Source organism: Salvia miltiorrhiza, chromosome 1 (assembly GCF_028751815.1).
Source record: "Salvia miltiorrhiza cultivar Shanhuang (shh) chromosome 1, IMPLAD_Smil_shh, whole genome shotgun sequence".
In the NCBI taxonomy this organism is placed as follows: Eukaryota; Viridiplantae; Streptophyta; class Magnoliopsida; order Lamiales; family Lamiaceae; genus Salvia; species Salvia miltiorrhiza.
In genome coordinates, this window is record NC_080387.1 from 40,061,052 (window position 1) to 40,121,999 (window position 60,948).

The 60,948-nt window shown below is 37.3% G+C and overlaps 5 protein-coding genes across 5 annotated transcripts; 3 read left to right on the plus strand and 2 right to left on the minus strand.

The window, feature by feature from the left end:
* The first annotated feature begins 5,115 nt into the window (after positions 1–5,115).
* On the plus strand, positions 5,116–5,712 carry LOC131008073 (uncharacterized). The gene has a single exon (XM_057934975.1). The coding sequence runs from the start codon at positions 5,116–5,118 to the stop codon at positions 5,710–5,712; it is 597 nt and encodes a 198-aa protein (XP_057790958.1).
* Positions 5,713–11,286: 5,574 nt separating this feature from the next.
* LOC131015258 (homeobox-leucine zipper protein HAT4-like) lies at positions 11,287–12,976 on the plus strand. Its single transcript, XM_057943576.1, has 4 exons — positions 11,287–11,732; positions 11,901–12,205; positions 12,289–12,368; positions 12,482–12,976. The coding sequence occupies exons 1-4, from the start codon at positions 11,294–11,296 to the stop codon at positions 12,801–12,803; spliced, it is 1,146 nt and encodes a 381-aa protein (XP_057799559.1). The 5' UTR covers positions 11,287–11,293; the 3' UTR covers positions 12,804–12,976.
* A 14,329-nt stretch (positions 12,977–27,305) lies between these two features.
* Positions 27,306–29,776, plus strand: LOC131008080 (uncharacterized). The gene is made up of 2 exons (XM_057934984.1): positions 27,306–29,344; positions 29,416–29,776. Exons 1-2 carry the CDS (start codon positions 27,306–27,308, stop codon positions 29,774–29,776), a joined length of 2,400 nt encoding a protein of 799 aa, XP_057790967.1.
* Positions 29,777–48,115: 18,339 nt separating this feature from the next.
* On the minus strand, positions 48,116–50,108 carry LOC131015266 (uncharacterized). Its single transcript, XM_057943588.1, has one exon. It carries the CDS (start codon positions 49,964–49,966, stop codon positions 48,608–48,610), a length of 1,359 nt encoding a protein of 452 aa, XP_057799571.1. The 5' UTR covers positions 49,967–50,108; the 3' UTR covers positions 48,116–48,607.
* Positions 50,109–54,879: 4,771 nt separating this feature from the next.
* Positions 54,880–60,540, minus strand: LOC131015273 (uncharacterized). The gene is made up of 12 exons (XM_057943602.1): positions 60,180–60,540; positions 60,021–60,105; positions 58,778–58,829; positions 58,658–58,678; positions 58,520–58,573; positions 58,334–58,384; positions 57,819–57,881; positions 57,413–57,478; positions 57,305–57,343; positions 57,062–57,184; positions 56,869–56,961; positions 54,880–55,466 (listed from the first exon to the last, which is right to left on the minus strand). The coding sequence occupies exons 1-12, from the start codon at positions 60,262–60,264 to the stop codon at positions 55,170–55,172; spliced, it is 1,029 nt and encodes a 342-aa protein (XP_057799585.1). The 5' UTR covers positions 60,265–60,540; the 3' UTR covers positions 54,880–55,169.
* Between the last annotated feature and the right edge of the window lie 408 nt (positions 60,541–60,948).

Genomic DNA, 60,948 nt, shown 5'->3' on the forward strand with positions numbered 1-60,948 from the left:
CTCTGTGAAGATTTTTATGAAGTGCCCATGCAAAGGAGCATTGTGTTCTTGATGTTCGGTACGTCCGGCTCGAAGCTAATGGCGCTGAAGCGGATTGGTCAGACTCATATGACACTAATGGGGGAACTTCACGCGAGTTACTTGGTATTGGTTTTAATCTGCAATACGATCTTGGCCCCATGGTCGTATACACAGACCCTATTCTTGCGGTTCATGTGGTTCAGGATGATAGGAGAAGCTTTGATACTCTCTGTGAAGATTTTTATGAAGTGCCCATGCAAAGGAGCATTGTGTTCTTGATGTTCGGCACGTCCGGCGTGAAGTTAATGGTGCTCTAATGATTACAAAATTAAACTAAAACACACATAATTCTTATCTTTACGCAAGCGAAGACTGAGTCTTTGCAGCGCCTGGTTGAGTGCCTTGATCACTACTCTGATGTTTCTAGGCAGAAAGTGAACAATGGCAAGAGCAACTTCTACATTGGGGATCGTCATGGGCAGTGGGAGCAAAGTATCGCTGCAATTGATGGTTTCCAGCGTGGTACCTTACCCTTCACTTACCTTGGAGTTCCGATTTTTTGCGGTTACCGTCGTGTCTCTCACTACCTTAGTCTTAAACAGAAGTTTACGGATAGAATCCACGGTTGGTCTCATCGCCATCTCTCCTTTGGCGGCCGCCTGAAACTGACTCGGAGTACTCTTAGTACTATCCCCCTCCACATCCTGCAGGTTATGGAGCCTTTAGCGTCGTATGATGCGTATTTCTGAGTTTGCTCAGTGTCATATTATGTGGTCCATTGAGAATGGTAAAATTACTTTCTGGGATGACATATGGTTCGAGGATCGTCCCTTGAGTTCATATAGTCACCCCGAAAATGGTCACATCTTTCCCCGTGTCTGTGATTTTTGGCATGACTTTGCTTGGGACGCGCCTCGTTTATATGATTTATGTAACTTGCTGATAACACTCACTTTTCCATGATTTTTAGTGTTCATATGTCAATTATATAGGAAATTGAGTGTTGGATGGTTGTTTTGTGATTATATTGCTCTATCTTGTGAAATATGATACTTACTCGAACTTTGAAGGAATTTACAGGAATATTGAGTTCAAATTTGGAAAACTGGACTGAAATAGAAGTTGTAGTTCGTCTCGATACAAGTTCGTGAGCACAAACGAATTGCAAATCGGAATTCTGACGAGGGAGATATGATCTAAAAAAAAAAGTCGCGTGTAGTAGTGACGACCCGACGACGAGCGCCAGGTGAAGAACGAATTTTGCATGGTGGGCGGTGACCCAGCCGGCGACCGCCGGAAGGTCGCCAGAAAGTGCCCTTTTTCGGTCTAGACCATGGCGATCACTGGAGAGGCCGTCGAGCGTCCGAAAAACCTTTTTTTATGCATTTTTCAGTGTTTTTCGAGCTTTGGACAGTATTTTTCCCCTGTGCCTATATATAGGTCATTTTCCTTACCTATTAGACACTTCTTTTACATCTATTCACCTCTTTTCTCTATCTTTTCAATTTTAGACTTAGAATTTTATTGTTTTCATAGATTATCTTTATTTTCCTATAAGATTTAAGTTGTCATTCAACATTCATTTCGGGTTTTAAATAATTCAGTTTTTATTAGTGCTTTCTTCTTTATTATGCTTTTGATTTCTTTTGTTATGTCTGGCTAGTTCCTTAATATGAACCTAGGGTTTGTATATAGTTGATTGAATATGTGTGCTTAATTTATTGATGTCAATTTGCCCTCCAGCTTGTGATTCATGATTCATGGTGCTTGTTTTCTTGTGAATTATCTTATCAATAGTTTACATGTCTAGCTGTTCAGTTTGAATCTTGAATGTGATAATTGTTCAGCCGATTAGTGTTAGCCTTGAGTCTTGAATGCGATAGGTGAAGCTATAGGAAGCTATTCTTTGTGTGTTGTTGGGATTTAATTTATTCATTTGAGTCTTGAATGTGATAGTGGATTTATTAATCTACATTCATAGGTGTTCGTTAGAGAAGCTTATGAATAGTGTTGTGGTCTTTCATCAGGCTGGATTAAATTGGTAATTGAATCAATAGGTTGAATACATGTGTCTGATTAACAACGGTACATTCTCTAGGATCAGTTGTTTTATCATTAGATTTCTTACCTGAATTTTATTTGCTATTGTTTGCAATTTAGTTTTGATTAAATCTTCTTCCTATATCGATTGTCTGGATACTGTGATGGTTTAGAATAGGAGTACTCAGAGTCTTTTCGTTTATCAGTCCCTGAGGATACGATACTTGGTTGCTATTTATTACTACAATTGCACTGTGTTAGTTGCAGTTTTAATTGCTAATAAATTAGTGATCACTTGCATGATATTCCTGTTGATTTGATTGATGCCCTGAGTCGGATGCTGATTGTGATGGGAACAGAGGATGTGATGCGATGGGATTTGACCAGCCACGGTGAGTTATCTACTTCCTCTGCTTGGGATCTTATTCGGAGACTGCTGCCCAAACAGACTTTGTTTGCTGACATTTGGAGTGACTATCTTACTCATTCTATCTCTGTGTTCCTCTGGCGTCTGTTTTTTGGTCGTCTTCCTGTTGATTCTCGTCTCCAGTCGCGGGGTATTTCCCTTGCCTCCATGTGTCTTTGTTGTGTGTCTCCCCAGTCTGAGCTGTGTCAAAATGTTTCCCTGTAGAGTGAGACTGCTTTGATTGTTTGGGCTCATTTTGACTCTTGGTTTCCTGTTGTGCACGCACCTTATCACATGAACGTCAATATTGCACATAGAATATGTCATTGGCGGCGCGCATTCCCTAGGGAGGATGAGAAGCATTTTTTTTGTGTTCCTTGTTTGGTAATGTGGTTTCTTTGGATGAAAATGAATAGTCGTAAGCACAAGGCTACTCATTTCTGTGCTTCTCATGTGATTTGGCAGGTTGTTCGACATCTTCGGTTGCTTGTTGTGGCGGGGAAACTCACTGTCTCTCATTGGTGAGGTTGTGTCCCCTCGGTTGATTTCATGCCCCCAGCTCCCTTGTGAGGCGGACACTTCAGTCTACTTTGGTTCGCTAACTCCCTCCGGAGTCTCCTTGGTGAAGCTGAACACAGATGGTTCATTCGATTCATACACACAGTGAGGTGCTGGTGGAGGAGTGGTTCGTGATCATACTGGAATCCTTATTGTTGCCTTCCGCGTTCTTGTGATGCTACTTCCAGTTTTGATGCTGAGTTAGCTGCCCTGCTCGAGGGTATTAGGTTGGCAACAACCTTCTCTACTCATATCTGTTGAGATGGATGCGGCGGCGATCGTGTTACTCATGTCTGTTGGGCATCATGGTCACGCTAGTATTTATCATACTGTTGCCTAGATCCATCTGCTTTCTCAACTTCGGCGAGTCCGTTTCACTTACATCCCCCGTGAGGGAAACCGGCCTGCTGATTTTATGGAAGGAGAGGGGATTAGGTTCAGATGTTGACTACTTTTGATTGCTCTTTTGCTCCTCGGCATTTTCTTGCTCTGGTTAGGATGGATCAGCTTGGCTATCCTAACTTTAGATTTAGTTTTCATGTTGATAGCTAGTTTGCTTTGACCTGTTTCATTTTTTATTTTGTTTCATTTGTCTTCTCGATGTAACCATTTTTGGGTTACATCTCTTTATGGTTTTGTTCGGTCTGTTTTCTTTTTCTCCTTGTTGCTTCTGCTGGGCGTCGTCACTTTTAGGCAGCGTCTTGTATGGGACACTAGTTGATGATTTATCAATAGGTTGGGGGTTTGCCCAACTCCTCACCCCTTTGGGTGTTGTTTTTTTATAAAAAAAAAATAAAATTAAAAAATATATTTCATTTGTCCCATTAGGCTTGTACCATTTCTTTTGAACACGATTATTAAGGAGAGTTAAATTAGTATAGTAAAAGTGTGTAAAGGTGTGTGGTCATATTGTTTGCACTGTAAAATCATTACCAAAAATAGAAACATGACAAGATCAATTGGACAAACCCAAAAAAGAAAATAACACAAGATCAATGGGAAGAAGAGAGTATAAATATTTTTTTAAAAAAAATTTAAGTGGCACACTAAATTTTGTACACTAGAAGTCTTGAGTGAACCTCAATGGCTTTCTTAGGAAGCCATCAAGGTTACACACTATCACGCTCCAATTGCTTAGAGAAGGCACAAATGCCAAAAAGCGATTAAGGGTTGGATAATAATAATAATAATAATAATAATAATAATAATAATAATAATAACTCTGTTGCTTGAATAAACTTGGATAGCACTTTCTCTTATTAAGAAAATATTATATATGTGGATATATTTAATAAGATAGGGCATAGTTAAGCTACAAATCCGTTTTAAAGTAGGAACTTCGAACTATAAAACATGATAGATTATTTGTGAAACATGATAAATTCACTACAAAAGATGATAAGTTCAATAAAATGGAATTTTCTCCCCTAATCCCAAGACATCAAATTCATTCAATAAAGGGAAGAATGAACAGTAGATTTTCACGATATAAGGGCTTTAGATATGAAAATAGTTCCTGGTTGATTAAAATGAATTTTTTATTTTGTCCGATCCCTAATTATATATATAGGAGAGAGCTACGGTATAAATACTTCTTAACATATAAAATACAAACTAGTTAAAATGTACGAATTATATATATGTAGAACATGTATGAATTCATTGTGCAACTGTATGAATTGCGAAAATTAATTTTTTTTAATATGAAATTCGAACTCGTGACCATGAATTCATCCAACTGAATGATGAATCAACCATAGATCTTGATGATCTAAGTGCTATAAATAGTTCCTGTTTATATTCTAAAAAGGGGGTTTATTTTAGTCCACCCCTATATGTATATTACTCATTAAAATTCCTTAAGAATATTCACATAAATAAAATATATAAACATTCATATGAATAATATTACATTTGAAGTACTGGCATGACTGATAATATTTTACGTGACACGAACACGAACACAAATACGAACGAAGTAAATGTATTAATGGTCGGCCTTATTGGTTGGGGAGAGCGGATCTTGGGAAGGAGAAAAATCGGTTTGGAGGGTGAACTGGCGAAGAGAGTTGAGGGAAAGGGAGAAAGAGATGGTGGAGGAACTGATGATGATTATTGCTGATTTTGTCCCATGCACAGGTACAATCGATGGATGGAGATGGTCGGCGACAACGAACGGAGTATTCACAACCAAGTCGGCATACGATATCCTTGCGGTGTCCAAAGGAGAGCAACAACTCCAGCCACTGGAGCTGGCCAAAGTTTGTGATGCACCGACGACGCATAAAGCCAAGGTGACTGCGTGGAGATGCCTGAGGAATAGATTGGCAACGTGCGATAATCTGCTTAGAAGAAACATTCAGATCGGCATCGAGGAGAGATGGTGCAACGCTTGCGTGTCGTGTGAGGAGACGGTGGAACACCTGTTTTTACATTGTCCGAAAGCAGAGGCGGTTTGGAACCAGATACAACAATGGATCAACATCAAAACGGCAAGGCCTAGAGGTATTCTCCAACACTTTATCTCCTTCATCTCTGAAGGAAAAAGGAAGAAAAACAGGAGATTGCTTTTAGCGTTGTGGGTGGGCACTATTTGGTGGTTGTGGAAAAGCAGAAACGAAAGCCGATTTCAGAGTAAGGTTTGGGATATTGATAGAATTGTAGTGCAAATTAAAGGAAGTCTTTAGAGTTGGAATGAGGTGTTCAAAACTGTTGAGTTGGGGATTCCTTTTACCTCTTGGTGCTCTAAGGGTTGCAAACTTGATTTGTTGTTCTAAATGGCATCTCTGGTGCCATTTTTTGACCCTTCAATGAAATTCTTCTTTTACTGATAAAAAAAATAAAAAAAAAAATACAAGAAGCACAATAATTCCGTGTTGTGTTCATATACCATTGTATACAGTAATATATTATCATTTTATTTTTAAATTTATAATTAATTTATTTCCTAGTTAAAGATTAAATTCGTTATATTGTCTTTATAAATCCATACCAACACGAACGAAATTGTGAACACGCATGCGCATGAACCGCTAGCCCCAAATTACTAGTATAATAAAATTTTATAAGTATCGAATTATAAAAATAAAAATATTATATACAGCTTTAAAATTCAAAGTTTTGTGCTATCCCTTAATTCATATACGAATTTATGATGAAAAATATAAATTAAATTAACGTAAAACTCATCTCATATTGTGTGACTAGTTATTCGGTCATTAAAAAATAAAAAATAAAACTTTCAAAAAAATAAATAATAGTAATAATAATTATTATCATTATTTTGATACGCTAAACAATTGCAATCAACGTTAGTTAATGATCGATAACTTTAATTATTAAATTCATTCGTTAAAGCCTCCTTTTTTTATAGCGTGTGACAAATAGTGTAAGTTGGATTTTGTGAAAGCCAATAGTGTATTTTCACATTAGTACTGATGAATTTAACTCGAATATGATATGATGGATGTGAATATTTAAGTACAGTCATATAAATTGAACTGTCTCACATGGAAATTTTCCTATAATTAATACCAAAAAGTAGTCAAATTACTTGTCATGGTCCTTGAAAAAGGTTGACGCGAAAAGAAAAGATTGTTTTTCTTACTTTATCCATTCCTTTTCTCTAATGATATTTAGAACATTTGATTGGAAAAATATCGGAAAACGTCTTTGGAATTTCATCACAGGATCAAGTTAACTCCCCAAATACTTTTACAATATTTTTTATTTATTTATTTTTAAATATTAGTAAAAAAATAAAGAAATTTAAATATCACACGACTATACATCTTATTGCCAACCACAACAAATCAACTCAGCAGAATTGTCTTGAAAAAAAAAAGTTCCTCCATTATTTCGACATCAACAATAGAAAATGCTTTACGCATTGAGTATAATTTATACTAACCATCCAAATTAACATATATATGTTCATTTTCAAATTCCCTCACCGAATAAATTATCCCAAAAAAATCTTTCCAGAATGGATGGAATAAAACCAAACATAGAAAATGATCCTTTGATTATATATATACTTTGGCAATTTACATTAGAGCACTCCCAACAGAAATCCCAAAATTATGCTCCTATATTCCTCCCTAAAGCTTCCCTATTTAATTTTAGGATCTCGATTTTATAAATGCATACACCAGATCTCATATTTTCTACATAAAAATAATAATTATGTGTGGGCCCTACTAATTATAAGCTTAAAATAAATTTAGGGTGAGTGTAAATTTAAGATTGAATTTAGGTAGGTGTAAATTTTTTTGTGGGCCCCATCTAATTTAGGGGATCTGCTGAATGTATTTTTTGTATCTCATTTTCAATTGTTTTAGCCTAAATTTAGAGTTAGTGATGCATTTAGGTGATCTGCTGAGAGTGCTCTTATACACTCCCCAGACTAGTAAATTTTTTTAATTATATAAAAAAGATTTTAACTCCATTAAACATTTAAAAATCGAGTGGATGAGTACTTCAATTTTAATACGTTAAGTCGACCAAAATGCAATTATACATATCTGTTTTCCCATATATGCCATCGACACCCATTTACAATTGCATTACAAGTGGGGCACATGTTGCACGATAAAAGGGAGAAATACAATCATACTTTCATATGAAAACAAAAAATATGCTGTGAAATGTGGCTAAACAGAAATTATTGTTAGTTTAGGGATCATAATCAATCTTTAGTAAAAAGATCCAACGTGCACGCGCGCGCGTGTTTTTTTCATTTTTCTTCTTCTTTTGAAAATAAGATCAATAATGATTCCCTAATTTCTTTTTGGTAATTCGACCTCCAATCTAAAGAAAAACGTCTTATCAATTGAATTGCGCTTCGTTGTTATCCAACATATGTGTGTTTATGATATATAGACTACACTAATACACTTAATTGTACGATGCACGGCAATCATAAAAATTAAGTGCCATTGTTAGTAAATAAATAAAAATATTAAACATAATTCATAATTTATCAATAATTCAATAAAAATAAAAATATAATATATATATATATATATATATATATATATATTTACGACCATCATTTCTATCATCCACAATAATTAGAATTTTTAGTTAGTTACAATATCATACTCTTGATATGGAAATGGAAGCATCTAATTGGTGTCCATTATGATTTTGTTATCATAAATTTTTAGTTGGTCACAATATCATACCCTTGCACATGCTGGCCAATGAAATGAGGGATGATAACCTAAGAATGTTCACAAGCAATAACGTTGAAATAAATAAAGTTAAATATAAACATAAATACTTATATTTATTTTATCATTACTCGAAACGTCTTTAACCATGATTTCTACCTGGGAGGATGAGTTATGTTTGGAAGTGGGACTCCATGCATTGTGGATACCCAAGCAATGTCAGAATACCAATTTTCATATACTGTCAAAACTATCAATACATGATACTCCTTGGCAATAAAATTCTCCATCAATGAAACTATTATAGCCTCTAATTGTGCCTTCAAGTACAGTTGCAATGTCAAACCAATCACAATTAAGTACGAATAATAATTAATTCATATTAGTAATTGAATTACAAAAATAAATTGATTCACTTACAAATCAATTAGTGTCCAGTATGACTGTATAATCGCTATTGACTCCTTCAAGTAAGTCACGGTTGTTGAGCAGCCGGTTTCTCAGCGACATCATGAACAAGTCAATCGTCTACAATAATATTAAAATCAATAGGTTATTTTATAATTTATAAAAGAAAACACTACATGTGTGTAGATTATTTACCCCAATCACCGAATCCCTTTTGAGATTCTCCACTGCATCGAAGTCATCTTCCATAAGTACACTTCTGTTATCCTTAACGATTGTGGCAAGCTTTTTCCCACCTCGGTAAGCAGCCATCCACTTATCGTATGCAACCTGTGTTGGTTTAGGTACCAGAAGTGGTTCCGGGCTACTAAACCAAGGCAATCTCCAGAAGGAAAAAGGACGTCGCTCCCTCTAGTTGCTACGAGGAGCCTCCATTGCCTGTGGCGAACCCATGATACTAAAAGTAGGCTCTTGGAACTCAACAGACATCTGAGCTGCCCCTGATGAAATAGATGAACCGCACTGCAATTGTGAAATATAACTGATAGGCTCAACATAGATTGGAGCGGGGAACCACTCGACGGTGAATGAGACATGACCATATGGTGGGTGCATCCCGCAACCCATATACTCCTGCATAGAATAGGGAGTTGGCTCCATGGTGAACGACTGTAGGATGTCATGACTCAATGAGTAGTGACTCGAATCGTAGTCACGATATGAAGAACGAGGAGGCGCAAAGGTAAACCCATCAAAATGGTGTACTGGCGGTGCGTAGTAGCTTTGATCCGTCTTATAGGGCGAATAAGGGACCTTCGAATAGCGGGGACCATCTCTACCACTGGCTCTGCTAGGCGAAGAAACATCAATGCGATGATGCTCCAAGCGTAGAATGTCATGGCTGATCCTCAACTCTATCATCATCATCCCCTATGTTCGTCGGAGGAGACCTGATACGACGGTAACCATCATGTGAATTTGACTGTCGAGAAGATGTGCCATTTACTTTATCAAACATCTCCTTAAAGAATTTCTCCATCCTTCTCCTAAACCTTTTCTCGCTCTTCTCGAGTTTATTTCGAACTGTCTTCTTCATTTATTGACGGGTGATCGCACCTTTGCTTGCACTGGATAACAGATGAGACCCGCAACTACTGCTTGACAAGGAAAAATTCTGTGGCGTTTCTTGTTTATGCGGAACAACAAATAACGAGTCGGCTCCATACCTCGATCACTCTACACAGTGACCCGCTGACTCTGACTGCGAGTTGTACGAGGTCCATTAATTACCTCCTTGTTGTCGGGCACCTGAATAACATGGACAACGAGGCGATGTTGAAATTTTCGCCCTATAGCTAATGCATTCTCAGGTGATCTGCAGCTCACCCCGAGAGCGTTCGGTGACACCTCCAATATCCAATACCCAGATGCTACTACCTTCTCCGTATTGGCCTCGAAATTCCACACACCATCCTAAAATCAACATAAATAATTGGTCTAGTTTTTGGATGGCCACAATATGACTATATAGATTTATTGTATTTATTTATGTCAACAGCCCCTCTAACCTTCCCCCAGAAAAAGATGCAAATAATTGAGTAGTGTATATTTTTTTTTCCACTAACGATATTTGGACAAAATATGTCTGAATAAAAAATAGTTAAATTTTTAAAAAATATATACTCCCTCCGTCCCACTCAAATAGGCTCATTTTCCTTTTTGGGATGTCCCACTCCAATAGACTCATTTTTCTTTTTGGGTAAAAAAATTGTACTTAATTGGTGTGAACCACACCACTTTACTGTCATTTTCCTACTAGAAAGTAAGTTTTTTTAATCTCCGTGCCCAAAAGAAATGAGTCTATTGGAGTGGGACGGATGGAGTATTTATTTTTTTTAAAAATTAAAATAAAAAATTTAACTATTTTTATTATTTGCTCAACATTGTAGTTTTTTCGTAATTTTTATTATTTTTTAAAGTACAAAAGTTATACTAGTAAATATTAAAATAATTATTAAAGTGGCAAAGTTGGGGCTCCAAAAAGACTCTCATTTGTGATAAGTTTTTGGTTCAATCTCGCCTGTGTGCGAGAAGTTTTCTCATCTTTATGTGGGTAGTGATTCCGCCTACGTGTGAGTTGCTTATTTAATTATTTAATAGATACCTATTGTAATTCTCTTAAAATAATTATTAAAAAATTACATAAACAATTATAATTTGGTGGGAACCATTAAACTAACTAAATTCATTTTAAATTTGAATAAATTTTTTTAAATAAATAAATAAAATTTAAATATTTGATACTCTTTACATTTACGAAAGAACTTCCTATTTTTTTCTTTTTGGAACGTCCACATTTAAATAACTTCCTACCTATTTTTGAATTATATTTCATCACTTATTTTTCACTTTTTCATCAGTGCCAATACTAATTACAATATTTTTTCATCACTCTCAATACACGCAGTAACCTTTTCCCCACTTTTAATATATTTAATAATTTAAAAAAAAATTGTGTCACTTTCTCTTAGAAAGTTCTTTGATGGACGGATAAAGTATTTTTTATTCGGATAAATTTTATCCAGATAATATTATTTTTTTAAAAGAAAAAGAAAAAGAAGAAGAAGGTATAATTGAGTAGTGTACTAATGTCTAGTAAAAGGCAGAACCCATGATTGATGAGATAATGAGGGAGTCCCACTTCAGTCTCTGCTCAATGTGCTCATCACATCATCTCTCTCGCACGCACGCACGCGCAACCACAAACCATAAACAATTCAATTCTATAAACCCCTTTCCTTTCTACTTTCTATATATAACACCCCTTTTCTCATTCTATCTCAGCTCAGCATCCCATTCTTTTGTAAAACCACTTGTTTCTTTCTCTCTCTCTAAAGAAGAGCCGATTTTCCTCTGCTTTTGCGAGATCGAGATTCTTGGAACTCAGATTCAGAAAATGATGGTTCAAAGAGATCAAGATTTGGGGTTGAGTTTGAGCCTGAGTTACCCTGCAGAAAACAGGGCAACTTCACTGCACCTCAATCTCATGCCTTCTTCATCTTCTCCCTCTCCTTTCACCATCATCAACAACAACTCCTCTTGGACTCAAGCCTTCTCCTCTTCAGGTTTGTTTCTCCAAAATCTACATCTCCTTCTCTCTCTTTTCACATTTCTTCCTTATGTATTGCTCTTTCAACTCTCCCTTTCCATACAATTTCTTCTTGTAAAAACTCAGATCCCATGGTATTATCGTTGTTGAAAGTTTAAAGGTTATTGATATAAATTTGATGCAGATCGGAGGGGTGAGGCATGCAGAGAGGAAACGAGATCATTTTTGAAGGGAATCGACGTCAACTGCCTGCCGGAGACGGCGGAGGAGGAGGAGGAGGGCGGCGTATCCTCCCCGAACAGCACCATCTCCAGCATCAGCGGCAAGCGCAGCGAGCGCGAAGCCACCGACGACGGCGAGAGGGCTTCCTCCCGCGGCGGCATCAGCGACGAAGAGGACGCCGAGAACGCCAGGAAGAAGCTCCGCCTCTCCAAGGATCAATCCGCCATTCTCGAGGAAAGCTTCAAAGAGCACAACACACTCAATCCAGTAAGTTTGCCTTGAAGAACAAAATTTCCCCCTTTTTTTTGACCTAATCGATTAATCGAGCTGACATATCTTTGTTATTACAGAAGCAAAAAATGGCTTTGGCAAAGAGATTGGGGCTGAGGCCTAGGCAGGTTGAAGTCTGGTTCCAAAACAGGAGAGCAAGGTCAGTTGCTTTACTCTTCTTTAAGATTAATCATGCCTATTTTGAACTGATTCATCGATTTCGAGTTAAATTGATATATTTGTTTGAGATCTGAGAGGAATGTGTTGTTGCAGGACAAAATTAAAGCAAACAGAGGTAGACTGTGAGTTTCTAAAGAGATGTTGCGAGAATTTGACAGAGGAAAACAGAAGGCTGCAAAAGGAGGTTCAAGAGCTGCGTGCGCTTAAGCTATCTCCGCAGCTCTACATGCAAATGACACCTCCAACAACGCTCACTATGTGCCCTTCTTGTGAGAGAGTGGCGCTGCCGTCCGCCGCCTCCGTCGATCCACGCCCGCTGCCGATGGGCTCCGCCCAGCCGCGGCCGATTCCTTTCAACCCGTGGCCTGCTGCCCCACGCTGCAGGCCTTTCAATGCTCTGCATTCTAGATCATGATTTCTTTACAAGGATCTCTATTTTTTTTGGGGGGGGGGGGGGAGTTTAGTAGATTGGTATTTTTAATCAGTTCTGATTTTTTATTTTCTTTGAGATTATTTATCTCTTGATGTAAATTGGTGTCGGACGATCAAATTTTAGTTGAATAGTTGAGAATTGTGCTTATGACATAATCTGATGATTACGTAGGTCACTCAAAGATTAAATTAGTTCAAAATTGTTTGAGATTTGAATAAATGATAAGATTAATTTTACATGATATTATTTTGAGATTAAAAATTAAATCGAATTTATTTAATTGAATAATATATTATAAAAGTAAGTCATGTCTAATTTATCGAACCATATATATATATATATATATATATATATATATATATATATATATATATATATATATATATTTAGTTTAGAAGCAACAAAAATAATTTGAAATTGCACCAATCAAGGATTAACTTTTTCACAAGGAAATTCAAGACTCTTAAGACAAAATTAATGGCATGTGACGTTATTTCGAGATTAAATATTAAATCGAGTTTATTTAACTGATAATATATCATAACATTAAGTCATGTCTAATTTATCGTACCGAACAATTTATATATATTCAGTTTAGAAGCAGTAAAAATTATTTGAGATTGTATAAATCAAAGATTAATTTGTCATAAGAAAATCCAAGTTTTTTTAAAACAAGATTAATTCTACGTGACATTATTTCGAGATAGAATGTCGAATCGAATCTATTTAATCAAATACTATATCATAAGATTAAGGGGGGTGTATTAGTTCAAGACTTATGTAGATTTTAAAAGTACGTGGATTTTAAAAGTCTATAGATTAATTTGTCGTGATTTTCTCAGAGTTGAAATCCACAAAGCCAGTGGGCGTGGAGACCTCGCGAGCGCTGCAGGCCCCGCGAGCGATGGGTTCACACGAGCGTTTGAGACCCAGCGCTCGCTGAAGCCCAGCGACCGCTGGCTTCAAAGAATTATATATGGAGTATATAAAAAAAACCAAGAAAACCAGTTGGCTTCAAAATTCTGTCTCTGCGTATATGATAGAGAGACGGATAGAGGGAGACGATAAGAATATGATTAAGTTGAAATGAGAAGTAGCGAAGTTACTTGAGCTCTGCAACAAAATTGAGCGCGAGAGGCAACAGCTTCAGGGACTTCAGATCTATCTACTGCTACTTCAAGTATTACTCTCTACGCTATAAATGCCGGTAGTAACATAAATTACTCAAATATATAGAGTAGAGAATGGAATTTACAGTTTGAGCTTGCCCATTTTGCACCAGTTGGGTAGAAGCGAAAACAACCAAGAAAACCGCCAGCCGTCACCGGATAGGTGGTGGTGCCGCCGCCATATGAGAAATGAATGTTTCAACTTTCAAATATTCGAAGAGGCTAGGACTAATTAACTAAGTACTCTTTGAAAAGAAGGGGCCGGGGGTGTGTGGGAAGATTAGATGGCAGTATTTTAAGTATTGTACGTGTAATCATGAGATTTGTGTGAAAACACATATATTTGTTATCTCTCAAGCCTAGCGATCGCAGTGCCCCAGCGAGCGCTGGCATCCTTGACAACGAGCGCTGGGTCCAGCGGCCGCTGGCTTCTTGGCCGCGGGCGCTGGCACCCAGCGAGCGCGGGGAGTTTGCAAGATTTGTGAATTCTCGTGGTCTGTGTTCGGATTTGTTCTTCATGCCTATTTTTTCAACGAAATAAATGAAAGTCATTCCAACTTTAAAATCCATAGATTAACGAATACACCCAGATTTTCATAGACTTTTAAAAGTCTTGAACGAATACACCTGAATTTTTATAGACTTTTAAAGTCTTGAACGAGTACACCCAGATTTTCATAGACTTTTAAAAGTCTTGAACGAATACACCCGAATTTTTATAGACTTTTAAAGTCTTGAACGAATACACCCAGATTTTCATAGACTTTTAAAAGTCTTGAACTAATACACCCAGACTTTAAAAGTCTGCAGAAATCTATTAAAGTCTTGAACTAATACACCCCCCTAAGTCATGCCTAATTTTATGAACCGAACAGTTCATTTATATTTTCAGTTTAGAAGCCGCAGTAATGCAAGGGAACTGTCATTTATATAAAATGAATAGTTTTTTTTTCGGTGGATCTTCGAGAAGAACAAGAAGAATTTTGAAGGATTGATTTTATTTATAACCCCATTTTTTAATTAAAAATAATAATAAAAATATTCTAGTAAAATAATCAGATCCTTTTTTTATGCAATTGTGAGAGCTCTCCACATCCCCAATTTCAATCTTCTCGTATTTCTTCTATTTTGCTCAATATTAGTTATTTGATACAAGACCCCAGAGCCAAATTAGATACTCCATCCGTCCCGTTAATCATGTCCTGTTTCTTTTCGGCACGAGTATTAAGAAGAGTTGTATTAGGAAAAAAAAGTTGTATGGCCACATATGTTAATTAAGTTTAAGAATGGTTAACAGTCTCCTCTTCAATTTGTTGCTGCCGTCAGTGGCGGGCCGCCAGAGCTGCCGGAACAGTGAATTTCATATTTCAACAATAAGTTTAAGAATGGTTAACATTCTCCTCTTCATCATCTTTTAACAAATTTCTGCAAATTTCAACAACAAATTTCAGATTTCCAAATTTTCAAGTATTCTCAAAATTTACAAGTATTCCCAGAATCAGAAACCATTTAATGAACAACAATTTTCTACACAAGATTTGTCCAATTTTTGAAACAAATTTTCTACACAAATTGTCGTTCATCACCATTTATACTTCTTCATGCCCAGTTATTCAAGACGAGAGAAACGAAAATAGAAACTGTCACAGCCCGCCCTAACTAGGGATAGTTAGGCCGAGTGATCCACGACTAGGGATGGGGTTAAAGAAGAAGGGGAAGAAAAGGGGCGTCATTTATAGCCGTAAAACTTACTCATCTTAATAAAACTCGTCATTTTTATTCATTAATATCAATTGAAAACAGTCTATGAAAGACTGCATAAAAGTTAATTAATATCATTAATCAAGTTATACATCATATGCAACCATTCTCTTAAGACTCAAAGTATGACATAACATACTATAACATCAACAACATCTTGCAGCGGAAAGTAGCTAGACATATGTATGAAGACATATTCTAGACAGGTTAACTATTTATTAACAACCCTGGAGACTCCGCTCATTGCAGCACCATCATCACATCAGCTCAACCTGCACATTTAGAAAACATATGCAGGGCTGAGTACAAAAGCACTCAGTGGGCACGTATGCCTAGGTATAAAAATACATGCTTCAAAACTATAAATTGTCATGCCATCATAATCAGTACATCAAGGGAGTTTTTCGCTAAAAAGGCCCAAGCTTACTAAGTTCATTTGTGATTCTTAAAGTTCGTCTGATCAGACTAAGTTCTTTTGTAATCTATCATATCTGAAACTGTGTGCCGGAGAGGTGGCCACCTCTCACGGTCACTTGACCGGCCAACCCGCTAGATGACTCACGGTCACTGGTGTACACTAGCCCTGGCAGGATAGCTATCAACTGCTCAGGACCCGAATTCGATTGCATCATTGGCAAAGCCAAAGCAGATAGATATCATACTAAAATTTAAACATTTTATGGCAAGACAATACTTGAAATAACTTTAACTCAAATATTTTGTAACGAAATAACTTGCTCAAATGTAACATTAAACTCATTTGATAGATATATAAAACTGAAATTAACAGTTAAATCATCTCATGCATTCATTCGTATAAGAGGCCTACGACACGCAGGGGATCTCTATATACGTATAGTAAAGTAATGCCCACCTCGTTGTGTCTCTGTATCAATGAGTAACGTCACTCTCTCCCTCAAGTCGTTACTTCCCAAAAGGACCTTCATCGTTATGAAGAATTGGTGAGAAGTTATAAAAGAAACCTCGATTAATAATCTAATCTCTTTTATGAAACATTAGTATCTCTAATGTTCATCTCTCTTGACTGTTAATCAATATAACAATTATTATCTCTCGTCATTACTCATTAATTATAACATCCTTATGTTATAATTAGCAGCGCTTCAATTAAAAGAAATATTTAACACATCGAAAAGTCCACTTTCTTAGCAGATCTATTCGCTCTCATCTCGTCTAATTAACCAATTAGAAGTTAAACTATCCATTAGGCATGTATTTGAGTCACGGGTCAACAAGAATTGACTATGCTCAAATCCTAATTTCACTAAAAATTTCGGCATGACCTATTCATATATAATGTCAACCACGAGATTTCAACGCGTGAATCTCACTACGTGAACTCGTCTCTCGACTCAAAACTTAACATCTTGACATCTTTTCAACGCAAACCAAACAATTCAAAATCATCAAAACTCTTTATCAGTAAACTATCATTTATACTCGACACCAATTGTTCGAGTGTCAGATACCAACATTTATGTGCGTTAATCATAACTCTCACAACTCACACCATTTAGTCATATCGTATCATCCATCAAAACAAATATAATCAAGTTGTTTTCTAGAAAGTTTTGCTGTTTTTGTGTCATCTTTAAAAATTCATAACAACCAACTCAATCATCATAAACTCTCATACCAATTGATCTCAAAAACTTCATGAAGTGTAGTTCACTCTAAAAATGGTAGTTAACCAAAAAGGTTAAAGGTTTTTGGAGATATTGCTCTTTTAGTGCAGGCTGTCAAAGATTGACAGTTTCTGCCAATTTTGTTTAGGCCATTAGAAACCAAGGCAAACCTTAATAAAATTCCATAAAATTTAATCATCCAAAACTAAAGGTATCCTTGAAGATTTGGTTAAAATTTCACAAGAGAAAACGTTCATATGATCTGCCAAATAAACAATGAAACTCATACACTTTTACTGTTGGACAAATATGACAGCAGAACAGGGCATTTTTGAAATAATAAACTGCTCTGTTTCAGAGGTTATAAAAATCGAAATCATATGTTTTTAGAAAAGTATTGAAGTCTAGTTTCGTTTAAAAAAAACGGTGATGCAAAATCCTTCATGGATTAATAGATATAAACGTTTTTATGAAGTCTACCAATAGTTGACAGATTCTGTCAAGGATTTTTCAAAATATCTTTAAAATAGCAAACATCATCCAAAAGACATGAAATTTTGCAGCAACGAAATACACATATCATAGATAAACATACTAAAATTTCAGAGCCATCAAGCAATGAAAACTCATCGAAACATAAGCTTGAAACTGCTGTAAAATTTTGACAGAATTCCAGTTTTAATTTCGTTCAACAATTATCATCCATAAATTGTAAATCAATTAGCATGCTCATGTGATATCGTAGAACACATATACGCAATAATATTCATTATGTAACGTCTCAAACTTCACGAATTTAAATAATCATACTCTAAAAATTTATACAATTTTCGTGCTTGGAAAAATACGAATTTAATATATATCGATTCTAGCATACCCCTAAGCACAAATATCAAGTCAAAACGATCAAACAAAAATCGAAAGACAAGCTAATATGTGAAAAACGGGGCTGCCCTCATGGGTTTCATAGCTACGGTTCGTTCCGTTCTTACTCCCTTCATTAAACATGCTCAACATCTACCCAAGAACAACATACTAAAATTTCACGACGATCCGACGTCGTTTCAAAATAAAGTCGAGAATCGACGTTTTTCGACGCCGACGAAAATCGAAAATAAAACCATCAAAACGTAGGTAGAGATCTTACCTACTTAGATACGTGATCGAAAAGATGATCGGCGCTCGTCTCGGTGCTCAAATCGGAGCTCAAAAGCTTGAGCTCAAGCTAAAAATGGTATATGCGTGAATGGTGTGTGTGTTTTAGGTGTTAGTGTGTGTGAGTTGTGTGTGGGCTGAAAATCAACGTGAGTTAAGAGTGTTTGACTCAACTTGGGCGGTTGGGGGGTGGTTTTGGTGGGGTAGGGTTAGATATTTAGTCGTTAAATATCTCGTCTCGTCTCGTCTCGTCTCGTCTCGTCTCGTTTTAACGACTAACAACCCATACTCTTCGTTACTCGCCCTCTCAACCTCTACTCACTTTCATTACACTCGTAATTCTATATAAATATAGAAAACGCAAGCTCGTTCTCGAAATTCTGATAAACGAGCTCGGTTCGTTTTATCGAGAAATTCCGGTTTACTATTCACTCGTCGTCCAAAAATAAAAACTTTCATTATTGGACTCGTATCGAAAAACTAAGAATATTTCTCGATGACGTGCACGTAAGATTTTGAAAGTCGACAAAAAGACGAAATAGCCGTACTTTACTATTCATCGTCAAAAAGTCAAAAATTTCAAAAAAGTCTTAACGGACTCAGATTTCACTTCCGAGTTCACCGTTCTCATTCAAATAATTATCTAGAATTATTCAAATACTCAAACTCAAATACGGATATAAAATCCCACATCATCCTCACATCATCAAAAGAACATCTCAACATCTTTAAAATATAACAACAAAACTTCATATAACTCTTCATCTCTTTACAAAGTAAATCAAACAAGGGATCTATACCCTAATTACTCAAACTTAAGCAATTAAACACGTTATCAAAAGCCCGGGTGTTACAGAAACAAAAATTAAAACAAAAATTGAAAGAAAAGAAACAAAAATCTAAACCCAGTCATTGAAGACAAAATATGCCCTCTTAACAAAGAGATCTATTCGGTGGTGGCTATAACTCACCGTGCAGGGAATGGAAGAGGGGAAGAGGGAAAGAGGCTCGCCGTCAAGGAAGAGGGGAGGAGAGAGAGAGGCTCGCCGCCAGAGAGAGGCGATGGAGTGGGTTTTGCAGCGGTGGAGATGCGGTCCAAAGGGGGCGGATGGCAGCTGGAGGTGGGGGGTTCCTCGGCGGTGGGGTGGTTAGAGAAGGGGATTGAGATGGAAAGGGCGACGAGGCCGGGTGATAGCCATGAGTGTCGCCGACGGTGGAGGAGAAACGACGGAAATGAGAGAGAGAGAGAGAGAGAGAGAGAGAGAGAGAGAAGGGGAAGGGGAGAGGCGGTGCCGGCGTAACAAAGGGGAAAAGAGCGATGGCGCCGATGGGGTTACAGAGGGGAAAGGGTGGAGCGAATTTAGAGAGGGGGAAGGGGGAGGTGGTAGAGAGAGAGAGAACCGAATAGGTATGAATCGTGTGATTTAGAAGGGGGGGATTAATTAGAATTATGTTTAATTAAAAATTAATTAGCCCTTAAAATTTACCTAAAAATGAAATGGGACATGATTATTGGGACTAACCAAAAAGGAAAGTGGGACAAGATTATTGGGACGGAGGGAGTATGTGCTAAGAATGGCTCATGTTTACACCTTTGTTAATTCCGAACCTAGAGAAATTATGTGCTAAGAATGGCTCATGTTTAGTACACATTAGCATTTTTATATATTTTCTATATTTATTTTGATTTTTATCTCAAAAACTATTGTTGATATCATTAATTTTATAAATTATATAAAAATCAAATTCGATTTTTCATGTTTCTTATAACTTCAAAAAAAAAAAAAGACGAACTTTAATTTTTAAGTAATTTATAAATTTTCATGAAGGCATATGGAATGAAGTTTCTCCCACTCCGTACTGCACCTACAAGATCGTAGAGTGCAACCGAGCAGAATGGCTAATCGCTCAGTCACCCCATCATCCTCGTCCTTCATCCGAGCTAGTGGAAATGGGGTGTTGTTGGTCAATGTCGGGGATGGCACGCTATTCCTAGATGGTGGATTCGATATGGGGTTGATGCAGCATTTTTCAAGGAGGAGAATGCTACTGGCATTGGCGTTGTTCTTAGAGATTATGGAGGGAACTTTATTGCTGCTAAAGTGGTGAGAATGGATGGTATGCTTAGAGTTGTTGAGGGTGAAGTTATCTATGGGTATCAGAGAGGCCCTATCTTGGATCAAAGAATAAGGCTTCGCTTATGGCTTTGTTGAGTCTGATTGCAAAGTGGTGTGTGACAAGATTAAGCAGTGAGCAAATGATATCACAGAGTTGGGAATCATTGTTTCAACTTGTCAAGAAGAATTGTCAATACAACCGGGTATGAAGCTTTTGAATATTAGTAGAAATCAAAATGTAATCGCTCATTGTTTAGCGAGATCGGTGAGAGATATTGATTCTGTTTTATGTTTGGAATGAACCCCCATCATTTTTCGAGGGTCATCTCCATGTTCCATGTTCATGCCATTAATAAAATCTCTCCCTTTGAGTTTCAAAAAACATATATATTAAAATTAAAATAAATATATAAAATAAAAAGATGAAGTAATTACCTGTAAATCCATAACGTTTTCCAGAAATTGGTTATTGCACCAGATCTGAAAATTGACTTTTAAATTCATAACATGTCGTTTTCGTCTCAAATTAGTCCGGTGATCGATTTTTTCTTACACCTGCACCGAAAATGACACGGTGGCAGCCGAAATTGACAAAGTGATACATTTTTTACATGTGGAATAAAATAAAACAAAAATAGGAAACTCCCCCTCCCATCGTCTTCTTCCCATTTTCCCTCCTTCCCCACCTGCTCCCGTGAGTCAAGTCAACAGAGGCATGACCTACCGGCTGCTGTCACCGAAGTCAAAGAGGAGTAGGTTCGACGACGGCGGTGGCTGGGATGCCTCCGATGCGTGCGAATGGAAGAGAAAGATTTGGGGGTTAGGGTTTGCAGGACCACGATCTGGGGGGCCTAGGGTTCGAACGACGGTGATCTCATTGTCGCTTTTCTGAGTTGAGGGAGAAAGAGAAAACAGCGACGGCAGCCCATCGCTGCTATTTCACCAGAGAGAGAGGGCATTTGGTGCCCTTTGTGCGCCGCTGTTTGTGCTTGTGAATGTGGTGAGAACGGCGTGGGGCGATGCCGGCGTGTGGTGTGTCCGGATTCCAACGGTAGATCTAGAAGGTTTTGGGGACGGAGGTCGGCTTCGCCTGCTGATCCAGCTGCTGCGCTGTCGCCTTCGATGCGTGTTCCCTGTAATTGACAGCTCTGGCCGCCAGTGAAAGAGTCGGAATCCTTGCTATCGCTCGTCCGACGACGATGAGGGTGGGCGCCGAAGGGGTTTGAGAGTGGGTGAGGTTAGGGAAGATGATGATATGGGTTTTTTATTTTTATTTATTTTTAATTTTTTTTTCACATGTCATAAATATGCTACCGTGTCAATTCTGGTTGCCACAATATTATTTCCGGCGCCGACATAAAAAAATACCGGTTACCAAACTAATTTGAGACGAAAACGAAACGTTATGAATTTAAAAGTCAATTTTTTAAATCTGGTGCAATAACTAATTTCTAAAAAATGTTATGGATTTACAGGTAATTACCCCTAAAAAGAATAATGTTAATATGGACTACACGTGAACGATACTCCCTAATGATCACTAGTAAAAAAGTAGTATAAAGAGCGATTTATACGTGTTATATATATATATATATATATATATATATATATATATATATAATGAGACCCCCTATTTTTAGCGAGACCTGAGACACGGTCTCGTGCATTTATTTCATCAATCCTATGGCTGATATTGTATCTAGAAGGAGTTTTTTTTTTTCTCAGGGTTCAAATGTTGGAAGGAGCGAAATATTTTAAATTTTGTTATTCATCAGTATATATTGCCTTGTGGCCCTTGTTCATCAGTATATACGTCTTATTCATTGTACTCAGTGTCTCACGAAAAATAGGGGGTCTCATTGGAGCGCGCTCCTATATATATATAGGGAGAGGTTCAAGAAAGAACCATAAATAAAAAAGGAACGGAGAACCATTTTCAACCATTTGATTATCAAGATCTACGGTGAAAGATCCTGGGTTCGAATCCTGAAGGGAGCAATTTTTTTTTATTTTTTTGAGTGCATTAATTTTAACAGCGAATGCATTAATTTTTACAGTGAATGCATTAGATTTGATGGTTCTCACGTTCTCACAAATAATGTAGTTCTCTCTAGAACCACACCCTATATATATATATATATATATGTGTGTGTGTGTGGGCACACTCCAGTGCGACCCCTTATTTTTCGTGTAACATGAGGACAATGAATAAGACATATAATACTAATGAACAAGACGTATATCTAACGAACAAGATGTATATACCAATGAAAAACAAAATTTTAAAAATTGATAATGAATAAGACATATATACTGATGAACAAGACAGTATATACTGATGAATAACAAAATTTAAAATATTCTGCTCCCTCCAGGATTCGAACCCTGCGAAAAAAAAATCACCCTCCACATACAATATCAGCCATAGAATTGATAAAATAAACACATCAGATCATGCCCTAGATCTTACTAAAATTAGAGGGTCTCATTGGAGCGGCCCCTAATATATATATATATATACTAGCATTTGCATCTCATGCAATGCACGAGAAAATATTTTTTATTTTTTTATACTTATATAAAAATTAATACTAATTTAATTATTATACTCATAAATATAATAAAAATTAATTTTAACTAAATATATTTGAATTAAATATTAAAAAATTAAAAAATAAGAATTTACAATTATAAAATCTGATATTATGAAAGCAAAAAAGAAAGTTAAAAAAATAAAATATACTACTAATAAAAATGAATTAAAAAATACATTTTTTTTCAAAAAGATGAGAGAGGAGAGAGAAATTTATAAAATTTTAATATTTAAACAAATTTAATTTATACATTTTAAATCAAATATTTACATAAAATATGAAATTAAAGATCTTATCGTGATCTTTAATTTGATATACATATTAAATATTTTATAATTATTCGACTTTCATAATATTGGAAAGAAATAAAACAACAAATAGGAAGTTATAGAAATGGAAAATAAAAAGAAAAATATAGTTTAAACATAAAGCTTCAATTTTATTATAACTACAAAATTGCCACTCAAATTTAAAATCGATTTCAAATTAGAAGCTGCCTTTTTAATATTAGTATAGATGGGTATCGATGTTCATGATAGGCATGTGGTATATCATTTTCTCAAACTAGTAGGAAACTGCAGACTTCTAAAGGAAAATGTATCCAAAATAGAAATGATTTGTGAGATGGGTTGATATAGATCTAGCCCATCCCAGGATCACAAACTAAGCCCATTTCTCTTAAGGAAGGTAGTCCAAGCTAATACTAATAATAAACTGATTTTCTACAAAATATGTGTGAATGTGGATGTTTTATGTTTGGAAATTGATGCCAAAAACATATTTTGGTAGTTTTTTAATATATTAAGTGTAATTGGTTATTTTTATTTTATGTATACTAAGATTCAATTACACTATCTTGTTCGCTGATTTTGTGTCTAGTATGTGCTTGAATGCCAGTGTATTAGTTTGGTGAGACTATTTATCAATTTTTTTTTTGAGCGCCAACTATATATCAAATTAATGTCATAAATTATTGTACAAAATTGACTGTAGTAAGTTTATAAAAAGTAAATAAATTGACTGTAGTAAATGTGACTACACATTTTATGTGAATTTTAAAGGTAAAAAAATCTGCTAAATGGTGTACTATAAAGTAATTGCATTCATTTTGAAAAAAATCGTAGGTAGCCGGCCTGCTACCTATCTACTTTAGCCGGTTTAATTTTCAGTTGTACCATTTTTTTTCATAAATAATGAACTAATTCGAATATTAAAATATAGTTTAATAATTAAAATATAAAAAAAAAACTGGCAAATATCTATCATCCTTGACCGACATGAGCAAATTACACAATAATTGCTTGACTTTATTACACTTTCTTTTACGCGATTGTACTTGTGTAATAAGAGTGTGACACTTTTTACAAAAAAAATAACAACCCATCAACATGAAAGGCTATATCAACACTTCACTATAATTTAGACATAAAATCAAATTTTTTTTATAAGAATGGACAATTTTAATTACAACTTAAGGTTGTGGACATTTTTACCTATTAATACAATTCAAAATATGGAATATTTTTTTTTTAATAAACTTGAATATATCCCACATTGATTTTTCATAAGAGTTAACAAGTTCAAAATCTTAAAAATATACTTATCAATTTAATTTTCCCAAATAATTTTTTTTGAAATAAATACTAATGTTCGAATTTGTATCGAAATGATAACAATTACCATAATAAATTGTATTTCATTAATTAGATATTTTGTAAGCATAAACAAATTCAAAAATTCAGGTAATCAGCGGATATTATTATGCGGGTACATGAATCAATTTTTTTAAATTGACTTTGGGGCAGATATAAGTATATAAATTCTAAATGAGTCTTAGACATTGATAGACATGCCTATGTGGAATTTTATCATTTTTTTTAGTAATTACTCTATATTAATTAATTAATTAAGTTTTACTAAGGCGAATAAAAAATCTGTGAATAGGCGAAAGTACCCACTTTTATAACTTGTCTTACAAAAGTACCCACCCAAGCCAAAGTCCAAAAAGTCAAAGCCGACATGTTTGGTTTTTTGGAAAAGCAGACCTGACATGCTTCGGTTTTTGTAAAATGTCTAACTCACGTCAATTTCACAAGTTAAAAATGTGATGAAGAGACAATAATTGCCCAACTCACGTCACTTTCACAATCTAATGTATACTGTATGTTTGAAAATTTATAAAAAAATTAGCTTACGTTTGCGTTATAAAAACATTAGTAAGAGGACTAAAAATTTCACTATTATGTATATTATGCAACAAAAAAATATTCAGAAACCAATGAAACAATTAGCCGCCGGAAATTCATAGCCGTGAACAGTAGCCGCCGGTCCAAAATATACACGGCTACTGGTCAGCGGCTAATTACTCCATTTGTTTCATAATATTTTTTTGTTGCATAATATACATAATAGTGAATTTTTGAGCCCTCTTAGTAATATTATATTATAACACGAATACCTTAATTTAGAGTTTTTATTTAAATTTTTAATTTTAATTTTTTTATATTACAAGAAGTATACATTGATGTCAAATATGAGAGATACTGAATCTGCAAAAAATTGGATTATAGTGGGGTAAAAATACTCACTTTATGCATGATTTGATTGAACACAAAATAATACAGTAAACACATAAAATAATAGGCTATTTTTGAAGAAAACACTTGAAACTCCTGAAATGTAAACAAAAAAATATTTGAGCTCTAAAAAAACAATTAGCCGCCGGAAATTCATAGCCGTGAACAGTAGCCGGCGGTCCAAAATATACACGGCTACTGGTCAGCGGCTATGAACTTCCGGCGGCTAATTAATCCATTTGTTTCATAATATTTTTTTGTTGCATAATATACATAATAGTGAATTTTTGAGCCCTCTTAGTAATATTATATTATAACACGAATACCTTAATTTAGAGTTTTTATTTAAATTTTTAATTTTATTTTTTTTATATTACAAGAAGTATACATTGATGTCAAATATGAGGGATACTGAATCTGCAAAAAATTGGATTATAGTGGGGTAATAATACTCACTTTATGCATGATTTGATTGAACACAAAATAATATAGTAAACACATAAAATAATAGGCTATTTTTGAAGAAAACACTTGAAACTCATGAAATGTAACCAAAAAAGTATTTGAGCTCTAAAAAAACAATTAGCCGCCAGAAATTCAAAGCCGGTCGTACTAGCCGTGTGAAATTGTTCACACACGGCTAGTGAATCCGGCTACGATTTTGTGGCGGCTAATATGTTTTTTGGGAGAAAAAAATCATTTTGAAGTAACACATATGGTTGTAAATTTTTTTACCTTGTTATGAATGTTTGAAAGTAACATATGTATCCCTTTTTGTGTATTTCTATTTATTTGTTAATGTTTTAGTCAAAAAAGTACATGTCCACATGAAATACGAGATAAGGTGACTGCACAAATTTGGATTGTAATGAGGCTTTAATGCTCACTTTCTGCATGCATTTGATTGCACATTGAATAATAGATTGAAGTGTACTGAATGAATGAACAATACATTTCACGTGAATTTGTACAAAGGAATCTAATATTAGTCTATAATGGCTACATTTGTGAATGAGAAAACATAAATCCAAATACTCGTAGAAAGAGCATTCAGTTAAAAAATTGAGAAATTGAAACCCTCAAAGATTTGAGAAGTGGTTTGTGCGATAGTTGGTGCAATTGGTGTTCAAATTCTACTTGAAGAGGTGATTTTCTCATATATTGTTTGTGTAATTAATAGTTTGAATGTTTTATGTTATATTTATGAGAATTTTGAAAGTGTTTATGCATATTTTAATACTACATTTTATGTGTTTTTATAGATGGAATTCGTTAGATACATATATGTGAGATACAACGGACTCGTCGATGGTATACACTATGTTGGTGGGGCTACAGAGGTCCTTCCCCTCGTCAACGAAACTATTGAGAGCCTGATGTGCAGCGTCAACAATATTATGAGGACGCATTCGTTGAGCTCGAGCTACCAATTGTATTATTTGGCGACCAATCTATTTGGTAGGGAGATGAAATGTGGCTTGGCCACAGACGATGACGTGGAAGCCTTGTTGGCAACTGCCGACTATCCCATGGTGTACGTTGAGCACTACAACGGTCCGATTGTAGAAGAAGCCTACATCCCTACTTTTAATTTTGCTGAACCTTCGGGACACGTAGATGAAGCACAATGCAGTCAGTATGAGACGCCGTATTATCATCATACGTCGTTTCATGGTGTCCAGAGCTCGCCTCCACGACAATATTTTACATGGGATGGACAACCGCTAGACGAATCTGCATGGAATCAAACCGAAAGGCTTAATGAAGTATGTGGGAGATTGAACGATGTGCGGACAGATGATGAACCCGAGCACGAAGCTGAAGGCTCGGTTGCATCAGGAGACGATGATGATTCTGATGACGAAGAATTTGACCCTGCGCTCGAGGTGGGCACTGCTTCTGATGCCTCTGAGGATTTATTAGACGACGATCTAATCGATTTCACGGAGACCGAGCGAGCATGTTGGATCCGACAAAGTACAACACGTGACGGAGATCCGACAGTCGAGACCGGTGATCTAACTAATTGGTTAGTTCCCTTGATTCCAGTGGACGCCTCGGCTTCGCTGGTTGCTCGCGAGAGTGACCCTTCTAGAGTTGATGATCTGCAGAAGAATTCTTTTTACAACAGCAAAGACGACCTGATCATTGCTGTTGGTTTGTGGAACATGAAGCGAGGCACTGAGACAAAAGTTGTCCGCTCAGATCCGGGACGAGTCTATTTCTCGTGCAAGCACTCTGACAACTGCAATTTCGATCTTCGTGCGTCTAGTCACGGCCGAGGGATGTGGAGAGTGCATAAGTTGAAAGAGCATTCATGCGAAGGGGACTTGCGCACAGCTAAAAAAATCAAGGCGCACTCGAAGGTGGTGGCAGCGTTTGTGGCAAACAGAATACGCGATGATGGAGAGGTCATTAAGCCGAAATCCATCATGGCTGAGTTAGTACGCGATTTCGGCATCAAAATCAAATATGATGTCGCGCTGCGTGCAAGAAATCTCGGGATGGATATGATATACGGTCGAGTTGATGATTCGTTCCTCCTGCTCCCAAGATATATGTATGCCCTGAAGGAAGCGAATCCTGGCACCTTATATGATTTGGAAGTAGATGTAGACTGCCGGTTCAAACATTTGTTTGTTGCTCTGTGGGCTTCCATCTCACCTTTCTACTTTCACCTTCGACCAGTGATTGTGGTTGACGGCACACACCTGAAGGGCAAAAATAGTGGCATTTTGTTTGTCGCCGTGACAAAAGACGAAAACGAGGCAGTTTTTCCCTTGGCGATCGGTGTCGGTCCGATCGAGAATGATGAGTCGTGGAAGTGGTTTATGTCACATCTGAGAGGTGCTTGCGGCGAGCCCGATAACTTACTTATTGTATCTGATGCGCATGTCTCCATCGCTAATGCTGTGAAGAGCGAGTTTCCAAATGCTACTCACGGTATTTGCTACTACCACTTGTTGAACAAGATGAAGGGTTACGGGCCCGGTGTTGCTGAGCTTTTCCGCCAAGCTGCATACGCCTACGAGCAATCAGATTACACGCGTGCAATGTCAGCCATGGCTGCTCTGAAGCCAAAGGCGTACGAGAAGTTGTTGCGCGTAGGCCCGGAGAAGTGGGCACGATCACAATGTCCTGTGTCCCGTTACAGTTTCCTTACATCCAATGCCGCCGAGAGTTTTAATGCACGTTTGCTGTGGGCCAGGCGTCTTCCAATCTGCTCGATGTTGGAGGCAGTCAGATTAGTTGTCGAGCAGTGGTTCAACGACAGGCTTGCGGCCGCACAAGAGAGCGATGAAAATCTGACTCCGGAGGCAAAACAGAAGCTCAGTGTAGAACTTGTAAAAAGTCGTCGTTACACAGCCAAGAGGACCACCGAGAGAAAATACAGGGTTCGTGCTAGTGGTCGCCATTATATGGTTGACCTTCAAAAGCAGAGCTGTGAATGCAACGAATTCAACGAGGACCAGATGCCGTGTTCTCATGCGATTGCAGCCATTACGTATGTCATTTCTATTCATGACCTCAATTACCAGTATTAAATAACAAAAAGTATAATCGTTTGTTTTGCAGTGAGGCGAACGAGTCAGTGGAGGATTACGTGCACTCTTACTACTGGAACAGTTCACTAGTTGACACATACTCTGGCGATGTTAACCACTTGCCTCCCATAGAAAATTGGAATATTCCTTTCCAAATTGCATCTCAGCTTGTTTTACCAAATCTCTCTCGGCGACAAGCTGGTCGTCCAAAGGAGACTCGAGTTCGATCCGCAGGTGAAAGGCCGACTCAAAACACATCAACAGCGGAGGCATCAACTAGTAGCAAGAAACGAGCACCCAAATTAAAACGTGTGGTCTCTGTGGCGGGTCTGGTCACACACGTCGATCGTGCAAGGGTACGGCCACCGATGCGTAGTCGTATTTATGTTTAAATTGAAGCTTTTTTAAATATGTTTAATTATAAATGCTTTCTAGATCAGCATAAAGACTTGCTATATTCTTTAATTATAAATGCAATTTAGAAATAGAAATGAATTACTACATAATTTTGATTGTTAAGTAAGTATGATTTATTGTTTGAATTTGTCAAATATTAGAATTGAATATCCTTAAAAACGTCCATCAAACCAAAATAGAAGGATTAGCCGCCACAAAAGTATATCCGTGAGGATTAGCCGGGAGTAGTAAAATAATACGCGGCTAATCCTCACGGCTACACTTTTATGGCGGCTAATCCTTCTATTTTGGTTTGTTGGACGTTTTTAAGGATATTCAATTCTAATATTTGACAAATTCAAACAATAAATCATACTTACTTAACAATGACCATCATTTACATGTCACTACAATTATGAGTTGAAATTATGAATGAGAATTTGGGAAAATGCACAACTTGTACTAATAAATTTATAATATACCATTACAGAGCTTGAAATTATGTGGTTATGCATTAAAAATGTCATTAAATCCAAATAAACTAATTAGCCGCCACAAAAGTGTAAAAAAAGTGGTAGCCGCTAGTAGTGAATTCCGTGGCGGCTAATCCTCACGGCTACACTTTTGTGGTGGGTAATTAGTTTATTCATCTTATCTTACAGTTTTATATGTATAACAAGTCATCATGGAAGTAAATATAAATAAGAAGATACTAACATGTCGGGGTAAAAATGTTGGTAAACAAAATAGCATAAAGATGTAAATAGTCATAATGTACATAGAATACAAGTTCAAAGTACATCGGGGGATGAGCAAAACTCGTAGATGGCACTGCCTATCTTGTGCCTATACAGCTGAAAATTATTATTGCCCCACTCCAGGCTCGGCGAGTCTGCGATCAAACGCTCCACGGTCATGCACGCGAAAACACCAGAGCTATCTCAGTCGCTCTGTGCAAACTGCTCGGCAGGATCAGCATACTCGATCTGCAGCTGACGCCATTGGAGATTCTGATTCGGGTTCTCCATAATGCGTGTCCTCTCGAACCAAAGGAACACCTCAAGGACCCGGTAGAAAAGACGGCCCAAAGGACACAGAGCGCGCAGCATGTCGTGGCGTGACTGTGCCCCAATCCGATACAAGTTCGGATCGAATACGCGGCATTTACCCGTGAGCATATCAATGCTACAGATAACGATACGCCCCTCGACAAATACAGGAACAATGACCTGTACAGGAAGAAATACTTGATCACCAATCCTTTTTATTTTCAGTCAAAGTTATTTATGATGTAGGTGTAATTGTGTACCGCAATGGCATCCAACCAATCTCCCTGAGTCGATGAGGTACCCTTGCCATACACTGAATACATCAGCTTGGCAGGCGGCTTCCACGACAACACCGGAGCCTCAGAGCTTATAAGACGCTGCTCTGCACGAGAGCTAAACATACGGCGCGCATTCTCCATCAGCTCCTTGTATTCTCTATCCAAATAAGCCTGCAAAGAAGAAAAACATTATTTCAACAATATTTTATTATAAACGCAAAATATGTTAATGCTTACGAAGAATTCCGTATCCAATATGATATGCGTCCTGTGATCGATGTCCTGAAGCAGGTCTATACCGGTCACCAGCCTATGCCTCAGCGTCATCATGTACGCATCTACATGCTGCACATACTTTAATGTTAATATTAAGTAAACAATAATACTACATGTAACAAATGCATCAAAAATATTAGATACCTGTGGCTCGAGGTCTTTAGTCCTGCTCATGAGAGTTTGCCAAAACGTCCTCTTGATCGGGTGCCCACTCTCTGTCACCACCAACTTCCTGTAGCTCCCAGTACGGATACCCTCCACCATATGAGTAAATCCCTCAATATACTTCTTGTCGACGGGTTTCGGCTCGTGGCTGTGAACGTATGGGGATCTCAGCGCAGCCGAAAGCTGCCGCTCACGGTGGCTTCGGCGCAGTTGCGCGCCCTCTGGTGGTGGTGGTGGACAAACACTGACGGGAAGGACAGGTGTTGCCCCAGAAGCAGAAGCTCCCTATATTTACATTAAAACAACAAAAGTTAAACATATAAACAGTCTAACAATGACACGTAATTTCAATTAGAAGTTAAATTTAAAACAAATACTGAGCTTTTACCCCAGTAAACTGCTGCCAAAAACGCTCCATATCTCCCTGAGAATAACCAGCCTCGAGAAGAATCGGCAGCGAAGAACGAGGCGGCTCGAATGGGTGTGCTGAGCTCGAGGGCTGCTCAGTGTACGAGTAGCGTGGCCCCAGATATGGGGTCAAGTGTTCGGCAGCCCCAAAAGTCGTGGGCACACCAAAACCAGTATGCGGGCCCGGTGGGGTTTGATAATCATCACTGGCAGAGTGACCCGCGTCCCTAGCAGGCGACTGGTGTGCAGGGGACCTCTGTTGCGATGGCGCATCCTCGTGCTCGGGCTCCGTCTCGGGCTCGGGCTCACGTCGCCTGTCCGATTAAGGTCTTGGAGCAGGCATGGGCTGACGTACATCGGTGCTATGCGAGCATCAGCAACGCATACACCCAAAGGTCTCCTCGGCCCAATTCTTCAGCCTCGTGAATAGGCCCTCCTCCACACGCCTCGCCACCCGGCCCTCACTCTCGCGCACCATCTGTTCCATGCGCTGCCACTCCTGCTCACTCAAACCAGAAGGCCCATGAGCAGCACTGCTCTCTCCCCCGTATCTGGGCCTCCTTTGACTCTGTGACCTCCGGCCGGAAGTCACGGGGCGATCGCCGCCGCCACTCTGATCCCGCTGGCCACTGCTCGACGAGGACGAAACCACCTGTGGTCTCTGCCGCTTTCCCTGGTCTTTGCGCCTCGAACTGCGACGTCGGGGTTCCATCTGAATAGATGCGTCAGGGCGGTCCCCACCCCCCGTATCCGATCGAGGATTCCTCTGGCCGAAGACGCCCGGACCTGGAAACTGGACATCTCCTTCATTCGCGACCGATAGCCACCAATGCGTCTCCAGCTCCTACTGTTCGGGCTGCAACTCATAAAGCCCGGTCTCCTGCAATAAAAAATATATGTACATGATGATTAATATTCATAACATCAAATATAATTAACTAATAAACACTTAAATTATTACCGGTGACTCAAATAGGGGCTGCAAGTCTGCAATGTTGTGACTCAAGAAGGTCCACCTCTTGAATCTAGGTAATATCCCGGCATTATGTAGAGCGATGTGGCTGCCCAAGGCGGGAATAACCTCAAGACCCCAAGTATATAGAGCCCAAGAAGGCCCATAGAAGTGGTACTTCCATTCTACCGACATCTTCTTCATCCTGAAGTTCAAGCGATTATATGCCGCTGCACCCCAAGGAAATGTGGAGAACTCCGACAAGTCCTCCGCCAAAGCCCACGTCCAGATCTCCACGGGTCGTGGCGTGTCCACGCCCAAAATAAATGCGTGTAGCACCAACAGGTGGGCCACACGCAGTGCTATCGAGCCGTCGGGGTCGTCAATCTCCGTCCACTGCTCAAAAAAAATGATTGCCAACTCCTTAACTGACAAGCGCCGCCCGCCACAAACTCGTCTGTATGCTACATTACTATTCAAATTGTGGCGGGCTGTTGGATCGAAACTATGTTGCCCAAATGACAATCCGGTCACAAGAGCGAAAGCGGCGTGATCAAGGCAAACCTTCTGGCCGTTGATGTAGAACCACATCACATCGTCACTATCCAGCAGATGACGAGAGACAATATGATGCAATGCCATGTTGCACCTGTAGCCCGGCTCCCAATCCAACAAATGTCCAAAGCAACCCTGCCTGAACGTATTCTCCAGTGCGTGGCCCCCAATTTCCCTCAGTCGCTCGGGTACCAGGGACAAATAACTGGTCTTGTAGTAAGAACTGATCTGCGTCCCGGGACGATTTATTGTGTCGGGCCTCCGATAACCGATCTATTCAATACCAAAAATTTATCAATTAAAAAGCCAACATATAATTAATTAAATCAAATAATTATCAATTTAATAATAACATAACTAATTCAACCAAATAGAATTATTATTAAATCAAATAATTCACGAAAATAATTGTGTACATGTAGAGGATCTTTGCGTTACTTTAATAATTATGCACTACCCAATTCAATTCTTTGGCATCTCAGCTTATTTAAATAATTGAAATGATTTTAAAATTAAACTAAATCAAATTATATACTAAGTAATTCACAAATAACATAACTAATTCAACCAAAATGACTACAACAAAATAACATAAGTAATTCACGTCCCAACAAAATAATTAAACATAATGACTACAACCAAAATGAATATACAACCAATAATTAATTATTTTCGTCCCAACATAAGTAAATTCCGTCCCAATAATTAAACAATGTAATTTTCGTCCCAACATAATTAATTCACGAACACAAGTAATTCGAATTAAACAATCCGGTCCAAAAAAATTCACGAAAATAACATGCTTCTACTTGTTGTGGAAAATAACATCCTTATTCACGAATTTAAAATCAACGAAATAGGATACTTACTTGATTTGAAGAAGAAGCCATGGTCTATGCCTTCCGACGTTGAAAAAATCGTGGATGCTCTCCTTCAAGTTCAAAAAAAATGATTCTCATTCAAACGTGGACAAACAAGAAAACCAAGCAAAAAACAAAAATTCATTCCAATTTACCTTGGGTTTGGAATGCTCTCCTCTCTCTTAAAAATGAGTAGCCGATGCTCTTTCTCCTCTGTCTCTCTCTTTCTCGGCTGCCTCTCTCTCTCAAAAAATAAACTTTACCCGTGCGGCTAGGTTAAAACTTCTACTCAATTCTTATACATGTAAATGGGTTTCTTGGTCAAACAAGCCTTTAAATTGCCGTGTATATCCCCCCAATAAAGCTTCCAAGATTCTCGCCTATCTGTATAGCCGTATGAATTGTCCAATCACCCTTTAAGCTTATAATTAAAAAAAAATAGGTTTTCGTGTATAAATAGAATAAATAGTAGTAAATTAAGGGTAAAAAATACGAATATTATATAAAATGATATGAAAAATTATTTTAAAAACATTTAATAGCTTACCCGCCAGTACTGAGTAGCCGTACGCTGTAGCCGTGAGTAGTTTCTTACCCACGGCTACTGCAGCCGGCTACATATTTCTGGCGGGTACCCACTTTTTAAGGTGTATTATGTTTCACTGATTCATAATATATGATTTTGTAATTTTTTTATGCACCATTTGCTATTATTTTATGTGTTACAATATTAATTCATATACAATCAAATAAACTAAATAAATTTAGACTTATTGAGTTTATTTTGTCAATCTCCTTCTCGTGAATTTACTGCAAAGAGATTCCCACCCTATAAAGCTGCATTGTAGCCGTATGAATTGTCCAATCACCCTTTAAGCTTATAATTTAAAAAAAAAAAATAGGTTTTCGTGTATAAATAGAAGAAATAGTAGTAAATTAAGGGTAAAAAATACAAATATTATATAAAATGATATGAAATATTATTTTAAAAATATTTAATAGCTTACCCGCCAGTACTGAGTAGCCGTGAGTAGTTTCTTACCCACGGCTACGGAAGCCGGCTACATATTTCTGGCGGGTACCCACTTGGTAAGGTGTATTATGTTTCACTGATTCATAATAGATGATTTTGTAATTTTTTTATGCACCATTTGCTATTATTTTATGTGTTACAATATTAATTAATATACAATCAAATAAACTAAATAAATTTAGACTTATTGAGTTTATATTGTCAATCTCCTTCTCGTGAATTTACTGCAAATAGATTCCCACCCTAGAAATCTATTATACCCGTGAATTGTCCAATCCCCCTTTAAGTTTATAATAATAATAAAAATTAGGTCTGTTTAAAAATTTAAAATCAAGAGTATTATGAAACTAGAATATTTTATAAAGCTAATGAAGTATTTACCCGCCTGTTAATCCTAGCCGGTTAAAGTAGCCGCGGGGATCCATTTCCGGCCGGCTACTGCTAACGGCTACGATTAACCGGCGGGTAATTGTTGTATTAGCTTAAAAAAAATACTTGTTTCATAATACGCTTCATTTAATTTTTTTTCAACTTTCTTATAGATGTTTAATAACATGAAAACCTGTCTTTATTTTTTCGAACTTAAGGCATTTAGGGTTACAAATAATGACGTAAGTTAGCAAATAATGCAATTTCCTCATATTTAGAGTCATATTTAACTACCTCTCTTACACATTTTCTTACACAAGTGTACTTGTGTAAGAAAAGTGTAAGAACTTTTACGGAAAACGATGCAAACCTATCACCATCAATTGCAAAGTGGGTAGTTTTATAAGACGTCTTATATGGGTGGGTAATTTTGTAAGATAACTAACCAAAGTGGGTACTTTAAATTCCATCCCATAAAAAATTATTGTAACTATTTATAAATATAAAATTAAATAGGTTTGAGTAATCATCAAATTTTGGGGTAGAGGTATATAAGAACTTACAAATATAAATTCAAACAAATTTGAGTGATTAATGAGTATTATTGTATAAGTTTCAGGCATGAATATGTAATAAGATCATTTTTCAAATAGGTTTAGGATTGGTACCAATATATATAAGTTTATGTGGCTAAATCTTAGCCTCATCATTTCGATCATCATTGTGCTCCATCACGATCAACGATTTTGGAGGGTTGAACTTTAACCTCATTGCTTCTAGGGTTGATAAATATATGCAAATTTACCCGATATCATGTTGACCTAATAATAATCTGACATGTTAAGGTGAAACCCGAACCCACCAAGTTAAGAATATGTTTGACCTAAATAAGAATTGTCCAAACTTAAACACGACACAAACATAAATATGACAATATATATTTTATTTTCACATGACACGATACTGACATGATAGGATTAAAACATAAATATACCCTAAGCCCTAAACACTAAACGTGCACGATAACAACACATAATAACAACAACAACAATAATACACAATCTAATTTTTAACAACAGATTCAGTTTTATATCTAGAAGGAAAATAAAATATTCAATAATATAACAATACATTTTAAATTAAATTCTCAACTAAAGATTAGGTTGAGGGGGAAAATAATAGTGTATATATAAAGGGAAGGGCTACCGTGAAAACACTTCAATTCTTAAAATAAAAATAAAAATATTTTTCAATGTACGAATTTTATGTACCTTTGGGATTCGAACTCAGGACCACGAATTCATTCAACAGGGTTACGAATCAACCATAGATCTTGATGATCTAAGGGCTGAAAATTGTTTATATTTTATATTTTAAAAAGTGTTTTTATTTTAGTCTTCCCATATATATATATATATATATATATATATATATATATAGGGGAAGGCTAAAATAAGAACGCTTCTTAAAATATAAATTAGGAACCATTTTCAGTCATTAGATCATCAAGATCTACGGTTGATTCATCACCTTGTTGGATAAATTCATGGTCCTGAGTTCGAATCTCAAAGGTAGCAAAAAATTATTTTTCGCAATTCATGCCTTTATACAGTTTATTCATGCATGTTATACATAAAATTCATGCATTTTTGCTGGTTCGTAATTCTTAAAATAAGGGTGCGGTTATAGTGAGAACCACAATTATCGTGAGAACATAAGAACCAATAAAATTACTGCATCTGCTATACAAATTAATGCATCCGCTATTAAATTTAATGCATCCGAAAAAAATAATTTTTTTGCTTCCTTCAGGATTCGAACCCAGCACCTGCATCCATCCACCAAGATGATGCATCCACCGTAGATCTTGATGATCGAATGGCTTAAAATGGTTCTCCGTTCTTATTTTATTAGTGGTTCTTATTTGAACCTCATATATATATATATATATATATATATATATATATATATATATTAACATGTAACCTATCAATATCCGACTTGAACTTGATACGATAATTTTGTGCTCTCACAGGGTTGACTTGATAATTATACGTGAATATGATAAAACTTGACACGAATCCACTAATTTTGTGCATTTTCATATCAAACTATTATGTTTTGTCAGTGTCAATCTTTTCATTTCATCACCAGGGTTAATATAAAATTCTACTTATAAATTTCAAACTTAAGTGATTTTTCCGTCAAAACTCGACATGACGTAACTTATAGTACATATCAAATTCTGACAGATCTCCTTAATACTCCCTCCGTCTCAATAATCTTGTCCCACTTTCCTTTTTGGGTTGTCCCAATATTCATGTCCCAGTTCTAAATTAAAACATAATTAAGAAATGTTTAACATTAACTTATATACCTATTAAATCTAAACCCTAATTATCTCTTTCCTCTCTCTCTTTTCCACCTATCCGCCGCCCTCCCACATCCCACCTCCACCGCCCACCCACCTCCACCATCGCGCAACCTCCGTCGTCCTCCCACCTCCACCATCGCGCCACCTCGCCGCCCTCCCACTTCCACCCTTCGAGCTGCATCTGCCGCCCTCTCGCCTCCACCCTTGCGCCGCCACTGCCACCCTCGCGAGCTCGTTGCAGCGGCGGCGTAGAGCGCCCATCGCCCCTCTTCTCACTTCGCCTCACCGCCTCCTCTCTCCTACTCTGTCTTTTTTCTTTTCCAGAAATTAGGGCTCGCTGGAAATTAGCCTCGCCTCCACCCTTGCGCCGCCGCAACAGCCGTTGTCCTCCGCCTTCGGCTCTCGCCCACCACCTCTCGCCCTCGGCTGCCTCCTCTCTCCTACTTTTTTTTACAGAATTTAGGGCTCGCCTCCACCCTTGCACCGCTGCAACTGTCGCTGCCCTCCGCCTCCGGCTCTCGCCCACCACCTCTCGCCGTCGCCCGAAAGGTGGTGGTGTTTTGGTGTTCATAATTGTTAGAGTTTTTTATTTTTGTTGTTTTAATTTCAGAAATTGAAAGATTTCCATTTTTTGATTTCTAGTGGTGTTTTGGTGTTCATAATTGAAAGATTTCTCTCATATGTTTCACTGTTTCGAAACTATTGTAACACCCCGATAACTTAGATTTATTTTATAAGTTTAATTAATGGTATTTTCTTGTATAGCTTATTATTGATGATGAGAATAAGGCTTGTATAAATGGAAAAGTAAAAGAGTACAAAACATCCAAGAAAGCGCAAAAGAGAGCAAACAAAAGACCGAGCCTCATTAAAACCTTCTAAGAAGAAGAGACCTTAGAAGGAAAAAGAGTACTCGTGAAAGACTCACATTCGGTTCAGGAGCGGGAAGAGACAACTTCAGGAGTTCCGGCCTAACCATCACCCCTAAGAAGCTCGGCTCAAGAAAACCGGAAGAAGAAGAACCAAGAAAGAAAACAGGAGACCAACAACAAAAGAAAACAACCCAACCAAAGCCTAAGGGAACCAACGAACCTGCTTATATAACCATACGGATATGACTATGCGTCGACATATCCCTTGCAACCGCAATCCTAATCTCCTCAATCGCAAAAGGCCACCAGCCTTCCTGCCGATCATCATTGGCCATAATATCTGCCGGTTGATTACCCTCACGGTAAATATGCGAGACCATCAAAGAAAAATCCCGAAGCAGGCGAAGAGTATGCTGCCAAAACGCCCTAAATCTCCAAGGAACATCACTCGAGCGAGAGCACAAAAGGTGAACCACATACATAGAGTCAGCCTCAACCCACAGATGCCGCCAGCCTTGGGTATGAGCAATGTGAATAGCATAGATCATAGCCAACAATTCCGCCTCGAAAGCAAAGCCGTTGCCGCCTTTAAAATGAAAACAACCTCGGACATGAGACCACTTGTCTCGAAAAACCCCACCCGCAGCAATAACTCCAAGAGCTCCCGCCGCCGAGCCATCTGTATTAACTTTAATCCATTGACCAACGGGAGGCCACCAGTGAACCTCCACCATACAGGGGGGAGGAGCAGCACGGCTCCTCACCCCAATCGCACGAGTGATCGAATAGTCAGCCCAAGAATTAGAAATATTACCCAACTTCCGGAAAACCCCATCAATCTCCATAAAGTAAGCCTTGACAAATGACAAAACCGCACGTCTATCAAAGCACAAATCCTAAAAAATAAGCACATTGCGTCCCGACCAGATACGCCACATCAGAGTGATAATTCCCGCCTTCCAAAAAGAACCAATTTGGGAACTCCAAGAGAGATTCCAAGCCAGAACTAAGAAGGAATGAATATCCATGCACCCCAAGAGATTCTCTTTACCAAACCAACTTAAAAAATTAGTCCAAATAGGGCGAACACACGAGCACTCCCAAAGCACATGCGAAATCGTCTCACTATCTTGGAGACACAAAGAACAAGCATTGGGCGCAATTAACCCTTGCCGGATCAGAACATCAATAGTAGGCAAGCGCCCATGGAGGACACGCCAACAGAGAATAGATCGCCTCATCGGAATAAATTCCTCCCAGATCCATTTGCCCCAGCTAACAGCAGGAAAACGATGGCAAATATTAGAAAAAGCCAAAGAGGTCGAAACCTCACCCTTAACCGACTGTTTCCAATATCTCGTATCCCTCTGGCCGCCCATCGGAATACGTAGAATATCATCCACAATATCAGGAAAACGAGAAACAAAGGATGTCGTGAAATGCCAAACACCATCATAAAAATAATCACTAACCGAGAAGCTCAGAAAATCATGCATATATATCGGAATTTTAAGTTTATCCACAAGCTTGTACCCAAGCCAATCATCCCGCCAAAAGTAAGTATGCTCACCACGGTCAATACAAACATAAGAATCATCCACCAACTGATTGACTTCTTCTTTCATCCCAATCCAAACAGAAGAGTTCGACACCGAATCCTTTGCAACCCCAAAATTGTTTAGATATCTCGATCTCAGAATGGAATGCGCCCAAACAGTTCCCTGAATTAACTTCCAAGCGAGCTTCATCAAATAAGATTTGTTCATTAACGTAAAAGATCTAATGCCGAGGCCGCCTTCTTTCAAGGGGGAGCAGACTCTACCCCAACTAACAGCACAGCTGGGCCGTTTATCAATATTTCCCGACCAAACGAAATTACGACATTTCCTGTCAAGGGAGTGCAGTAACGATTTTGGCCATTTGTAAACCATCATGGAGTGAACAATCGAACTCTGAATAACCGACTTGACTAAACAAAGCCTCCCAGCCATAGAAAGATGACGACCTTTCCATCGAGCAAACTTCTGGACAATCCTATCATGAATTGCCTGAAAGAAAGAAGCTCTCGGACGCCCAACGAAAATCGGAACTCCCAAGTAATTGAAAGGAAGGCTCCCGATAGTGAAACTGAGCTCACGATGAATAGCACTTTTCCTGTCATTGAGAACTCCCGAACCAAAGTAAATGCAAGACTTCTCCAGACTACACTGCTGACCCGAAAGAGAGTCATAGTACGAAAAGATCTGATGAATTTTTCTAGCATTCCGAACCGTAGCTTTACAAAAGATCATAACGTCATCCGCATAGAACAAGTGAGTAGGGAACTGAAAAGTTCGACTATAGCGCATAGGTTCTAGATGCCCAGAATCAACGCAGCTGCTAAAAAGCCGACTCAAGATATCCTCCGCAATTCCAAAGAGAATCGGAGAAAGGGGATCTCCCTGACGCACTCCGCGAGAACAAGCAAAATATCCCCGCAGCTGACCATTATAGAGAATAGAGAGCCTCGCCGAGCTGAAAATAATAGAAATCCAGTAAATGAATTTCTCATGATAGTGATTAGCTCGCAAAACTTGCAAGATAAAATCCCATCGAATAGTATCAAAGGCTTTTCGGATGTCAACTTTACAAGCCATATTACGTCCCCTGTCCGTGCGTTTCATACAGTTGAAACCTTCCGAGCTGAGCATGATGCAATCATGAATATTACGCCCGCTAATAAAGCCGAATTGATTGTCAGAAACATGAGACGCAGCCACCACGCCAAGACGAGAGGCAAGAATCTTCGAGATAATCTTGAATAAGAAATTCGAAAGGACAATCGGGCGAAGATCAGCAACAGTGTCGACTGAATCCTTCTTGGGAATCAAAATCATCGTACTGGAATTACACCCAGAAGGTAAATAAGAATGGCGAAAGAAATTCTGAACAGCCGCAATGACATCCGCTTTAATCACATCCCAGCAACTTTGAAAGAAGTTACCAGAGAAACCATCAGGGCCAGGAGCACTTGAAGCATCCATATTAAAAACCGCCGCCGCAATTTCACTCTCATCGGGTATACTCACCAACCGCGCATTCTGATCATCAGACACCCCCGACTCAAAAAGCGCATCAATCTCTAACTGATCTCCAGAAGGTCGACCATCATCAGCGAAAAGAGACGTAAAGTGGTCAATAATATGATTCTCAATAATAGTGGCATCATAAGTCTCTCTACCATCAATCTTGAGGCGAGTGAAAGGCGCATTCCGTTTCTTGAACTTGGTCAAACGGTGAAAAAACTCAGTATTCCTGTCTCCATCCCGAAGCCAGTTCGCACGGCTTTTTTGCTGAAGCAAACAGTTCTTATGTGTCAACGATACATTTAGCTTTGCCTGAAGACTAACCTCCTCATCAAAGAGATCGTTCGTATATCCAGAAGCAGAAATCTTCCCCTGAGTAGTCTCAAGCTGTTTCATGAGAGAAGAAATGGAGGAATCCACATTGCCAAAAACCTCTTTATTCCAAACCCCAATCTCCTTACGAAGCCTTTTCAATTTCAACATAACACATAAAATCGGGCAGCGTGTGCTGACAGTCTCCCTCCAAGATGTCGCCACCATCTCCTGAAAGGTCGGATGCAAGGTCCACATATTAAGAAAACGGAAAGGCCTCCGACCAGTAGGGTTTGTCAATTTACATTGCAACACCAACGGAGAGTGATCCGAAGTGAGGCGAGGCAGGACAGCAGTAACCAACGACGACCAGAGATCAGCAAAACCCTGCGAAAACAAAGCACGATCTAACACAGATTCCACATGGTGTGGTAAAAATCTACGTCCCGACCAAGTGAATCGAAGCCCCTCCGTAGGGGATTCAATAAAGCCAGAGTCATCAATAAAATCACAAAACTCCTCACAAGAACCTCTATGTGGCGAAGCTAAACTCAGACGCTCATGAGCACCTTTCACCGCATTAAAATCGCCCATGAAAACCATTTTTCCAGAAACGAAACGAAGAAGATCATGCCAGAGATCACGGCGGTCATTTTGGTCATTCGAACCATGAACAAAAGCAATACGAAAATCATAACTATGCCACAGACAGTCCACCACAACCACCTGATCAGAAGAGAACAAAACATTAGTAACAACAGAAGAGTGAACAAAAACCCAAATATTCGAACAGCGAGGAGACCGGCAGTTTTGATGCACCGGGACAAGATTCAACGAATGCCAGTAACTCTGTCTAACTTTCCGAAACGCCCGTTTCGGTTCAAGAATGCCCAACACCACCGGGCTAAAAGAATTACAATGCTCCTTCAGCAGACGTTTGGATTCATCCGTTAAACCACGGACATTCCATACAATAATATTCATCAGAATTAATTTATGTTAGCGGAGGCAGCTCCGCTTCTTTCAACCTCTTCCGCCCAGCTCTCTTTGGCGACGCTCTCCATGGCTAGAGCGCTGTCTCTATTACTTGTATCAATCACAAAAGTACGCGACGTATCCCCCGTGTTACGAAGTCTACTTTTAATGCTTGTGTCCGCTGGCCTGTTTGCTTTGTTCTCCGCTGCCCTAGCAGCTTGGTCCTGTTTGGATGGTCTTCCTCGTCGCTTAGCAGGAGCAACTGTTTCTGGCATGGGCACTTTAGCTATCGCCAAAATCTGCTCAAGTCTTTGAGCTTTCAAGGCATTATTAACAGCAATATCATCCGTTGTGGAAACGTACTTCCCACTGCTGTCATAGTTCACTTCTTCATCCTCATCCGAAACCTCCTCCGAGATATGTCCATCATTGATCGCAGAAATGTTGACTGGCTGATCAAACACCGAGTTTTTACAAGGTTTTAGACACTCGGCCAACCTATCAGGGCCGTAGTGTTCAGCAGAATTGGAATCATCCAAAGATTTACCCCTAGAAAGAGGTACCCGCCGCTGCTGCTCCGGTTCTTCAAGCAATTCAGTGCCTTCGTTATCCAACAGGGCAAAACTGTTGTTCGACGCCGAAACCGGCAAGCTTAACTGTTTATGGTGATCATTTTTCTGAAGTGAGTAACATCCCGGGTCCGAACGAGCTGCGGAAACCTGTATGTCGCTTCTCGAACCCACCTCAACCGGCCTATCTCCCTTGGCTGTCTCCTGCTCATGTTCTCTCTCGTCTCTAGCATCACCAGAGATAGGTTGCCACTGTTTCCCATTTTTAACCAAAGGCATTTGACTTCTATCTTGAACATCCTCTTCCACAACCGTCTTCTTAACGGAGATTTTCCGACACTTTTCGATGGGATGTCCTGTAAGTTTACATTTTGAGCAATAGAAAGGTAAATTCTCATACGTGAATTCAACATAGAACGAAAAAGAATCGTTATCAATTAAGAGAGTAGTAGGAAAGGATTTGGACATATCTAACTCAATAAGAAGGCGCGCGAACTGCCCAAAATCACGACGGGCCGAGGCTCCGTCAATTTTAATAGGATGACCAATGTACCGCCCAATCCCGGCTAGAATCTCAGGATGCCAATACTCAATTGGCAAATAATGTATCCTCACCCATACATTCGCCATGGAAGAATTCTCTTTAAATGGATCAAAGTGTTTGGACCATTCTCGAAGACGTACATGACCACAAGATAATTCCCAGACCAGCTTGGCTTTAGCACGAGTTTTGTCTTCAGGAGTCCGGAAAACCAGCGTATAATACCCTTTCCCAAGAGGAATAAGTTGCCACTCAGATTCTAATTTCCAAATTTTGTGAAGTTCTGCCTTGAGAAGCAATGCAGGTTGAGGTTTGTCTCCTTTACGAAGGAAAAGACGACCAATAATAGCATGAGAGAATTCCTTACTGACTTCTTGCGCATATAGGTGCTGTGGAACTTTTAAGGAGAACTGCTCTCCCTCTTTGGTGGGACGTAATGAGTGAAACCGATGAGCAGCTAGGTCGGGACGTCTCGGTGGCCTGTTCATCGTGATATCAGCATACGATTTGGATTTGGGCATGTTATCAGCCCCCACATCCGAATCATTAGGGTTTGAGATAGCTGTGGCGTTGGGTATAGCAACTTCTCGTTCCTCCACAAAAGCAGAATCTGCTCCGTTACCGCCAGCCAAGCCCGCACCAGTCTTTGTGTAGTCATTCATCGGGGAATTATTGCAGGCAAAATTGTTCGAAACTATTGGGAGATTCAGACCTCCCGGAGAAGTCATGTGGTACCAAAAAACTCCTGCAGCAAGAGCCAGAAAAGCAAACAGACAGCAGCTAAACAAGGGAGCAACGCATAGCAAAATCAGTCTTTGGTGCTTTTTGTCAAACAGCTGGTGTGCTGTTTTTGGGACCTTGTTTGTGGAGGTTGGAGACGCCAAGGAGACACTAGCCACCAGATCGGTCCACCACGCTGTCGGATCCGGCCACCAGAGTTTGGCCACCAGAAACGCAGCCACCGCCTGTTGGTTGACTGCTGCCAAGGGGACGCCGGTCGCCGGGCTTGTGGATAGCCGTTGCCGCGCAGACACAGAGGGACTGCAGATGACGCCGGTCGCCGGTACGGTGGGGAGAGGCAGCGCCGCGCAGACGCAGAGCACCTGCGACTCTCTCTCTCTCAATCTCTCTCTCTCTCTCTAAAGTCAACGATCTGTCCCTCGCCACAACGGCGCCGCGCAGACACAGAGGGACGCCGTTCGCCGGAACGGAGCCGGCGCCGCGCAGACGCAGAGCACCTGCGTTCTCTCTCTGTCAATCTCTCTTTTTCTCTCTCTCAGTGCTTGAGCTTAGATCTTGTATAGCTTATTATTATTATTATTATTATTATTATTATTATTATTATTATTATTATTATTATTATTATTATTATTATTATTATTATTATTATTATTATTATTATTATTATTAATGATTCCTATTAGAATTAGAACTCCTTTTATCATCTTTATTCTTTATCTTAGTAGGAGATATACATAGAAAATAATTTTTTATATTTATCAAAAGCTCTTTAGAAACTAGTATAAATATGGGATCTATTTTCAAACCTAAAAGGGACGGACACACTAATTAATTAGGATTTTAGAGAGCAGAAAGGGCCAGAAACGTGTAGGCAGTTTCTCCCTTGGGACTTTCATAGAACGTTGTCCATCCAACGGTGAAAGTTGAGCGGGATACAGTTCAGAAGATCTGAGCTGGAGTCAGATTTTCGCAGGAAATCAAGTTCTGGCAGTTTCGGGAGAACGGCCATAACTTCCTCCACAGAACTCCGATTCAAGCAAAACAGGCGGCCACGGAAAGCTCTCTCGAAGACGAAGAAGTCGTATTTCTGGGCAAAATACGATTTGAGGACGTTTGAGGCTTCAAACGAAGGCTTAAAGCTGACTGGTCTGTTCAGCTGCGATTTTGACGAATTCTTCTGGTGCGGCGCTATTAAGACCTTCATTCCGGATTTTTAGTTAATTGTCTTCGACTTTAAGGTGAGGGATTTTACGCTTATTCATATTGTTATATATGTTTTTATTATCGCGTTTGATTACTTGTTTACGTGCATCCTTGACTATGTTGTTATGTGCGATCATGGGATCTAAGCCATTGATCTATGTTATGTGGGATCATGGGACCTAAGCCATTGATCTATGTTATGTGCGATCATGGGATCTAAGCCATTGATCTATGTTGATAAGTTGATCATGGGACTTAAGCCATTGATCTATGTATGTGTTTGGTCATGGGACTTAAGCCATCGACTCAAACTATGATTATGTTTGTCAAGGGGCTCCGGTCTCTTGGCGTATGTTTACAAGTATGATAACGTGATTTGATTATATATGTGACGTATATGAATATTCGGTTATGTTCCTCACTGAGTATATTTTCAATATGCTCACCCCTTATCTTTTCAGTTTTGCAGTTTTAGAGTCGAGGTGGCCATGGAAGTGGAGGATGACTAGGGATAAGGATTTTACATTGAACATTTTAGTCGAACTTGTTAAGTTTTATTTTTTATTTTATGATACTACATTAGTTTTGGCAAGTTGACTTTGAAATTAGTTAAATTTTCTTTATAAATCAAGAAATTATTATTATACTATCTTTTGTTCTCTAAATTTTTTAAATAGTAAAGTTTATGAAAATTGGGGTGTTACAACTATGGTGTTTTGGTGTTCAGAAGTTGTGGTATTCATAAGCTCTATCCTCTGTTCACTGTTCTGACGGCTCGCTCCTGCGGCGTTCACTGTTCCGACTGCTCGCCACGGGCGGCAACAACAAATTGAAGAGGACTGTTAACAATGCTTAAAATTTAATTAACAAATCCATAAATATGTGGGCCATACAACTTTTTTCTTAATACTACTCTCCTTAATACCCGTGTCGACAAAAAACGGGACATGATTATTGGGACGGAGGGAGTATAAAATTGGTTTCATTTACTATAACCATTTTATGATTTTTTTTGTTAAAATTCGACGGATTACAAGCTTGTACCTAAAATTATAATACATAATTAAGACTTGCAAAGCATGTTCAAAAAAGAGAAAAAAGATTAAAAAAAAAAAAAGAATTGCAACATTTCATAAAGACAAAATGAGAAAAAATGATCACAATTTTAATATTATAAATAATCACAAAATGAAACAAAGTTTAAGTATGTTAGCAGTTTTTAGGAAAGGCAGAAAACATCAATACTTTTAATATTTTTAAATAATCATAATTTCTTCGTTCCAATTTTTTTTCACCGTATCATATATTAAATTAAAAGTTGCTTTCTTTTATCTAAAATACATATTACATATTTTATCAAGAATAAAATTGCACGAAAATTGAAGAAATGTGTTTTGTAAGAATGAGGAAGAAAGGATTTAGAATGCAAAACCATCATTTTCCAATTGCTGGTGGTTTTGTATTGCAGATTTTTACATTTTTGAAAAATATATTTATAAATGATAATTTTATTCATCTAATTAAATTTATTTACACATTTTTTTGTTTTTGTTTTTGATTTTATATATAGTAGTACTATGATTTTCTAAATATAGTTGCTAGGCCTTCCCGCGCCAATTGAGACCGTTCTAGTATGCCAAAGTGGCACCTGCAATTGCTGTAATAGGCTGCTCTGCTCTGCTTAGCTCAGCAGCTCATGAAATCCATGACATTCTATTCATCATCACATTCACAAAAATTCTGATGAAAATCAACCAAATTTGATTGCACCAAATTGTTCAACTCGTGTTAAAATGTTTGGTTAAACACTAGGAGATATCCATCTATACCACTATCCATAAACAGTAATGAAAAAGAAAAAAAAAGCCAAGAAAAAAATTAACACACGTGTATAAGATAACATCCAATGCCGGACGTACCAATTCCCACCCCTTTTTTTTTGCGCCTAAACATACAAATTTTCACCGTATTCTAGTTTTGTATATAAACTAAATATTCTGCCTTCAAATACACGAATTTTCAATTCTTATGATTTTCACACAGTTGTTAATTTTTTTCAAATTAACGTTGAGATGGACGCACCACATGTTCACGTTACTTCAGCTAGCTATGATGACATTAATAGGTTCAAAGTTGATAAGCGTGTGGAAAATGAGAAGGATTGAAAATGGTGCATTTGGAGGCAGAATTTTTTAGTTTATATACAAATGGTGAAAGTTGGTGTATTTTATCACCTGGAATTCTTTCCAGCACGCTGCGCGGTGGATTTTCTGATGGATTCGATCCGCTGCAGCCGTATCTGCTCCCGGAATTTGGCTATGAATTCGTCGGCTTTCTTGTCGACGTCGCGCCCATTATCATCAGCCGGAGCTTCCACGTTGCTTGATGAGCTTCCTGCAAAGTTATGTTCATCAAACTCATCATCATCATCGCTCTCTTCCTCTTCCTCGTCTCTAGTTTCCATCACCACTTCCTCCTTCTTCTGCTTCCTTTTATCAGGATATTTTATCTCATAATCCATTGATGGTTTCTCAACAAATTCATTCAGCTTAAATGATCGAACAGATTTGACCGAATCAGCTCCAAGCCTCATGAGCTCATCCACTTGGGCTTCTTCACTAGGCACGCTCCTCGCGCTCCGCGCCAACTCCTTCTTGGTCGAGCCTACAGGGATGCTAGAATTCGACTTTATCAGCACCGATTTCCTCAGGAATGGAGGTGAAGGCGGCGGCGGAGGAGCCGGCGGTGGTGGGGCGAAGCTCTTCTTCCTCACCACATCCTCACCACTCTTGGATTGAGATTCGTAAGATAATTTTTTTGGCGATGACGCATTAGGGTTAGTAGCCCTGAATGACCTAAATGATCGAGACTCGCTCCTATTCAATTCTTGCTCCTCCGTTGAAGGCGAAGCTAGTTCATCGCCGTTCTCTTTCATCTCCATCCTCCCCGACCTCGATCGCCACGGAATAGGCGATCGGAGCACGACCTTCTCCTCCGCCGCCTCCTCCTTCTCGGCCGCCACCTTGTCAACATTCAATCTTCCAAAATCCCCAATTCTGGATTTTCCCGAATTAGGGCTAGGAACGCGTTGCTTGAGGCTCCTGACAGGCAAAAGGAGAGGCTTCTGGCTGATCTGAGAGACGACGCCGTTTTCCTTGTCAACGGCGGAGTTTTCCTTAGCCACCACAACTAACGGCGGCTCGCCCCTATAATACTGAGAATTCAAAGCTTGAAACTTGCTCTCCTCAATCACGGTGTGGTTTTCGGATTCATCATCAAAAACTGACGAAACCTGCAGCAGCTTCGACACATACGACTGCGCATTATCGATCTTATAATCTTTGTGTGGCTCATCATTTTTCTTGCTAAACAGCCCATAAGAAACGGCTATGCCCACAAAAATGAGCTGCAGAAGCTCCCAGCTTCTCGCGTGCAAGGTTTGGTTGAAGAAATCAGGAGCCAAAGAGGGGAAAAGTGGGACCAAGACTAGGAAAACTGTAACAAGGGCAGCCTTGTACAGAAAAAACTTACTTGGATTTTCATGATCAGAGGGTGATTTGATTTGGGTTTTGGGAGCTGCATCTGCCATGGGAGATCTGCTGAGCTTTTGCAGATTGGAGATGGGGAAGAAGAAGAAGAAGAAGATGAAGATGATGGAGAAAGAGAGGGAGAAGTCTTAGGCACTAAGGAAAAGTGTGGGAAAGTGGAAGGAGTGATGAGGAAAAGTTTTTGGGCTGTGAGATTATTTGAAGCTCTGCTTTACTTCTTTTCAACCATTTTTATGAATTTACACCAATGCCCCTTTGACTGACCATGAGTACTCCTCCCTTTCTCATAAATATGTATAGGTGATTTTTTTTTTTTTTGAGGCGGAATATGTATAGGTGATTTTTAGCATGTGTTTTAATGAAAAATTATTTATAGTACTTTTGCCGTTTCACTTAGTTTGATCAATTTTTTTTGGCATGAGATTTAAAAAGTTAATGTTTAGTGTTTAAAATGTATTTGGTGATAAAGCGAATAGAATGAATAAAGTGAAAAAGTCATTCTATATAAGGAAAGTGATCAAGCTAATTGGGACAACTCGAAAAGAAATATTGATCAACTTAATTAGGACAGGGAGAGTATTAGAGCATCCGCATTGGGGGTTCCTTGATAGCCTACTTGATAGTGTTTGTGTTATTGAGTAGGTAGTGCTGCATTGGGGTTCCTTGATAGCCTACTTAATAATATTAGTTTTGATTTTATGTTTTTTATTTAAATTTTATTGCATAATTTAAATAGCATATTTTTGTAATAGTTAAATACTGGATTAAACATAAAATTTAAAATTACTTAAAACATTAAAAATAGAAATGAAGAAATGGTTCCACACGAAGAGTATTTATAAATAGATTTTAGATAAATAGTTTAAGTTACAAGGGTAAAATTATAAAAATTATATGTGAGGTAATGCCAAAAAATAGAATGTGCATAAATTTGGGGAACGTACCAAAAATTAAAGGTATGCATAAATACGAGAACAGATGAAGTATTATGGAATCAAATTGTGATAATTGTTATTTAGATTATTTAAAAAAAACATTTTAGTTGCAAATGCTTCATTTATATACTAATCTATTTAATGAAAATCCATGAAAATCAATAAAAAAAAAAAAAAAACAAGTCAGTCAAACTCTGAATAGAGTCTATGAATTTTTTAAATTTACGAAAATTCATGAACTTTTTAAAGTAAAAAAAAATTCAATAGAATCCCAAACCAATACACTCCCTTAGTGTTGCACACAAGTTCATTCGTATACTAATCTATTTTCACATATTTAAATTTTTTATAATATATCGTTTTACTTTTAACGCATATTTTCGAATTGAAAATATACAAGCTATACATGTTTTCTTTTAATGACAATGTACTCAAAAGAAAAAAGGTGACCATTATAATAAATTGATTGAGAATACACGATCTACCCATATATGAAAATTGACAAATATGTAGGGCTGGTAAATTGGTCGGTTCGGTAACCGAATCGGTTTACCGGTTAACCGGAACCGGTTAAGGGTCATTTCCCTAACCGGTAACCGAATCGATTTTTAGACCGGTTAACCGATTAACCGGTTCGGTTAAACCGATTAACCGGTCCGGTTAATCGGTTAACCGGCCAAACCGATTAATCCACGATTTCTCAATTTGTCCGAATTTAACCGGTTAATTCGGTTAATCGGTTAACCGAATTAACCGATTTTTATTTAAAAAAATTCAAATATGTAAAATGTGTGCAATAGGATTTGAACTCTTGACCTTTGAAAGAAAGAATAAAGTCTTATCCACTGGACCAATTCGTAACTTATGATAATTTAGAACAATTTTTTTTTATAGATACTTGAAATATTAATGTATTATTTAAATTAAAATATTAAAATATAAATTAATTAATTTAATATAAAATAAACCGGTTAATCGGTTTAACCGGTTAACCGACCGGTTAAACCGATTAACCGATTAGTGATGAACACACTAACCGATAACCGATAATCGAACCAAACCTGTAAAAACCGGTTATCGGTTAATCGAAAACCGGTTTTTCCGGTTCGGTTACGGTTAAAACCGATTAACCGGAACCGTTTTACCACCCCTAACGTAAATATTGGCAGATCACAAATCATAATTATATACTCATTTTAAATTAATTAATGATGACGATGCAGCACGAGAGGATTACTAAATTGATAGAAATCCAATAGATCAAGTATTGAACTAAGAGCATCAGTATTGGTTAAGCAGCCCACCCAATTGTTGCATTAGTTTGATTCATCATGCTAACTCATAAGAATTAGTTTTGATTTTTTGAATTATGATTTAATTTAAATATAGAAATTATATTAAGGCAATTACATATATTTAAATAAGGAAATTACATAAATTTAAATAATGTAAATTCAAATTGATACCCTCGAGATCCAGTTAGTGATACGGCTCTGAGAGATCTCCACACCAATTTGACGAGTAATAATTCGAATTTTTGGGATTCATTTAAACAAAAATTTTGGATAAAGAAAGAAATTGAGATGAAATGGTGATGAAATGGTATAGGAAATATTGGATTGTATAAATGAAATAAAGAAGAAGAATTAAAAAAAAAAAAAAAAAAAAAAAAACAGCAACTTACCGTTCTGCAGCAAAGAGTTGTTGGCAATTTTTCAATTTTTTAATTAATTAATTTTATTTTTTTTATCTTTTTTTATTTAATAATATAGGCATGTGAATTGCACGCGCTATAAATAATCGCGCATGAACCAGGCTCATCCCATCGCGTCGCACCTCAAATCGATGTTGACTGTGTCGGTCGGCTCATCACCAAAGCCAGCTCAAGTCAGGCAATGAACCGGACCTATGTTGATGCTCTAGCTAGAATCCTTCAAATAATGAAACAAGAATGAGTTCAAAGATCAAGCTAGAATTAGATGTGTGCCTGCTCTATTTGATACTTCCTCTGTCATGTAAATTGAGTGGTGAAGGAGACCCACCAAAATTAATGTGTTAAATTAATATGGTTACAATTTTTTTATAAATACTAAATATGAACGAAGTTTAAAATCACATATAATTTTCAAGAAAAAGAAGATTATAATTTTCATGAATGAATGGAGTATTAGTTTGTTTTTCTACACACATGTTATAAGATCATACTATATTAACATCTTATTTTGATAATCTCTATAAACTATTTTCTTATGAAGTAATGAACACCGCTCAACAAGAACTAATAAATTGTTTTAATGAACTAATAAATTTAGCTAGACACCTATTATACATTAGATATATCATGTTCATGACTGTTGGCATAAATGTGTGTATGAGTTTTTTTTGAGAACCAATGTGTGTATGAGTTGTTTTGTAATTATCTCAATGTTTATGAGATACACTTTTGCTTTGTTGCTTTGTATTTATATGGTTTGATTAGTACTTAATACTTTCCCTGTCTAATAAGTGTGTGTACTTTTTGTCATTTTAGTACGTCTTGTAAGAGTGTGTATTTTTTTTTTTTTACCTCTTCTTCCACTAATAAAAGTAGGCACCTTCAATAATGCGCACTCACTTAACATTTATTAATATATTTGACTTTAACATTTTGTATTATAATTTTATTAGTATTATATATTACTATAAAATATACTACATTAAATATCTTCAATATACAATTCATTATTTGGAATGATGTATTAAAATTATATATAATTAATTATTATGATAAATATGATTTGTATTACTCAAACACCACTTGAGAATTGATATACAAAATTATACAAATTTGTGTAATATTTTCAAGTTTTTAATTTATAAAAAAGTATTTACTTTATACCAATGAATGCATTATAAATATATTAGTCTAATTTTTATTTTTATTTTTTTGAAGCGCATATTAGTATATATTTAATCAGCTGTAAAATAAGTAGTATTTGTTGGGTGAAATGCATTACACAATAGGAAGAGTAGGATAGAATGGTGTGTGTGTTGACCTAATAATAGGTGATTAAAGCTCAAGCTCTGACGTGGTGGTTCGAGTCCATCATGATACGAAGAAGAAGAGTAAGATGGAATGAAAGATGATGAAGAAAGTAAAGAAGGGCATTTGTGGGAAATGGGGTTGCGTGGGTGGGGCGAGGATTCTTCTTTTGGAGTGCGTACGCTAGCTTTTCTTGTTTGGATTAAGAATGCTGAATTAGCATCTCCCTCACTTGAAGGCCATCCTTTTCTTCTTCTCCACATTCCTCAATACCAATATTCCCTCCAACAATTACACTTGGGCTCAACTCATCATCTCACTTCATAATTTTTTTTTTAAAAAAAAATCAAATTTGCTTCTTATAAAAAAAATGAATACCCATGTCAGCATGATTTTCTTGGGTCGCTCAGTCAACAAATTCTCGCTTCTTTAAATTTTGTAATTCTGGAGCCTATTTAATCAATATTCTGTAACTTTTATGTTACCGATTGATTGGAATGTTAAAGTTACAATCTAATCATAATTTCAACGATTTCGATCGACAATTTGCATGATTCTAGTCGACCGGAACATTGGGAAAGTCGATCAAAATTCGAATGGAATGTTGCTATCATATTGAATTGCGAAAGAATTTAAATTCCCACAACAATCTTGACAAAAAATAAAAAAATTATTGCCTTTAAGTTGTAACAACAGTCAACATCACATCATCCATTTCAATAAACAAACATTTAAAAAGTAAAATGGATACGGAATGTAGCAATTCTTAAAAATTGATTTGTACCCACTTTTATTAAAGTGTATATATGAAACGTATATTTTCCAAAATATTAAATGTTAATAGTCTATTTATATATAATCAAATACATGTATACTAAAAAATATATTTCTTATTTATGTATTTATTTATCAGATAAAATATATTTTATGCTGCTAGCTGAAAAAATTAAAAAGCTTATAAATATTTAAAGTTAAATTTTAATATTATTAGACTATATTAATAACTATAAGGTATATTTCATATATATTGTATGATAGTCCCCATGCATTCCACATACAGGTGGTATACTAGCTTCATTGTCTATATATTAACAAACTCATCTCCAAACAAGTGCAATATTGTATTTTAGTAGGGTTTTTCTTTTTTTCTTTTTTTCCTTTCACTCTGCATTCAATGAATACAAGGTACACCAAACAAGGCAGCAGAAAGCTCCTGCTAAGAATTGAGAAGTATGTAGCTGCACTCTCAACACATTCCCATGTGCAGTGTACAGCTTCATAGATAGATTAATGATCTCTTCCAACATCAATAAATTCTTCAAAGAAGCTCTTGACTTGCGACGGCCACTGGTAGGATGATGATCCATCCAAGGCTGCCTCCAGTGGTCCGTCAGCTTGTGATTGATCAAATCTTTGTTCAGTCAGAGGAATGTCCTTTGGCCCATCCTGCAAATAAGGGACGACGTGCTTCTTCATGTCGTCTGTGGAGATCCCAAGGTGATTTCCGGCCACCTCAATGTACTTCACCTTTCCAGCCTCTTCTAACGTTTTCAAACCAATCCAATCCTCTGAATAAAGCTTAGTCTACACAGTGAAATCCAAGAAAAAAATGTGACTGGAGTTAAGTTTAATGTTCATTATGCACAACTGAACAAATATAGCAAGGGAAAAGAAATGAGTAGAAACTAAAACACAGACCACACTTATTTACTAAAGAGGCCCATATGATTGTCCTACAATTAGGTTATGATATGGTTTGATGTCTAAGCAAACCAACCTCAATGAAGCAAAAATAACCTTAGGGGGCATTTATTTTTCATGATTGATAAAATACATGATTGAGCTTTCTTATCCTCATTACTAGGATTTCTCCAATCCCAAACTTTCAATGACATATGAATCAAGCAAAGCTAGCTCAAACTATAGAAGTTATCAAGAGCCCTGGATATCCCATGCTAATTTTATCTATATAAGCTAATTCATTGTTTACTAAGATGAATAGAAACTTGGGATATCCCACTGTCCTTGATAATAATATCTATCATTTAAACTAAATTTGCTTGATTTATATCCCATTGAAAGGGTAGGATAATGAGGATAAAAATACCCAATCATGAAAAGTAAACGCCCATGACAAAACTTGATGGTAGGCAGCTTAAATGCAAGGTTAAAATGGTCTTTCTAACATATCATGCAGGCTTCGTTTGGTCCATGTATGTATATTAGGATGTCACCACTATAGGGATCACATGACAACCATGTATGATATTAAGTAGATAGGAACAATTTCATTATTTCAATCATGAATACAGACACAATAGACCATCACCTTCTATCTAAAGGTTCAAGCATCAAGATAGTGTCTGAAATGCATATTTGTAATACGGCGACAGATGTGTCCAAAATAAGATGGTTGAAGACAATGAATAGTGAGGAACCCAATTAAGAGTATTAACTTGCTGGAGAGTTAAGCTCTTGAAAATAAGAAGGCAAATGTTGAAAGCTCGTCTAAATATCTTTGCTCACAGGACTCAGGTTGTGATAAATAGCAAAAGAGGGAAGATGATTTGGAGTATAATTGTCTACACACTCTGATAGTCTGATGGTTGGAAAGAAATCAGAGATTCTTGGAAAATGGTGAAGAATCTTTGGCTGAGGTGTGGGAGAGATTGAAGATGTCATTGTGGATTTCCAAGAACAGAGAATTAAGGATATTTTTCTGAATTTCATTATCCAGAAGATATGGGATTGGGTGGAGAGCGTGTCACTTTATATTCTCAATAAAATGTATGTTTTTCACTAAAAAGAAACAATTTTATTGAGAATGAGTTCATATGCAGTGGCATTTAGGTTTAAGCATCAGAAAGTTTGGCAATTATTGAATTACCACAGATTAATTTACTTTGGAATCATATATATCAACCACAGAAGCCAAAATCCAGGAGTATTAGCAGAAACTAATTTCTTACAACAAAGTAGAACTTACCTGCTGTGGTGACAAAATTGGACTGAAAGCCCCATCTGGATAGTATCCGAACCACGAGGTCTCCTTGGGTATTAAAACAGTGTCATGTTCAAACTGCTCACATGAGGCATGTATCAGTGTGGTGTTCATATTGCGAAACAAGAACAAATAAACAAAGCCGTCTAGATTTAAAATGTGTAGAGGTTTCAGATACCATGATCAAGACAAGATTTTGCAGGCTCGTGAAACGTTGTTTGTAAGTGGCATTTCTCTCATCTGGGATTTCATTGTTGATCTTGGGGAGAAAACTACATTTGCTCAAGTAGGCAGCAATATTCTGAAGAATAATGCAATTTACGAGTAGTTAATAAATTTCCACGCTAACACAAGGCTTTTCCATACATAATAAAACTTGTTTTGTTTGCCTCTCTTGAATACAAATGCAAAAGATACTCACATTTGGCAGCTTAAGATAGCCACTAGGAGCCAAGTGGGCCTGCAAATTCACATATTAGCACAAACTCTATGCTTGGAGAGAGAGAGAGATGAGAGTGGGAAAATATACTTGGACATAGTCAGAGTAGATCTCTGATTTGATCAAGTTGTCCGCTATAATGCAAAATATGCCGGTCTGGAAAAGCAAAGCAGTGAGGACAAATATTAAACGGTCATCAAACTGACCTTTTTGACCATCAGTAGAATATCATTCAAAATCATACATATGGAAATATGGAATAGCTCTAAATAATGGGAAGTGATTTACATAATTAGTGTTTAGGGATGACCAAGAACATATGAAATTTGAGCAATCCTTGAAGAAGATACACTAAGCTGATTGACTAGGTATAGCAGTATTAAACAGCGATTTTTAGGTGAAGCATAAAAGTGAGAATTAACAGACTTAAACGAGGCAATCTGTAACCAAGTGAAATTTTTGAAAATTTAGAAGACCAAAGAAGCTTAAGACATACGCCGCAGAGAGGAACTGAAGCAGTACCAGCGTGAGGTCCTCCAAGGGAGATGAAATTCTTGACCTGTCAAGCAAAATCAGACTTAGAGTTCCAAATACTGCATGTTTAATCTTGATGATGTAATCCATGGCATAACATCATTAAAAGCTATGAAATCGAGCATTTAATCAGTTTGATCATATATGGAAAGGACCAAGGTTATCCAATGAGAATATTTGTTACCCATGCTTTGTGGAATATAACAACATTATCAAACAAAAAGAGCAACAAAGCATGAAATCATGATACTATAATTGATGAAGCACGGGTTAAATTATTTGATAATTGATACTACCAAAAGGAGTTCACGGCTTGAATTAATAGCGTATTCCATCAATAGGTAACTTTTGGATACAAGCTTTATAATAAGCTGCAAGTGATAAAAGGTTTTGCGCATATAACAAGAATATCCTAGAACATGTGCAATATAATATAATATATTTTAAAAACATAAGATCATCTAATTTGGCCCGTACCGGTGGTCCTCCATCGCAGAACTGCACAATACCTCGCCCGATTAAGTTACCCTGCAAGAATAACCAAGAAAATTATCAGTCCGTGTCATTTACATCGTTAGTACTTCACCTGCATCATGGTAAGTTATCCTCAAGCATTAAAACAAGGATAAATAGTCATGAGATGCAACAGTCTCAGAAAGTCACCTGGGAGAGACCAACAACGTTGTAACCATCCTGCAGTTCTTTCATTTGCTTGACCTGAAGTTTCGTTCAGACTCATCGATGAGTGTACCACTACCACTGTATCAGCAAATATGAATTCAAAAAAGCTTCATTACCCACCTTATTACATGCCATTTCTGTCTGCAAGTCAAATAGAAGAATTTTGAATCAAAATCAGACCATACGAATAAACTGATGAAATATGAACGAGATACAAGACTACACTGTCGTATCGTTTACCTGTTCTTGAAGGGTCTTAAACCAAGAATCCCATGTCCCATCTCCAATTTCTCTACAGAAAATGACAAACTTCATGACATAACCCATAAGTTGTTTTACAAACTTCAAATATACATACTAACAGAAGAATGGAAGATCTCAAACATGAGTTCATATGATTCAGAAGGTTAAGACTCTTTGCCTTTCATATTCCCTCAGTTTTAAAACAAACCTTCTTATGCTTACTCATTCATTACATGGTTTGAGCTTTTAATTGGTTCATACTTCATAGTATGTGACTACGTCATTATTAGCCTAAGAAATCATTAAGCACATAGGAAATAATTAAGCTAGATGCATCAAAAGTGTACAGGATCGAAGAATTTATCTATTGAAATTCAAGGATTCTCAAGAAATGAAAGTTTCCAACATAAGAGAAGAACCAAGGATCTAATTCAATGATCATAATATCATTTCTCCCATTGTCAGAATTAAAAAAAAATTGAGATCAGTTTCAAATCCATTAGCGACACTAAGCCTTTTCCACAAACCGCAATCAGGATACTGATGCAGTACCAGGTAGATACACATCTAAAACATGATCATATTCCCCCTCCAAAAAAAAAACATGATCATATTCCATTGCAATAACAAATGGAACTCAATTAGTTTATCATTGATTTATGCTGGTCATTTGACAAAAATGAGGGGATATCATGCTTAAGCAGATCAAACATTCCAAGAAGCTAACAAGAACTATAATGTAATAGCAGCAATTTTGTAAAATATAATAAGTAAAATTCAAGAAGCCAGTTCTTCGGGAAAAAAAAAAAAGTTTGCATTTAGAGGTGTCTGCCTTAACAACTATACAACCACACCATATCTTTACCTTTCCTCTTCGTACAAGAACAATAAGGGGGCGTATATCTTTTAAGATTAGCCTATATAGATAAAAATAGTATAGGGCCATAGACTAATCCATTATTTACTAAGATGGATTTGAGCTTTGGAATATTCCAAGATTCTTGATAATTTCTATCATTTGAGCTAATTTTGCTTTATTCATATCCCACCCATTGAAGGATAAAAATCCCAAACATTGTATAAATCCTAATAACGAGGATAAAAATATTCAATCATGTACCTTTATCAACCATCAAAAGTAAACGTCACCTAAATATAAGTACGTACATATCCCAAACACTTTTCACAATACAAAAATAGCAAACGGATAAGAAAAAAAAAATATATGTAAAATGCTTACAAGCAGTATCCTTTAGATTCTGAAAACTGGCTTAGCTCCTCTGTAAATTGCTTTACTCCTTTGTTAGAACACTGGTCTCCAATTCCTACGAAAACACCCATAACTAATCATCATCCACCAACACAAAAATTACATCAGTCATGATAAAATAAAAATTACCATGGAGCACGATGAAAGGAACCGAAAGTGAAACAGGAATGAGAAAAGTGAGGATGAAGCAACATATTGGTGCAGAAGACCTCATTTTGTTGAGCAATTCGGCCCTCTTTGTCCAAGAACTTTTGCAGGAAATACGGTTAGGTATTTTGATTGATCTGCCAGTTTATAGTTGAGAACTTTATGATTGGTTGCTTCTTCTACCAGTCTGGGCGATCATCAACCTTCAGTTTTAGCCAATTGGCGTTGCCCATTGTCTATGGCGTATTTACTTGTGTTTTCTTGTTTCTGCTGCTCACTATCTACCACTCCCATACTGTTTTAATTCCATTAATTCTTTATCTTATTCCCCACATTTAATCTCCTTCTCATTGTATCATATGCCACTCAAAATCTATAAACTATGGATAATAGTATTGATGCTAAGACACCTAAACACTTTTCTTTAAGATATGTTTGAATTCAATTTCGCTTGTGTGTAGATTATTTTCTCATTTTTGTGTGGATTTCCATCTTCGTGTGGATAGTGTTATGCCTGCGTCCGCTTGTTTTTCAACATTTGTGTGGTGTAGAGATTCCACTTATATGCAAGCTGCTTATTTGATTATATATTAAATACCTCTTGTAATTAATGAACAATATAAATTTTAACAAAAATATCATGGGCCAATTTTCAGCTCTAAAATATCGTGACTCGTCTGATGCCACACGTATCATTTTGTAAAATTTAATTACATTCTTTTTAATAAATTAATAGTATTAAATAAAGAAA

What these genes read in the sequence shown, in the direction of transcription:
- LOC131015258 (XM_057943576.1), top strand. Translation starts at nt 11,294, where the DNA reads ATGAGGGAGTCCCACTTCAGTCTCTGCTCAATGTGCTCATCACATCAT. An exon ending in AGCACAACACACTCAATCCA is followed by an intron (nt 12,206 to 12,288) that starts GTAAGTTTGCCT and finishes TTGTTATTACAG; the next exon opens with AAGCAAAAAATGGCTTTGGC. An exon ending in TTCCAAAACAGGAGAGCAAG is followed by an intron (nt 12,369 to 12,481) that starts GTCAGTTGCTTT and finishes GTGTTGTTGCAG; the next exon opens with GACAAAATTAAAGCAAACAG.
- LOC131008073 (XM_057934975.1), top strand. Translation starts at nt 5,116, where the DNA reads ATGGTGGAGGAACTGATGATGATTATTGCTGATTTTGTCCCATGCACA.
- LOC131008080 (XM_057934984.1), top strand. Translation starts at nt 27,306, where the DNA reads ATGAAATGTGGCTTGGCCACAGACGATGACGTGGAAGCCTTGTTGGCA. An exon ending in CATGCGATTGCAGCCATTAC is followed by an intron (nt 29,345 to 29,415) that starts GTATGTCATTTC and finishes TTTGTTTTGCAG; the next exon opens with TGAGGCGAACGAGTCAGTGG.
- LOC131015266 (XM_057943588.1), bottom strand. Translation starts at nt 49,966, where the DNA reads ATGGCAGATGCAGCTCCCAAAACCCAAATCAAATCACCCTCTGATCAT.
- LOC131015273 (XM_057943602.1), bottom strand. Translation starts at nt 60,264, where the DNA reads ATGAGGTCTTCTGCACCAATATGTTGCTTCATCCTCACTTTTCTCATT. An exon ending in TCCTTTCATCGTGCTCCATG is followed by an intron (nt 60,106 to 60,179) that starts GTAATTTTTATT and finishes GTGTTTTCGTAG; the next exon opens with GAATTGGAGACCAGTGTTCT. An exon ending in TTAAGACCCTTCAAGAACAG is followed by an intron (nt 58,679 to 58,777) that starts GTAAACGATACG and finishes TTTGACTTGCAG; the next exon opens with ACAGAAATGGCATGTAATAA.